Source organism: Diospyros lotus, chromosome 15 (genome assembly GCF_014633365.1).
Source record: "Diospyros lotus cultivar Yz01 chromosome 15, ASM1463336v1, whole genome shotgun sequence".
NCBI classification, from domain to species: Eukaryota; Viridiplantae; Streptophyta; class Magnoliopsida; order Ericales; family Ebenaceae; genus Diospyros; species Diospyros lotus.
The window spans coordinates 33,867,743-33,931,740 of record NC_068352.1 but is presented as its reverse complement, the minus strand read 5'-3'; the positions used below and the strand labels follow the sequence as shown (position 1 = coordinate 33,931,740).

Genomic DNA, 63,998 nt, shown 5'->3' with positions numbered 1-63,998 from the left:
TAATAATGGTTAATTTGATCATCATCGAAAGATTTATTAAAAGATTAAGTCATGCCTTTTATTTAAAAAAATAATTAATCGAAATAAAGTCAAACTCACAATTATTAAGCCATCTCAAAATAATAGAAAAGACAGCTAATAATAATAATAATGAAAATAAAAAGAGAGCCGCGTTTGGTAAAAGCACGTGCATACAACTGGGTGAGCTTGTTTGTTGTCATGTGTTGGTTGAACGAATCAATTAATAAAAAGAAGAAGAAGAAATATAATAATAATAATAATATCACAAAATAAGAAATGTCAGTCTAATCAATTGATTGATTTGATTGATTGCCCACACAATGTGAAACTGAGAGGAAATAAAATTAATTAATTAATTAATTGGCTTTTAAGGCACAAACGTGCCCCTCCCTCGTCTTGGGGTTTAACCAACTCTGCATATTATGAATCTGAAGGGAGACATATTGTGTCTCACAAGTTCTATATTAAAATTTATTATTATTAGATATTTTAGATTTATTACGCATTTCAATGTCTAGCGAGCACCATGCTTAAAATTACGCGTGTGATTGAAGAGGGTGAGCAATAAAATGGGCCCCTCTCTCATCCACCAAGACCCAACACCACTATCATTGTTGTAGTCGTCGTTGTTTTACCACCTTTTCCATTCCTTCATCATTTTATCCATCCATTTGTCTCCTGTCATTGCCCTTGTTTACTGTTGGTGTTGTTGTGTCTTCAATTGAGATGATTTGGCTCCTTCTTTGTCTAGTCCTCCTTCAACTCGAGTGCTTATTCAATTGTAATTCTCCTCCGCTATTGTTTTCAATTGTCGTAAAAACTTTCATCTTTTTTATCGTAGTCATCAATTGTCGTTTTTATCCCTATCAATCGTCGTCTCCAATTTTCATCATTGCTTATTCTATGTCCGTTGTCATCGTCCATTGCCTGTGCCTCCTTTATCGCTGCTTCCATCGTCAACATCTATCTCCATCGTTATATGTATATTTAATATATATATATTATATTAATATATATTTTTTAATAATTATATAAATTTTTAATAAATAATTATATATAATTTATTTAAGATTTTAGATATGTAATAAATTCTAATTTAAAACTTAAGGGCATAATAATACTTTTTTCAAATTTAGAGGCACAATTGGTTAAACCCCCCTAAGTTGAGGAGGATGAATGTACCTTTAGACAAAATTAATTTGTGGGGTTGGGTTGGGTTGGGTGAGGCCGGTCCGGTCCGGTCGAGTCCAAATCATCATCATCGGCAACTTAAAAAGGGAGGCAGTTTTATATTATTATTATATAGCCAAACTCCATACTCTCAGAAATACTCCCATTTTTATTTCACTCACTTTTTCAAAACAGGGGTTGGGTTGGGTTTGCGTATCTCATTTGCATTCCATTCCATTCCTTTCCTTTCCTTTTGTTTTTAGTTTTTATTTTCCCTCTTCTTCGCATCCTGCAAAGTTGTCCATAGTATCCTTACCTTACCTTACCCTACCCTTCCTTTGTTATTCAATCAATTATCAATCAATCGTATTAATAGACACAAACCCACACTCTTTAGATTAAGTATTAAGGTTAATTACACCAATAATAACTCAACTTTACATTCTATTATTGTTTGGTCACTGAACTTTGAAATGTTATATGTTAGTCACTGATATTTCAAAATGGTTACTGCTTAGTCACTAAACTTTGAAATACTACCTATTAGTCATTGATATTTCAAAACGGTTATTACTTATTCACTGAACTTTGAAATATTACCTGTTAGTCACTGATATTTCAAAATTGTTATTACTTAGTCACTGAATTTTAAAATATTACCTATTAATCACTAATATTTCAAAACTATTACTGTTTAGTCACTGAACTTTAAAATACTACCTGCTAGTCATTGATATTTCAAAATCGTTTTTCACCCGTCACTCGATAGTCACTGAACTTTAAGTTCACGAGTGATGAATGAAGAACAGTTTTAAAATATTAGTGATTAACAAGTCATATTTTAAAGTTCAATATAACAGTTTTGAAATATCAGTGACTAACATGTAGCATTTCAAAGTTCAATGACCAAATAGTAATAGAATGTAAAATTGGATTATTATTGGTGTAATTAACCCTTAGGTATTACTACCATCATTCATGAGATGAAATCCTTATATTTGCATTTAATTTACATAAAAATATAAATTGAATGTTTTGATTTATATTTGTATAGAGTGTGATTATATTTGAATTTATTTGATAAATGAATCAAGAGAGACGGCCACTCATTTTTAAAATTAATCAAGCGAAGTTCGAAATTTGAATTATATAAAAAAAAAAAAACTAATTGTTACGTGTATTTTCCGCTCAAACTCTTTATGGGCTAAACTAAATTCAGTGGGCCAGCCAGCCCAACTGCTTAAGATCCAGTAGACATCGAGCTGAGCTCATTGACACGAGCTCCCACATCGTTGGAGTCCAAGCTCATATGATAGGGCTGAGCGAGCTCCCGGTAATGCCTTTAACTCAGCAACTTATTCGAGCGAACTCCCAGCTACATTTCGAGCAAGCTCCTAGCGACCCTTATAGTTCGTTGGCCCAGCCGATCAGCTCGAATGACGGGAGGGACGTATGCCACGAGATACCAATGGGTCAGGAGTCGTCCCAACTGGACCATTTAGGCCTGCCTTCTCAGCCCATACTAGTCCTATCCTGGCCTCTTTGCAACAACATCATTACAGTCACGTCTGGGTTTCTGCGCGTTCACCTCAAATCTCATCCTCATTAATGACAGATCTCATCCACATTAATGAGGGTCTTGTTGACGCCTTGCTGCTGCATGTATGTTCTCGCTAACACCGGCTATTCCATCCCATCATCTGCATGCGTATAAGAAGACATGTCTTCCTATATATCGGCCAACTCTTTTGAGAGTTAGTGTATGTTCTTTTTTCCCACTAACAAATACCTTACATATCAACTTACTCGTTCACTGACTTGGGTATCGGAGTACCTTGCAAGGACGGGCCGGCAAACCAACAAGTCAAACCAAACATTCCATCTCTTTCTTTTCAAATCTACTACATCAGTACGGCTCAACAAATCACAGTCAATCAATTTCAAATTTCGACACTAATATTCTTTTATCAAGTGATTTGTGATTGAGTAGTATGTGAGAGAGAGAGAGTACCGTCTTACATCTCGTTGTGAGGGCTCCATCCGCCCACCCCATTTTCCATATTTGCAGGAGCAGAGCATCAAAAATATATATATATATATTATATCCATTTGTTCATTACTTTTTTAACTAAATAAATAAATAAACATGCTCTTCCGTTCCATATGTCTATCAATTTGTCACGGAACATGCCGTATATATATATATATAATACAACTACAATTTTCGTTGCATCTTAATCCAATTATTATAGTTTTTATTTTATTATTATTCCAATAGCCCGCGCGGCCGCTTGTCTCATTTATATTAAATGGTTGCCGAAATTACAGCTGTAGCCCCCCGAATGTCCCATCCCATCCTTCTTAAATGGGAGATGGTAGGCCCCACCCCCACACACACTCTGGTACAGAACAAAAGTACCGTACTCTTGAAATCCCCAAAAACCCCAAACCGACACCGGGCCTTCTCAATCGCCTCTATAAATACGGGCTCAGAGACCTTCCACAAGAACAATTCCCAGCTCCCCTCCCCTCTCTCTCTATCTATCTCTCTTCCCATCCTCACCCCATCCGCCGTCGTCACTCAGTGGCTCGCAGAGCTCTCGGCTTTTCTCTAGGGCTCTCTCCTCTTTGTATGGCAGTTCGCTTACTCAACTATGAGGTAGCTGACCTCTGTCTCGGCAAGCCGCCGCTGAGGTCTCTCTCCGCCTCCGCCTCCCTCGCCTCCGCCTTGTCCGCCCTCAAATCCTCCGACGACGGCTGCATCAGCGTCTGGTCCTGTCTCCACTCCGCCGGAGAGTGCCGTTGCATCGGCAAGGTTTCCATGGTCGACGTTATCTGCTTCCTCTCCAAGGACGACAACCTCTCCTCTCCCTCCACCGCTCTCAAGTCCCCTGTTTCTGCGCTGCTGCCCAAACTTCCCGGCCTGGTCTGCCACGTCGAACCATCCTCCAGGTTTGTCTTCAATCTTTGCGAATCCAGTTGCTTTGTTCAATCAATTCTAAACGCGTTCATTCGGCGGTTTCCAGATTGTTTAATTAATGAATGTTAATTTGCTTCTCTTTCTAACTCATTCGCCTATAAACCTGTCGCCTTTTGAACCAGCGTAAATGTGGAGAATTAGGAGATTCATCAAACCCCCTAGATCTGGAAATCTTCGGCTTCAATATTAATTCACAATTAATGTTTGGCTGTTCCACACCACACCGCTAGTTCATTAGCGACGTCGTCTTCAATATAATATTTGTTCCCGTAAACACACAATTCTCTTCTCCTCCAATAACCACTTTTTGAGCAAGGATGAGATAACGGTGTTAGGAGTAATATCAAAGTCAATTTAGGAGCATTTTGAGATTGATTTGAATCGGGTTGAGATATGGAATGTTTTGACTCGACATGAATGCTAAGAGTTAAAAGTATGGATTTTCACCATGTATTCTGCTCTCTGCGCTGTCTGTTTCTTTTCTTTAGTTTTGTCTAGTTCTTGATTAGTGGAAATTCTGGACTCCCAACATTCTCGGCCTGGAACTGGATATAACAAGAATTATAGATCCAAGCAAGAAAGGTGACAGGAAATAAGAGATAATTAAAGCTTTACCTGCTCCGTTGTTGTTGTTTTGCAGTTTATTGGAAGCCATTGATCTTATCCTTGGAGGCGCTCAGAATCTTGTGGTACCAATAAAGACAAACTCAAGAAGAAAACAACAAAAATCTTCAAATTCTTCCACATCTCACAATGGTCGAGAATTCTGTTGGTTAACACAAGAAGACGTGATCCGATTCCTTCTGAGCTCAATCGGCCTATTCTCGCCCATCCCCTCCATGTCCATTAACGCCCTCGGCCTAATCACCACCGAGTTCTTGTCAGTTGAGTATCACTCACCGGCCTCCTCAGCCGTCGCCGCCATCTCCCAGTCCCTGACGGGGCAAACTTCAGTGGCGGTGGTCGACGATTACGGGATTCTGATCGGGGAGATATCGCCGTTCACCCTCGCGTGCTGCGACGAGACGGTGGCAGCTGCCATTAGGACCCTCTCGGCCGGCGACCTAATGGCCTACATTGACTGCGGGGGGCCGCCGGAGGATCTTGTCCGGGTGGTGGAGGCCCGGTTGAAGGAGAAAAACTTGGAAGGTGTATTGGACGAATTTACCATCTGCTCGTCTGGAACTCCGTCCAATTCTTCATCTTCATCGTCGGACGATGACTCGTCATCGGTTAATACGCCATTAAGAAGATCGGGGAGGTACAACCGGTCGGGCAGCTATTCGGCGAGGATGGTGAGGAGAGCAGAGGCGATAGTTTGCCATTCAGGGAGTTCTTTGGTGGCCGTGATGATTCAAGCGATTGCTCACCGGGTGAATTACGTTTGGGTCATTGAAGAGGATTGTAGCTTGGCTGGAATCGTTACATTTTCTAACATGTTGAAAGTGTTTCGCCAACATTTACATTCCTTGGCCTGAAAACACCATAGTCGTCCGGTCTGATCCAATCCGGTCCACTCTGTTCGAGTAGGTAGGGAAGGAAGATTAGAAGACTGGAGGGGAAGAAGAAAAAGTGGGGAGGGGAGGGTGTTGTGGATACTGCCAGCAGCAGCTGCTTTGCTGCTTTTTTCTGTTTGGTCTTTCGTTTTGGTGTGAGTTTGGATCCTGAGGCTTTACTGCTGATTCGGCTCTTTTGGCTGTTTAATATGTGTAACCTTTAAAGGTTTCTTCATTCAATAAGAGCAAAGCGATGAATCACATCATCCTCTTCTCTTTTTCTTTACTTTCAACTTTTATGTTTGTGCTTTTTAAGATTTGAGATAATGTGGTTTATCGGTGCTGGCTGGCTGGTCCATTTCTTTCCCTTCTTTGTCCGATCAAACTTGCAAAAGCATAATGATGAAACAACCCCACCCATTAGCCATTATTATTAGTACCAGTATCTCCCAGAAGTTGCCAGTTTTACCTCTTTAAGTGCAAGCAAGTTGTTTTCCAGCTCTCTCTCTCTCTCTCTCTCTCTCTCTCTCTGTTGATGTAGGGGACGGGGGATGAATGGTACATGATCTCAATCAAAGTCCCACTACCCAGACCAGACCAATCAGGGTAGACTCCGGATGGTAGAGCTTCATCATTTGCTGAGGAAAAAGAAAAAGAAAACATTCACCACCAAATACTAAAACGTTTAAAGATTAATTAATTAACCCTTCATCGTCAGGCCAGCATTGAGAGAGAGTGGGGCTTTATCGTCGGTCCATTTAAAAGTGCGATCGAAGAAGATAAAGCAAATTGCCACTTGCTAGTTAACGTGTTGTGCTTGTGCTTTCACTTTTGGAATAGAAATTGGACATGATGTGGACACGAGGCTCTTTTTTTCCCCCTTCGGAAGGTGGATGTTGACTGCTCGCCCCCGCATACTGATTCATTTAAGGTATAATACATTATTATTATAGAGACTAAGAATAATAACAAGCACAGAGAATTGAATTCAGGGCCTCCCTCTTTGTGAGGGAAGGCTGTATTATGACTAGGTGAAGATTGTCAACTATGTATCCATCTCTATGCATGACAAGGTTAGGCAGATGGCAGGGCATCGCTTTTAAAGGACCAACAGAACAGCAGCAGCAAGCAGCATTTCTAGCTTTCAGTTCAGGAACGTGGCCATGGAAGCTGGTTCCTAACCTATACATTTCTGGACCATCATGGAAAACAACATGTTGTGTTGAAGAAAACGAAACTACTACAGAATGCACGTTCAACTCTGTAATGGTAATACAACAAAGGCTTCGACTGAAATTCAAAATCAAAATCTAGAAACAGAATTTTCTTATTATGACACTGGTGGTGTTAACAGATTAGAAAAATAATAATAATAATAATAATCATCATCAAACAGTGTCCACCTGCACTCCCCCTCGAGCTAGCTGGCAGGACATCCAAGTCAACCACTTTTTGTTACAAGCCCCGCATCACTCTCCATTTCCTGAATAAAAATTTCAGTTGGTTCGAGGCATCCCCTCAAAGTATCGTGCCCAAGTTGTGCTCTTTCATTATCTCCAAATCCAAAGATTCGCCCCTGGTTAGTGACTACAACAGTGTGGTAGAGGCCCGTGCTTACTTGTGAAATATGATGAGATTTTAAGCTTTCCAAGACTCGAGGCCTAGTGATTTTGTCAGATGCGCCCCTGTCGGGAAATCCAAGGCTACCAAAACCCATCCATCCAAAGCCATAAACAGAACCATCATCCACCAGCACAAAGGTTTTCCTCTTACTTGCACAAACCTACAAAAGGCATAAAAGCATAAATGTAAATGATGCCACGCAATCCCCAGAGAACAGATAATCCAATCCAAATGAATTTTGGGCCTCAAATAGAATAACTGATAAGACTTGTCATTTAGCAACATAATGCAATAACTACAACGGAAACCCATCATCCACAAGGAAAACAAAAGGATATCACCCACAATACGACAGTATGTTTGACATTTCGGCCGCCATTTAAAATTTTGGGGTTGTGAACGGAAGGCAGAGAGGCAAAACAAAAAATCACAAGACAAATACCATGGATGGACATGATTCTTGCTGGCCAAGAGTTCAACCACAACGGAAAACACTCCAATCCTTGTGAGAAGCTCAAATGAGGATGCGAACATTGACAATGCAACCTTTGCTACAAATTAACTAGAGGCCAATTTCAAACTATCCACGGCAAATATATGGGAAAGCATGAAATGTATTGAATAGGATGAGAGTAGGGATCACAGGCTGTATGGTAGTACTCCTATAAACTAATTTGAGAAAGAAGAATAAGTCTAGTTTTTCTACTAATATTTCTCTCTTTAAACTTTGGACCATACATCCATAGGCTCTACCACAGGCCAATGCCAACTAAATTGAAAATTCAACATAATTAGTAATTTTTCCTTGCAAGCCAGTCGATTGCATTATCTTGAAGAAGATTAAAACAAAAGGAATTCACACTTGTATCACACACACACACTAAAGCAGAGCTTATAAAAGAGGTGGAGGAGAATAAAAAAAAACCTTGATGGGAAACTCTTAGGCATCACACTATAATGACCTTACAAAAGATATGGTCAAGGACGCCAATGGTTAAAAAGCTAGAATCCATGTAGTCAATCTCACCTAGTGAAATTAAGGCTTGGTGTTGTATTTATATCAAGGTGGAAAAGGTAAATGCTATAGAGATCATGTCCTCTTAAATGGAGATGTAGAGAAATCTAGCTTTATCTCCTATGAATAGAATCTTCTTAGTAAGATATAAATAGGATTTAGATTGTCTGAAGTAATGAGTCAAACCTGCACAGCAACATGGCCCTTTAGACCATTCAAGAGTTCTGGAGTAGTCTTGTCAATCTCATCTCCATGGCCCAATGCACCACAGTAGCCTTTGCCCCAAGTATACACCTGAGTCATCAAGTAACGCATAACTATTGACAAAGTATACACTGTATGTCCATACCACATACATTAACAGGAAATGTCACATTCACTTTTAGTTGGAAGACTTACAAATCCACTAGAATCAAGTGCAACAACATGCTCATCGCCAGCAGAGACACGAATAATGTGGATACACTTTCTTCTAAATGAGTGGATTGCACGTGGCTGTAGCTCATTGTGTTGCTCTCCATGGCCAAGGCAGAAATTGGTACCAGACCCAAATGAGTGGACTGTCCCATCATTCATGACAGCCAAGGCATAACTTGGACCAGCAGCAATCTGAACTACAGATCCAATGCTCTCAAGAAATTCTACAATTGTGGGTGTCGGCCTATCAAGGGTGTCACCATGGCCAAGCTGTCCCTGTGCATTCATTCCACATGTGTAGACATGGCCTTGTCTTGTGAGGAACATGGTAAAATTAAGCCCTGCAGCAACCTGAAAACAGTTCCATGTTTTAAATTAAAGAAATGAAACTATTACAAGAGGACAAGTATATTTTTCTCATAATATACCAGAGAAAGAAAAAAAAAACAAAAAGGTGCCCTGGGAAAGAGGGGGGGGGAGGGGGAGAAATAAATAACAAAAGATAGGTTTTACTAAACAAAACCCATAGAGAGATAAAGGAAAAAGAAGACAAAATATACATTTTGCTTCAGTATTGGACGAATGGACATGTAACTGCTAAGTGGATTCAGATTTCAGGGTATTAAGTTGGAGAATATAAGTCCAATACCATGCAGTTCACAATATTTCTCACAAGAAAATATAGGAATTTTTCACTGTTACCACAGTTAGTAACATGATGCAAAAGTCAAATGAAGTCCACCTGTTGTTTTATCCTCTTGGTTCTCCCTTCTAAAGATCAAGCTCTGCAATTTGAGAACAACATGCATTACAATTGTGACATAGGGGCATCTTAACCCCACTACTGCTAAAACTACAACTACTTTTGACCAAAATCACCACCTTGAGAGGCCACCTCAAGGATACAAAACACTTGCACTCTAGGAATCATCAACTAGAGAAGAGATAACAAGAAAAACCTTGTATTTATAATACACAAAGATATTCTCAAAAGGTGTCGCTTATAACTAGCCCAAGGGGGTTCATATAGTGCTCCAAATGGAGTGTTGCTTTGTCTCAGTCCAATATGGAATTTAACTTAAATGTAGTACTCCAATGGGGAAAAGAAGACTATTATATTTCTTCAATGGGGGATTCTCTATGATTCATCATCGAGGAAGGAATGATTTCTTGATCATCACCTTGAGAGGCCACCTCAAGGATACAGCACAGTCGCACTCTAGGAATCCTTCTACAGCAAGATACCTAAAGCAAGCAAACAAGCACAAGAGGCTGCGAAGGTTTGAAAAGGGAGATTTAGCATGGAACTATTTGAGGAATGAACAGTTTCCTAAAGGTGCCCGTTCTAAACTTTCTCTGCTGGTAGATGGACCTTCTCGTGTCTTTGGAACATATCAACAATAATGCCTATAAAATTGCACTTCCTGGAGAATATGGTATTTCTGTTACTTCTAATGTTGCTGATCTCTATTCATATCATAAAGATGAAAAAGGAGAATTTGCTCAAGACTCAATGGCGAGTCTTCTCCAACCAAGAAAGAATGATGAAGAAAGTATAGAGAATCCCACATTGAAGAAATACAGTAGTGTTTTTTTTTCTATGAATACTATATTTAAGTTGAATTCTGCATTGGATGGAAAGAAAGCAACACTCCATTTGGAACACCACTTTGTGTTAGTAGTACACAACACCTTTTGAGAATATATTTGAGTATTATAAACACAAGATTTTCCTTGTTATCTCTTCTCTAGTTAAGGATTCCTAGAGCGCACATGTTTCGTTCCTTGGGGTGACCTCTCAAGGTGGTGATTCCACCAAAAGTAGTCATAGTGGGGTTGTTAACCCTGCTAAAATTGACACCCTTTTAAGACATCCCTGCATCAAATTAGATCCAAACATATCACTTGAGGGCAATCTCAAAGAAGCAAGTAGGGAATGCTCAGTTTCCTGTGTTCTCTCTATCCACCCAAACTAATTTTAGCTAATCATTATGCTAGGTCTTTTCCCAAATTGTGGCTGAGAGATTCTCACATCAACCATACTTCTTTGAACCCAATCTCAGACCCTAAGACTTGCAATCCCAACCAATTCCTAAAGCAAGAGCCTAGAGAAAACCTCTAGGTTGGAGTGGTAATCATGGGGAGCAAGAGCTTACTTTATGAACCTCATGCAAGACCCTATGGTTATGAACTTGGAAGATAAAATCGAGAATCTGCACAAATTCTCATTTTGCTCTTGTTGAATGGCACATAAATGGACCAGAGAGAGAAATCCATTAAAAGACAACTACTATCAAGACAAGGACACGTGATGCATTCAAAATGTCGTATAGAAACCCCAACAACTCTGCAACCCAAGCTTCTCAATCGTTGGTGACAATACCAATTGAGTTGGCAACACTAATAACATGCCAAGCCAAAGTTGAAGACTATTGTGTTCTACTGTTCTCCCAAGCATGTGCAATTTGTACATAAATGTAAGTTGGCATCCTAAAAGTTTCATGGACCTTCATCTCCAAGAAATACTCCCCCCCATCTTGAAACTTTAAACTTTCAATACTCCTGCTATATCTCTTCTAAAGGTTGCTTTTGCTCTCAGCCAGCCAAACCATAATGGTTCAGACACACACCGTGCTTACTGGAAGGATCTAACCAAAAAGCTTATTCAGCTCCATCCACCTACAATAATCAACATGCTTTAATAACAAGAGCAATATTAAATTCTATGTCTAACACGGACCACAAGATCAATCACCATATCTGAACTTTGAGGTTGAGTCACAATAATGCAACAGAACATGGCCAACTTAGGTAGCCGACAGCCAACGTAAAACTTAGTCGGATCCAAAACATGAACTCTAGACAAATTATGAAAAATCGTTTGGGCGTGGGCATAACCCTTCATAGCGAACCGCTATACTGCCCCCGTGTAGTGACAAGTGAGCTAGGGCCGCTGCATCGGCGCCCGGATGTAGTGATAAATGAGCAAGGGTTCCCGCATTTGCTTGGACGGATGTGGGTAAAGAAGCTAGTCCAAAATTAAAATCAAAATCAAAACCAAAATCAAAATCAAAACCAAAATCAAAATCAAATTCAAAGTCAAGGCCAAAAACAAAATCAAATCCAAAGTCAAGGCCAAAAACAAAATCATAGATTAAGGATTGGGTCATGGAACATAGAAACATTAACAAGCAAAGCTATGGAAGTGGTGGATGTGATGATTAGGAGAAAAATTAATATTATGTGCCTTCAAGAGACGAGATGGGTAGGGAAAAAGCAAAAACTTTATCAGAAGCTGGATATAAAATATGGTACACAGGAACTGATCGAGCGAAAAATGGAGTGGGGATTATTATGGATAAAAGCTTAATAGATGAGGTAGTGGATGTAAAGAGAATAGGGGATAGAATTATTATGATAAAGATTAGTCTAGGAAGAATGACTATGAATATCTTTAGTACATATGCACCACAAGCGGGGTTAGGTGATGAGATAAAAGCAAAATTCTGGGAGGACCTAGAGGGACTCATACAAATGATACCAAGAGGAGAGAAAGTGATTATAGGAGGTGACTTAAATGGGCACGTGGGTAGAGACGGAAACGGATATAGAGAGGTACATGGAGGGTATGGATTCAGGGAAATTAATAATGAGGGTAAATCTATCCTAGATTTTGCTATGGCATATGGGCTCATTATAACCAATACTAGGTTCAAAAAACGAGACGAACACTTAATCACATATAAAAATATCACCTCAAGCACCCAAATAGATTACTTCCTCATGAGACAAGAGGATCGGTTATGTTGTAGGAATTGTAAGGTGATACCGGGAGAGTGTTTGACTACTCAACATAGACTTCTAGTACTTGACGTCCAAGTAAGAAATTGGAAGAGAAAAAATCACATAAAACAAAATCTAAGAATCAGGTGGTGGAATTTAAAAGGGGAGAAATAACTAATCTTCAAAGAAAAATTAAGGGGTAGAAGAGAATGGAATGGAGAAAGACAAACAAACCAAATGTGGAAAGAAATGGCTAATGCTCTGAGAAGCACGGCAAAGGTAGTCCTTGGAGAGACAAATGGTAGAGCCCCTAACCTTAAGGAGTCTTGGTGGTGGAATAAAGAGGTACGATTGAAAATTAAAAATAAAAAAACTTGCTATAAGGCGGTATATCAATGCAACAATGAAGAAAATCAAAAAAATTATAAAGAAGCAAAAAAGGCAGCAAAAAGAGCTGTTAGTAAAGCAAGGTCAAAAGCATATGAGAATCTATATAAACGACTTGATACAAAAGATGGAGAAAGAGATATATATAAATTAGCTAAAGCAAGAGAAAGAAAAACACGGGATTTAAATCAAGTGAAATGCATAAAAGATGACAATCAAAATGTTTTAGTAAATGAGGGAGTGATTAAGGAGAGATGGAAGGAGTATTTCACAAAATTATTCAATGATGGTGGTGACACAAGAGTTAGGTTGGGACATCTTAGTAACTCCGAAGGGAATGTGAGCTATACATTCTATCGACGCATAAGTTCAAATGAAATAAGGCAAGCATTAAAAAAGATGAAAAATCATAGGTAGTGGGACCAGATAATATACCAATAGAAGCATGGAAATGCATGGGAGAAGAGGGCATCTCCTGGCTAACGCAACTATTTAACGCCATCCTTAAATCAAAAAAGATGCCAGATGAGTGGAGGAAGAGTACTTTGGTTCCTATATACAAGAACAAAGGAGATGTTCAAAACTGTGAAAATTATAGAGGAATTAAGTTAATGAGTCATACCATGAAACTCTGGGAGAGAGTAATAGAGCAGAGGCTCAGACAAGAAACAAAGGTGTCAGAAAATCAGTTTGGTTTCATGCCTGGTAAGTCAACAATGGAAGCTATATATTTACTGAGGCGTCTAATGGAAAGGTATCGAGATCATTAGAAGGACCTACATATGGTGTTTATAGATCTAGAAAAGGCCTATGATAGGGTCCCTAGAGAAGTATTATGGAGGGTTTTAGAGAAGAAAGGAGTCAAAATAGCCTATATACAAGCCCTTAAGGACATGTATCATGGCGTAGAGAAAAGGGTCAGAACATGCGAAGGGGATATTGAACCATTTACAACTACAATAGGACTGCATCAAGGTTCTACACTAAGCCCATACTTATTTGCCCTAGTAATGGATGAACTCACTAAAGATATTCAGAAAGATGTGCCATGGTGTATGCTATTTGCAGACGACATAGTGTTGGTGGATGAAACAAAAGAATGAGTGAACACTAAGCTTGAGTTGTGGAGAAACAATTTAGAATCTAAGGGATTTAAATTAAGTAGAAAGAAAACAGAATATATGGAATGCAAATTTAGTAAAAATGCAAGAGTGGATGATGTTATAATAAAATTAGAAGACCAAATCTTACAAAGAAAAGACCATTTTCGATATTTGGGATCAGTGATTCAAAAAGATGGAGAAATCCACGAGGATGTCGCACATAGAATTAAGGCAGGTTGGCTAAAATGGAGAAATGCATCGGGGGTGTTACGTGATGGTAAAATCCCATTAAAATTGAAAGGAAAATTCTATAGGACAGCTATAAGACCAGTCTTGTTGTATGGCTCAGAATGTTGGGCAGTCAAATACCAGCATGAGCAAAAGACGAGTGTAGCGGAGATGAGGATGTTAAGATGGATGTGCGGACATACAAAAAAGGATAAAATTAAAAATGAAGTTATTCGTAATAAGGTAGGAGTAGTGCCAATCAAGGAGAAGATGAGAGAGACTAGACTAAGATGGTTTGGTCGTGTGAGAAGGAGACTAAGAGACGCTCCTATGAGGAGAGTTGATGAAATGGAACAATTAGTCACAAAAAGAGGTAGAGGTAGACCCAAGAAGACTTTGGGAGAGACATTAAAATTTGATATGAAATATATGGATCTAAATGAGGATATGACAAAAGATAGAAATACATAGAAGTCTAGAATTCATGTAGCCGACCCCACATAGTGGGATAAAGGCTGGATATGTTGTTGTTGTTAACATGGCCAACTTACTTAACCCCCCATCCACATATCACATACCACATACCTCCGTTGAGATAAAGCTTCATTAGGCAAACTCTATTAAGGGCATGTGCAGAATTTATATTTTATCATTAATCAACCATCTAGAAGTAAACTTTATTCTCAACCATATTATAAGATAAAGCACTATCAGAAGCATAAGCTCAGGATCCAAAAAGAGTGACAAGAAACTCACTTGATAAGGGCAGGAAAGTCAAAGAAGATAAGAAGAAGAAATATGAGGGAGAGACATTAAAACCAGTAGAGAAAGAAAACAGAGGCGGAGAAGAACATAAAAGAAAGATAAACTGCAGAAAAGAATGAAAATATCTAAAACTAAAAGTTCTAAATAAATTAAAATTACAGGATAAGCAAAATGTCTGAATCTGACCACCTCTGTAGTGCTCATGAAAGTGGGGTGAGGAGAAAAGAAAGAGGGAGAAAGAATGAAAAGTCCTGCCAAGCATATGATCTAGCGTCTACTTTCTTGGAGAAGGGAAGATTGAAAATAGAAGAAATAACTGCAAATGTCACCGGCATTACCTTGTAAACAAAGTTCTCAGATTGCAAGACAACCTAGCCAAGGATGAAAACAACTGCTAAAATTGAGGACAACAACAGCTTTCCCCTAATAAGCTATAGTTAGGAAGTAAAGAATGGGAAGCTGTTGCTGAAGGCAATGTACCTCTTTGTTGAAGCTAAAGTAACTCAATATTCAATTACGCTCTGAAACACCATAGCAGGCAAATGAACAGAGACATAAGAACAAACATGAGTCACCAAACTATTAAACCTTGATTGCTACTTTAAGAACATCTTTTAGATAAAAGGAAATCACACAGGTGTCCAGAGACGATGGATTGTCAAAATCCTGTAGTTACCAAAAACAGGAAGCATGCAATTAACACAGTACTTTCTTTTCAACATAAAACATAGTGGCAAGTCTGAGCCAGGATTACCAGTTCGTTGAATTTTACCACTTTGCTATCTAAGGTAGAAATTTAAGCATTAGAAGATATAAATTCATACCTTAGAATCCTATGATATGACTCTGCTACTTGATATGATATGACTCTACTAATTTAAAATAAAACTGATAAAAAATAGTTCATTAATATATAGATAAAGGTAACCACACAACCATGCAGTCTACCTGCTTGCAAGCGATTCCATTTAATGCTTCCACAAGTCTGGGCCTGAATATTGGACGACCTGTATCTCTATGTCCACAACAAAATGATGAATTACCTCCACACGTAAAAACCTGCAACAGTAATAGGAAATTATGCCAAATAATCACCACAGCCACTTCGCTAAAATTTTCTTTTTAAGTACTTCTCTATTGATATGTTATGTTATGCAGCAAAGAGCTCTGAGAAAGGAGTATGCATCATATTATTTTCATGCATTCAGGCTGTCTGTATAGCTCAGATGATCTATTCACTGCAAATTATTTTGGAGAAGTCTATTTCTACTGTTCTGGATGGAAAAAGAAAATTGTTCTTGCTACATTAAACAAATCATGCAAAGCAAGGCAACTTCACAAATAGTTACACTTTCACTACTACTGTCAAAAGCAAGTTGCCCCAAAGGAGACCTACTACTCCTATACTATAAACTGTTCATGTGAAGATATCACAACCCTGTCTATGACTGTAGTAAATTTGCTTCTCTAATATTAACTTTGGAAACCAACAGATATTCATATGCTGAAAGGATTGTTCTTGGATATTAGCAAACAACACGTTCAGTTAGAATAACAAGAGATGGATAAAGTGTCCCAAACCTCTCCAGATTGCATGACAAAAGCAGCATGATTGTGGGAGGCCGAGACATGGGCCACATGTGCAGTAGATGGGAAACTAATCCTGGTAAATGCCACACATTGGGTTGTTTCAGGCCCATGACCAAGAACACCACACAAACTGGAACCACAAGAATACACTGATGACTTGTTGATGAGCAATGTGTGATACTTGCCCGTTCTAATCTGCATCTGTTGATAACATCTAACCATTAATAACAAGTAAATGATGAAGGGGAATCAACTAGCAGTTAATTACCAAAAACAAGTTGCACTCTAATGCATTTCAAGGAAATATCACCAGCAATTCTCCCTTTGCTAGTTTTACAAATTACAAAATATTAGTTATGGTTACATTTGGTGAAAACATCACCAGAACATGAATGCAACAATGTTTACAGGTCAGTTTCCACTGTCTCTAGAGACTTTATGATTACCAGAGCTGCAATTTGTTAAGTAAATACATATAGAATAACAGCACAGAGTATGCATAGTATATACATTACAGGAGAATGACAAACTCAGAAATCATGGAACCCCACTTCTAGAATTTTGATAATTTTTTTTTTTTTTCTTTTTTTTTTTTGGGGGGGGGGGGGTGTTAAGTAAGAATATATAAATATAAGCAGAATTGTCAAGAGGTGCAAACCCTGTACAGAATCTATCCATTGCATAATTTGAATTATTAAAACTAAACAATAGCATCAAAGAAACAGTACATTGCCTGCTGAGGTCTCAACAATGTTGGAGGACTGCTGCACCGATTGCAAGAACCTCAAAACCCGCTTCCAGTTGCCACTGCACCGATCATAAAGCTCCTTGCGAGCATTTGGACCCATAGACGCATATATTGGATGGAATTCACAACTCTGAAACGCGGCAAAGTCCACCAAAGATCGGAACTTTTGTGGGAACAAGCCGTGAGTTCCCCTAAAAGTCCGGGAAGTCAGCTCCAAAGACACCAGATCAACCGCGCTCAAACGACCTGAGCTCAGTATTTCAAGAATCAAATGCGAGGGCAAGTCCTCCATTGGAGCAGGCCTTAATCGATCTGACATTTGTGACCAAATTAAGGGAAAATCGCAAATGGGTGCTGTTTATTTCCTCCTCAGAATCCTCCTTGAAATAGTGTTTCAGAGAAAAGCGAACCTTACCGAGACAGTTCGATTCAATTGCCAAATGTCAAATTTTTAGGCGAAATCGGAGACAATTGACACAACAAATGAAAAAAGCATCTGAATACAGGAAATTACAAGAAATTGAATACAAGAAAGGGGGTCTAGCTGAAAAAATCACAGGCAATTGAAACAGTGTTTCGAAACAAAACATCAGAAGGGACAAATCACAGCTAAAAACTGCGTTAAGAAAAGGGAGTTTCAAACTAGCGCCTGCAAATCGAAGACCAATTCTTCTGTTGGCTACCCGGAGAGTATGATTCCCAAACCCAAATGACTTCAAAATCGGACACGATCGAACATTGGGAGCCACAGAAATGTGGGGTTTCGAGATCAGAATAGGGGAATATATTCTGCATAGCAAGAGAAAAGCATGTTGGTGGTGGAATCATACCCAAAAGAGGAGAGCGACTCGCGAAAGCTTTTCGGTGCCGGTTTCGCCGACAAAAACAAATGAAAATGCCAAACACCAGTGCGAGTAACTAAACTTGTAGAGTAATAATTGAGGAAAAGAAAGAAAAAGGATAGTGCTTGGTGACAAATTTTCCAACTTTGGGGGTGGGAATGGGAGAGAGAGAACAAAAGCAAAAGAGTAGGGCACCCAGCTTGCTTTATGGCGACATTTCCACACAGTCACCGTCTTTCTCTCTTCCCCTGCTTTCTCTATCTTTCTAGAAAGAAGAGAGAGAGAGCTGGCAGAGAGCACAAAAGAAGGAATCCTTCTGCTTGAGATTTCATTAAATTTCGGGAACTAACTAACTGGCCACTGCCAAGGCAAGGCTTAGGGTTCTTCGTGGTGGATGCGAAATGTCGTTTGTTCTTGGCCGTTGACCCGTACCTTCTGACGCTTGGAGTGCTACTGTCTTGCCACGTAAGCACCAATATAATATGTATATGTATTTGTAGACAAAATATAACATACCAAAACCTTTCGTCACAAAGATTTAGTAAGTTGGAACCATTTCTCTCCGCCTCTCCCTACCTATTTGATCAAACAAAATACCCTTTAAAAATATCTCAATTAACTGAATCTGAATTATAACATGTATGAGAATTCATCTCTCTCATTAGTTAAATGAATTATTTTATATTAAATTAAACCATCAATATTTAAATAAATTATGATATACATCAAAATTCATTTATCTCATTCACGTCAATATATTTTATGTGTTAAATTAAATCATTAACGTTTAAGTAAATTATGATATGCGCAGAAGAATTCATCTCTCCCATCCATATCCATAAATTTTACATGTTAAATTAAACCATCAATGCTAGAAATCAAACCATTTAAATGTTCTTGAATTAGACCAAATCTATATATTTTTTTATATACTTTTGTATTTTTTTCGTATGATCACACTTGAATTTTTCGTTGTTTCGATTATATCTTTATATTTATATTTTCGATTCAATTTAATCCTTATATTTTGATTTTTTTAAATATAACAAATTATTATTTTTTTTTTGTTTTAATTATACTTATGTACCTGTATTTTTTAATCAATTTAACACAAATGTTAAATTAACTAAAAAATATAGATATATGAGTATAATCAAAATAAAAAAACATTCAAGTTACCAAAAAAAAATTGGCAAAGCATATAAGTTAAATTAATTCAAAAATATATGTCTAAAAATATAATTGAAGCAACGAAAAGTTTAACTAGCGTCGTAAAAAAAAAAAAAAAGAATGAAGTTATTAAACTTAGGGTATGTTTGATTACATTACCTATAATTTAATTCTATGTAATATTGACTAAAAAATAAAAACCATCTCACCCCATTGGAAAATAAATTCTATGGAAATAAGTTTTAAATGCTTGTACCATACACATTTTTTTATAGAAAAGTTAAGAGTGTTTGATTGTTTTTCATAAAAAATGTATAATAATTACATATTTTTTATAATAAATGTATATAATCAAACACACTCTTATAGTGTAACAAAAAGAAGTCATTAATGAGTTTGGCCCCATTAATTTGATGATAAGACAATATAATTGACTTTCGTTTTGTAAACAGAGATTAAACTTATAGTGTTAAACAAAAATTACTCAATACACACCTAAATACTAATGAATACAAGTTATCACAGGACATGCATAGACCCTCCTCCCTCATATGGGTGAATCAGTAATCCATAAAAAGAAGTCAAAATCAGCAAGAAGCTTCACAACCAACGGTACAAGTACGATTAGCATGAAGTTATAGGGCAACAACAGCAGCTTAGGATTACACAAACCAGAAGAGAAGACCCACCACCATTGGAGGGTGGTCTTAGATATCTGTCCACACCAAAGACAAATTAAACTGCCACTTCTGTAAGAATACATTCTACAGACAATTACAAGCATCTGATGCTAACAGCCAGCCATATCAGAACAACAATGGCATATTGCAGTTTCTTTGATCCACTCATAAATTCAGGCTTAGTACAGCCTAGAAATTTTATGCACGTACAAATAACACGACACGACACGACACAAGGAATGCAGACAAACTAGCCCTCAACAATTTTGTCCTTCAGGTACTTCAAAAGAGCTTTGGTTCCACGTTCCAGAATTGCCCTCCGGATGCTGGGAGAAAACACGAAAAAGAACTAGATTAGAGCGGCATCTCTCTAGCGTTTATCTAAGTTGGGTTAGATTCCTATGCCATGCAACTAGCAGTGCCTCATGTCATGCATCAAAAAGAAATGCAAATAAAAAATAGATATAGGAAGAATCATCACCAACTGATAATTGATAATTTTGCTAGGTACCCAATAAGGACCACAGAGTTTATAGTTGGCTGTTTATGGGAACAATAAACATTCCATATTTGGAGAGAGATCTTACCATGAAAAATATTAAGATTAAATATACAAATATTTATATATATTATATATATGTGTGTGTGTGTGTGTGTGTGACAACTGGAGAGGAAAAGTGATTTAACATATAATCTTATAACCAATCAAATGTAAGTTTGAGGGTTTGCAAAATGTAACTGTTTAAGCAATCAAAACTAAGTTTGGTGGTAATTTGTGATCACACTTTTCCCTTTTATTCAATAGTTTCCTACCTAAAGTTGCCATCCTAAGCTGCTACTATATGGAGGAGTTTTGCTAAATGGTTATAAACAATATATCATAGATTGAATCACCAATCTGAAATATTGGATATGCCAATCAATCTCAAGAACTGACTCATACAAATTTAAACTCCAGAAATTCTAAAGAAGGGTGTAGAGCCAGTTAGGAGGTGCAACAAATTTTATTTTTAAACTTCTAAGAATTTACAATTCAATATTTGGATGCCTCGAGTCCCACTATATCGCAATGCACAAGGCACATAACACAAGTTTGTGAAGTTAGTGCAAGAAACAAAAATAGCATGGTCTCTCTTTCCCTCTCTCAAATTGCATAACTTGGCATGATGTAAAAATAATAACAATTCTCAACAGGGAACACATAACATATCTTTGGCAATGAAAATAATTGCTCTGTTCCATATTCGAATATAAGAAAAAAAAAGGCAAAAGAAAGACTGAAGTCCCTTTTTTGGGGGGGTGGGGGGGAGGGGATAATTAATGCTTAGCTAACACAAGAGAGAGAGTGAGAGTACCTTCTCAATGGGTTTCCATCAAGTTTCAAAACCTGCAGGCTAGGTTCAAGTAAACCCTGCAGAACAAGTTTCCAACTGAGAAAAATGTACAACAGGCATATCCTATCTTGTGAGCAAGTGAAATTAGTCCTCTCCGCATTGCTTATTAATAATCCAGATTATAGCAACATATCAGCCTGATACATTGTATTAATTTATTTATGAAATATAGGAAGAAAAGAAAAGTCAATATCAAACCGCTCAACAGACTTTTTGCTAGTAGCATTGAAGTACAGAGCAATATCTGGAAACTGAATAGACAAGTGTAAGAAGTATCAGAATGGGATACTCTATTGTTAGTAGCAACTAACTTTCTTCATTTCAATTATCAAGGGTTACAGAGGATGAAAGTTCAAAGAATAATAGATAATTTTTCAGAAAAAGGATTATACAGTTAGTATATCATAACATTATTAGAAAAATGTTTACCATAGCTGGCCATGGACAGAGATTATTGATAGCTAGAAAACTCATTTAGCTGACCCCACCTAGTGAGATTAAGGCTCATGATGTTATTGTATCTAGAGAAAAACTTGCAAAAGCAAAGGGTTTGATTCTGACCAGCTCAGGGGGGAGGATAGTAATGTTGTTGTCTGAAAGGTCAAGCTCAGAAAGCAAAGCAAGATTTTTGAAACCCTGCAAGTAATAATAGAACATACAACGTAGAAATTAGGACCTCATCCATAGTCAACACCCTGCCAACAATATGGTCATTAAAGCTCTTAAGAATATCTGATAGCTTGTGGAGATAAAAGGCACAAACACACAAAACAAGCAAAATGTATATTGATCGTGTGTTAACAAAAATCAGTCCACTCCCCACTTTCATCATCCCAGGACATAAGGTGGGACCACTAATATCCTCTGGCATACCTCAAATACTTAGAAAATGCACTGCATGTACTCTAAATTTTTTTACTTGAACAAGAAGGATAAATGCTACGGAAGCCTATCCTGAATGTTTGCCTTCCTATTTGCACAATTTTGCTTTTCATTCATTAAATGCATTAGAAATGATAAGTTTAAAATTCTGATCATAACTAGGAGTGCAGCATTATAAATGTAGAACAATGGTCGTGAATTTCATTAACTATGATTATTTAATGGTATACACAATAGGGTAATTGGGCTGCTTCTGAGCTACATGGAATTTTTTTTGGCTTGTGTTAACCACAGAAATGAAGCAAATTTTGATTCTACCTTGACCTCTATTAGCTTCACCCCAGATGCTAGTATTATGGGACTTGTACTGGCAAACATCAAGTTGATTGATGGTTCTTTTGGATGCAGAAAATGGTTTTTCTTTAAGAGAGAAAAATTTTACCTGTGGAATTAAGTGAATAGAATTTTGGCTGAGATCCAGAACCCGTAACTGCTGCAGTCTTAGTAACTCTGATGGAACTTCAGATATATGCATCCTTCTGTTCATCATGTGAAAAGCGATGCCTGATTACTTGAAAGGAAGAAGTTAACAAGTTCATAGATAAACATTATTTTTCTCAAACATACCTCAGGTAAAGCTCCTGCAACTGTGGTAAGCTAGAAAATGCTGCAGTTTCGGGTAAGCAACCAGTGTTGCCACTTAGATCCAGAATATGAAGCTTGGACACTGCTTGAAGTCCGTCTGATGGAATCTGGAAGCAGGGAAATATAGGATATTTAAAATGACAAATTATAGTAGTTATACAACAATGAATGAACTTTAGGGCATAAATAGTGATGTGGTCACCAATCATGACCCGGCCCAAAGCCGACCCGGTCATGCCGGAACAATATTTTAATATTTCTTAAGTTTTAGAATTCTACTTGATTTAGGATTCAACTTCATGTTTCTACTTGATTTAGAATTCTACTTCATGTTAGATTAGGATTTTATTTTTATTAGGATTTTAGTTAGATTTTGTTTACAAATATTATATGGATTTGGATTAGCCAAATACTATAAATATTCCTAGGATCTAGAGTTTGTAATCAAGTTTTTCTCAATCAAATTTTAGCAACCTATTTGGGTTTTCTTAATAAAACAGTATTGTTTTTGCGTCTTCTTGAAAGCCAAGTTTCGGCCATTGAAGTTTGTTCTTTTAAGGGTTTATTTTGGTGTGTTTTTTTCACACACGCGCTACACGCTGCGTCAGGTGGTATCAAAGCGGATAATCAACCAACTAGATGGCCAATCTTGAAGGTAACGGTAGCAACCAGCCTTGTGACGGTGATCAGGGATTGTCCGCAGTTTGGAGAGCAATCGAAGAACAGCGGGAAGTAACTCGTACTATCCAGCAGCGATTGGAGCAAATTAGCAACCAATTGGGCACCTTACTACGAGCTTATGATGACAGGAACCTGAATAATGGGGTGAATCAAACCAGAGCGGGAAGACCACCCATTAATCATGTCCTTGTTAATCCTAGAAGACCAGTGATTGAAGATAGCGATGAAGATGATGATTTTGGTCAAGCAATAGCTAACCCTGGTGGTAGAGGGGTTAGGAGAAATGCGCATCAGCACAACCACTGGGGCAACGATGAGTATAAACTAAAAGTTGATACTCCTACCTTTAGTGGAGATTTTGATATTGAGGGGTTCCTAGATTGGATCACTGAGGTTGACCGTTTTTTCGAATGCATGGAGATCCTAGATGAACAACAAGTAAAGTTAGTGGCTTACAGGTTGAAGGGCGATGCATCTGTTTGGTGGGAGCGATTAAGAGAGACGAGATTGAGGGAAGACCGACAGCCAGTTCAGACATGGAGACGAATGAAGCAACTGTTAAGAGGTAGGTTTTTGCCCCTTGACTATGAACAATATATGTTTGAAGCTTATCAAAGATGTGCACAGGGAATGAAGAGTGTGAATGAATATACCTCTAAGTTTCTGCGATTGGCAGAGAGAAACCAATTGTTAGAAAGTGACAATTAACAAGCACCTCGTTACTTGAATGGATTGAAGCTTGCTATTCGTGATAAAATTGGGGTTCAGATGGTTCTGAGTGTGCAAGAAGCAAGGAACTTAGCTTTAAAGGCTAAATTCATGTTGAGTGAGAGTGAGAGAGCTCGTAATGACAACTATCGTTGGTATAATGAGAATGAAAATAAACAAGCAGCTTTTGATAAAGGTAAGTCGGTTCAAGGAGCGCAAAACATATTGATATTAGATATCATTTTATAAGAGAAGTCCTTGAGAAGAAGGAGGTAGAGCTTATAAAAGTTGCTGGAAGTGAAAATGCTGCAGATATTTTCACTAAGGCAGTCCCATTATCCAAATTACTTCATTGCTTAATGTTGTTACAGTTTGATGTGTTTTGATTGATGTGTTTTCAGGATATTCAAGAAGTAAGCAGGGCTAGAAGGCTGAAATTCCAGGATTACTTGAAGCAAAATGGTGGAGAATTGTTATTGTTTTGCCTAAAGTAAAGCTGGATTTATTGAAGAAACCAGAAAGAATTGAAGATGATGTGGCAGCAGTTAGTTAATAGGACTTAAGTGTATCTAATTGCTTTAGTAAGGGTAGTTTAGACTTTATGTAAAGTTAGTTATCTCCCTTAGATATTTCCGCCTCCCTTAGTCTATATATAGAAGGGTGTGGAGGCCGGTTTTCATCATCAGTCAGTCATATTCTTTATTCCTTGGGTTCGGGTACAGTGAGAGGCTTGAGAGAGAGCTGGTTGTTTCAAGTTCTTGTTAGCTTCGGTTGAGTATTGTATCCGAGAGTAAAGGAAGAGGGAAGAGGGGAATTCTTGTACTGGTTTCAGACTTGTTTCTAGTGGATTGTTTGCTTCTTGGATTGCTGGATGTAGTGCCATGTAAATGGCATGAACCAGGGTAAATTGTGTGTGCTGCAATCTGGTTTGATTTTTCCTTTTTTACATTCCGTTTTTATGTTCTACTTTCAATATTCATTGTTGTTATTGAATCGGTGAGTTTCTTGAGTGATTCTTGAGTGATTATAGTCTCGGTTTTTACAATTATTGATAGTGGAAGTCAGGAGAAGATCATAGGAAGAGACGTGGTGGCAAAGATGCAGTTAACTCCTGAAAAACATCTAAGCCCTTACATGATTGGATGGATCAAAGAAGTTGGTGGCATACATGTGGATGAACGTTGAAAGGTGCCTTTCTCTATTGGTAAGTACTCCGACGAAGTCTATTGTGATATTGTTAATATGAATGCTTGCCATATTTTATTTGGGAGGCCTTGGCAATTTGATGTGGATGCTAAGCACTCAGGTAGGAAGAACACATATCAGCTTGAGAAAGAAGGTGTGCGTTATACTTTGTTATCCATAGTGGAAAAGAACCAAACCAAAGCTTCTAAAGTGGAGGGGCGAAATTTTCTTACCATTAAACATAAGCACACTGAGTTTGTGAGGGAGTGTAAGGATACTCGAGAGGTTCACTTATTGGTTACCAAGGGAGAGAACGTGAGTGAGCCACTAAAGGTGAATCAAATTCCAATGGAGGTGCAGGGATTGTTGGAGGAATTTCATGATGTGGTTCTTGAGGAGTTGCCTAATGAGCTACCTCCTATGAGGGATATTCAACACCACATTGACTTGGTTCCTAGTGCTAGCTTGCCTAACCTACCACACTACAGGATGAGTCCTAGGGAGAATGAGATTTTGCGTGAGCAGGTAGAGGAATTGTTGAGAAAAGGGCACATTCAGACTAGCATGAGTCCATGTGCAGTGCCAGCATTATTGACACCAAAGAAAGATAGGAGTTTGAAGATGTGTGTTGATAGTAGAGTCATCAACAAAATTACTATTGGGTACAAATTTCCAATTCCTAGACTTGACGACATGCTTGATCAACTTGATGGGGCTGTGATTTTTTACCAAACTTGATCTTAGAAGTGGTTATCATCAAATCAGAATTCGACCTGGAGATGAGTGGAAGACAGCTTTCAAGAAGAGAGATGGGTTGTTTGAGTGGTTAGTCATGCCCTTTGGACTAACCAATGCACCAAGCACTTTCATGAGACTAATGAATCAAGTATTACGCCATTTCATTGATGAATTCGTTGTGGTATATTTTGATGATATTTTGATATACAGTAAGTCTATTAATGAGCATGAGGGGCATATTTGGGATGTGTTGAGCGTGTTGAGGGAAAACAAACTTTATGCTAATTTGAAGAAGTGCACTTTTATGAGTGAGAGCTTGCTGTTCTTGGGCTTTGTTATAAGCAAAGAGGGCATAAAGATAGATGAGGAAAAAGTGTGAGCTATTAGAGAGTGGCCAACCCCTAAAAATGTCAGTGATGTGCGAAGTTTCCATGGGTTAGCAACTTTCTATAGGCAGTTTATCAAACACTTTAGTAGTATTGTGGGTCCAATTACTGAGTGTTTAAAGAAAGGAAAGTTCCATTGGGGTGAAGAATAAGAGCAAAGTTTCGCCTTGATAAAAGAGAAATTATGTACCGCTCTTATCTTAGCTTTGTCAAGCTTTGACAAATTGTTTGAGGTTGAGTGTGATGCGAGTGGAGTGGGTATAGGTGTTGTGTTGTCCCAAGAGAAGAGACCAATTGCATTTTTCAGTGAGAAGTTGTGTGAAGCCAAAAGAAAGTGATCTACTTATGATAAGGAGTTTTATGCAGTGGTGAGGGCTCTTAAGACATGGGAACATTACTTGATTGCCAAAGAATTTGTTCTTTACACGGATCACCAAGCTCTTAAGTACTTAAGTAGCCAAAGGCAATTGAGGAGTGATATGCATGCTAGATGGTCTGCTTTTATTGATAAATTTCCAAATAAAATTGTGCATAAGTCGGGACAGCATAATCGAGTGGCGGACGCTTTGAGTAGGCGTGTGGATTTAATCAAGACCCTTAATGTTGAGATTGGTGGGTTTGAGTGCTTGAAAGAATTATATGCGACATACGAGGATTTCAAACATGTGTGGGAACAATGCATGTCTCAACAACTGTCAGGAGATTTCTGTGTGCATGATGGGTTTCTCATGAAGGGAAATCAGTTGTGCATCCCTTGCACATCTCTTCGTGAGAAAATTATTTAGGATTTGCATGGTGGTGGCTTAGCAGGACATCTTGGCAGAGACAAGACTATTAAAGCTGTTATGGGAAGGTATTATTGGCCAAGAGCAAGGAGAGATGTTTCTATTATTGTGGCAAGGTGTTATATATGTCAAACAGCTAAGGGGCACTCTTCTAACGCCGGTCTCTACATGCCATTGCTTGTTCCCAATGCTATTTGGGAAGATTTGTCTATGGACTTCGTGTTGGGTTTACTGCGAACCCAACGAGGTATGGATTCTGTTTTTGTAGTGGTTGACAAGTTTTCCAAGATGGCGCACTTTCTCCCATGCAAGAAGACGGCAGATGCAGTAGCTACAGCCAAACTGTTTTTCAAGGAGATTGTTAGACTACATGGAGTCCCTAAAACTATTACTTTGGATCGTGATACAAGGTTTTTGAGTCACTTCTGGATTACTTTGTGGAGAATGTTCGATTCATCTTTGAATTTCAGCAGCACGGCACATCCCCAGACTGATGGACAGACAGAGGTGGTGAATCGTACCTTAGGAAATCTGATTCGCAATGTTTGCAAAGACAAGCCCAAGACAATGGGACCTAGTCATAGCTCAAGCAGAATTTGCCTACAACAACGCCGTGCATAGCTCAACAAGAAGATCACCATTCTCTATCGTATACATGAAAGTTCCTAATCATGCATTAGATTTGGTAAAATTGCCAGAGGTTCCAAGTTTCAGTGTTGTAGCTAGTGACTTAGCCGAACACGTTCAAGCAGTTCAAGAAGATGTCAAGCAAAAGTTGCACGAGACGAATAAGAAGTATAAGGCAGCAGCTGACAAGCATAGGAAGCACAAGGTATTTGCGGTTGGAGATGAAGTCATGATATTCTTGAAGAAGGAACGGATTCTTGCAGGACAATAGAACAAGCTTAAGCCAAAGAAGTATGGTCCTTACAAGATTACAAAGAAGATCAATAATAATGCTTATGTTGTGGATTTGCCAAATCATATGGGTATTTCCAAAACATTCAATATTGCTGATCTTTCTTTGTATTTACCGGACGCTAAGTTGTCATACCTAAATCATAATTCGATGACGAATTCTTCTCAAGTGGAGGTGAATGATGTGGTCACCAATCAAGACCCGGCCCAAAGCCGACCCGATCACGCCGGAACAATATTTTAATACTTCTTAAGTTTTAAAATTCTACTTGATTTAGAATTCAACTTCATATTTCTACTTGATTTAGGATTCTACTTCATGTTGGATTAGAATTTTATTTTTATTAGGATTTTAGTTGGATTTTGTTTACAAATATTAGATGGATTTGTATTAGCCAAATACTATAAATATTCCTAGGATCTAGAGTTTGTAATCAAGTTTTTCTCAATCAAATTTCAGCAATCTATTTAGGTTTTCTTAGCAAAACAATCTTGTTTTTGCGTCTTCTTAAAAGCCAAGTTTCGGCCATTGAAGTTTGTTCTTTCAATGGTTTATTTTGGTGTGTTTTTTTCACACACGCGCTACACACTGCGTCAAATTGTCTTTGAGTAGACAATCTATTTGAAAATTTAGAACCCCAGATTTTCTGGGTTTTTTTATCAGAAAGGCCTGCCCACGGATGAGCTCACACTACTATAGGATCTCCAGGTTCAATACAGAGCTCTACTTCAGCCAGTGGTGATGTTGTATCTATGGTTCAAAATTGTGACCACCAGATCCCAATGAAGCAGTCTTGCAGCTTCACTGAGCTCCATCCAAATTGGTTCAGGTCTTAAAGTTTTTTTTTTTTGTTTTTTTAATAAGAGATGATAAAACTGAAGATCGCCAAGAAGGGGGGAGAAACTAGATAAAAGATGGTTCAGCTCTAAAAGGTTTTAGTAGCAACTTTTAAAAAGTTGAGACCCGCTAAAATTGGATTAGCCTCTCCAAGAAAGGCCAACTCTTCTGAACATGGCTGTCAAATTTCTTCTTCAATGTGCAGGTAGAATATCTCCACATGATCATATTGCAAGTGGCATTCCTAATTATCTTGACATCGCTAGCTATCTGTATTGGACACCTAGAAAAGAAATGTATTACAAGATCATATTCAGGCCTTTTACTGAAACTCAGATTTGCTATGATTTGAATTGTAATGATAAGGAATGACTTTCCTTTGCAGACTACAAACAATTTATAAATAGTTATCGGAATAAATCCAGAATCAAATCTAAGTTACCTTTCTGAGTGGATTATTATCCAGCTTCAAACATGAAAGGTTAGGAAGTGACTGTAAAACAGCACCTGGCCATTCTCTAATCTTGTTTTTGGATAAAATCAAAGCCTGCATATTGCCGTAAGTATCAAGATCAGTGACAGCCAAATTCAAACAATTCATCAATCATGATGGCGAAACTGCAATTCATCAACCTGGAACCTACTTGAATGCCATAGATATGTTTCAGTATTAGTGGTTACAGTAATATACTGACCCAACAGGAAAAGCCTCCTAATGTTAAAATCAAAAGATGTTTAATTTGGTCTAGCTAAAAAAAAATTGCTTACTTTGATATAATACAGTAGGTAATTCACCAATGAAATTTCAATATATGAAACTAACGTACGAAAATATATTGTCTGTAATCAGACCAGGAAAACAAATCATGTACCTCAATAGAAACACAAGAGGAAAGTTCAATAGGTAACTCTTCAATTGAATTGTTAGAAAGATCAACTTTTGTGATATCACTTGACTTCCATATTTCTGATGGAACAGCACTCACACCAAGGCCTCCTAAACAGAGTTCCTGAACAATAAAGTGAAAGCACTCAGAAAAAGATATCATATAAGACCTACAAGAAGTGGAAAGATGTAGATAGAATAAAGAAGTTCTATACAATAAATGAAAATCATCTTAACTCAAAGCATATGCCCAGCCATGTACACAGATAATGCAGGAAATTTACGATGATACTGTATGTAGAGAGAGAGAGAGAGAGAGCTATTGAGTAAATGACCTAAACTTTTTTATCACACTGATGTCAATTTGAGGTATCCCAGAGATAGGGCATCAGGTATTATGCTGTATAGTGATTGCTTTACACATTCATATGCAAACATTTATGAATTCACATTATGCAGATGTTGAGGATGAAATTGAAGCCTTCTGGGAGGGTTGCTCTTATTCCATTTTTTTTCCTGGTTTCATCATATTTAACATCCCCAATGCTGATAAAATCTTTGTATCCCCAGACCTACTGAATTAAATGCAGCCTTGTACCAAAATTAAATATGCATCATGTAAGCAATGTACGTTGGTTTGAACACAAACAATAAAATAATTTTCCCTTTCTGGGAAGATGAAAAAGGAATGACAATAACTGTAAGCCTCTGCAGATCTTGAAATTGAAGACTTCTGGTATCTTATTTGCATTGACTTTAGATATCAGAAAATTGGCCCCAATTGTAGCTGGTGGCATTTTTTATTGTACTTTTCTTCTGTGTAGATTTAATAGGGTAAAGTCGTCTAATGCATGATTTTCATATTGGAATTTCAATTTAGACCAGACACCCAGTCTATGCTATGAAACTCCAATCACAGCCCCTGTACAATATCCCCCTTCTCCATTGAGTGCCCATATATTTCAAACACCTTTGTGATATAATGATTTATTTAACAATTGTTCGGCCTCTACAAATTCTTATTCTTTCTCAAAGCATGAAAATGAAGGTTTTTGTGTGAGAGTAGGCACTTTGCTCAAAGTGCAAATATTGATAAGGTTTAATCCTTCTCAAGTCAATTCATTTCAGAGCACTTATTTGCAGAGACCAACACAAACTGATGTTTTGTCCGTATTTCTCTAAAGAAATATGTGTCCAAAAAACACCTTCATTTTCTATTGAGATGATATATTTGATCACACAAAATTCAAACATGTTTTCCACCAGCAAGCTGTCCACAGAAAGAAAAGAACTAAAATCCAAGTATTACAACAGCAAGCTTTCCAGATAAAAGATACCACAAATGTAAAGTGGTCCATAAGCTAGTTAAGATTGGATAATAAGTTCATATTACCAATTCTACAGGTTTCCCCAGTTACACCAATTGGAGTTCTACACTTTCGATCGTCAAGGAGAATTAAACCACAGGTTTCATGTGATAGAAGAGAAAGAGAAGAGAAAGATTAAGTATATAGCGAGTGAAATACCTTTGATGCAAGGGACATTCGAGCTGCCATGGAAATTACATCATCTTTTGTTGGAGTAGCAGCTCCAGACTCTGCAAGAGAAAGAAAACATAACTAAGAAGAATAACATACTAATAAACTTCTTGTCAGCTCTATTTTAAAGCTCAAAGATTAAGATAACTGTACAACTGGGACAGAAACCATGAGACCAGAGAGTGTGAGGTATCCTAAAGACATTCTGAGAGCCTAAAACCTGAATAGCATAAACTAAAATACCTTCATCAGTTGGAAGTCTACTCCTTAAATACTTCAACAAAGCAGGCGTAGGTCCATTCACCAAGGAGCTGAGAGAGAACAAGTATGAGTGGACAAACTCTTAAAGCAACTAGAGCATTAAATATAGTAAATGATCAAGAAAGTAAATCAAACCTTCTAAGAGCTCGCAAAGGATTTCCAGAAAGCAGAAGTTTCCGCAAAGTTGTCATCATACCTAAATAAATCGACTGTGTTGGATAATATTGATAATATACAGACAAACAGGTACCAAGATTCATAGACATAACATGCATAAAAGAACTTCACAATGGGGCATAGTTATGTTGGATATCCTCTAGTTCATAAAGCAATAAAAGTGAAGAAGATAACAGCTTTCATAATGTGATTTATGGTAGAATTAACAAGTCAAAGAATTTTGAGATGGAAAGGCACCATAAAAGATGCTGAAGATGCTGATGAAGAACATTGCATTTAATATATTGAGTGTGACAATGATGCTGATAACACTTTAGAAATACCAACAGCCTTGAATTATTTGGCAATAAAAAGACTGGCAATAAAGCATTTTTTGCTTGAAAAAGAAGCTAAAAGCCTAAAATGTAGTGGAAATGTTATGGACTAATGTAGGTGTCCTATGCCTAATCAAAATCTGGCTTCACAGAAATTTTGAGACTGACAGAAACTTCTAGGTGACTGAGAGGTACAGATCAATGTAAGGGTTTGCTCCACTTCAGATAAGCAACAGCAAATCCTCACACATTCAACAGGAAAGCTTTCACTTATCAGAGCCTATATGCTAAACAAGGAACAACATAGATTTCGCAATATAGTAATGGTTTCCCTCTCAAAATTCTATACCAAAAAAATGTTTTCTCACTCAAACAAAAGATTCACTCCAGTTTGTGTTCAGTAAAATGCTAAATATCTAATTAGAAGAAGCATCCATTTTAACCATGCCTCATTTCAGATAAGCAGTACTTGCACATCTTCACCTAACAAGTGAGAGCTTTTGTCTCAAGTAGACCAAAGAAGAGAACAAATGATTATGTTGGAAATGCAAACATGCAAAGTATCTCCTTTAGTAAATAGGGAAAGTTTTTCAAGTCTTTCAATCTTAGCATGATAAGACTACTAGCAGTAATTGTTGACTAGAAAAGCAGCAGAGGGAGTCATTTGAGATCACTCCTTAGCCCATTAACTGGATTGACCTGTAAACTTTCTGAGTTGAACTAACTCAAGTGAAAGTCTATTCCTGAAGGAGAAGTTAACTTTGGAATTTTTTTAGTAGAATTTAATAGGACTGGTTAAGAATTTTATGTTCACTAGGATTATAAATTAGAAATTAGTTGTCTTTTATTATTTTATTCCTATTAGGGCATATTTGTGTATAATTAGAGTTGATTGTAAAAACTATTAAATAGAATAAATAAATTTGATTCTCTTCATTTTGGTTCTCTCTTGATACTCTGCATACCTTATTCTTCTCTTTCAATTCTCATTCTAATTCATCCTACGTTCTTCTTTGCATGTGTTCTTCCCTATATTCTTCTCCTATTTCATCAGTTATTTTTACTATTATCTTCTTCTCCCTTGGTTATTCTCCTTTGCACATGTACTTCTCTACATCTACACCTACTTCACTAGTTATCTTTCTCTTTGCCTCCATTCTATTAATTGATGTAGCAACAAAAGGGAAAGGCGATAAGAGAGAAAAAGAGAGCATCAAATTATGTATTCTTTTTAATAATCAATCAATAGCAAAGTCTCAATAATCATTACCAAGTCCTATTTATATGCAAATAGGCCTAGTTCTAAGAGGAATCAAATGTTAAAAGACATAACTAAATTCTAATTTCTATTTCAAATGAATATAGAATTCTAAACGATCCTACTTATAAGCCCTACTAAAATTAAGTTGACAGAAAGAAAAGTGCCATGATTTTGTGCACCAGAATTACTTTCAATGGACTACGGAAGAGTAGCTTTATCATTCAATACATCCCTATGTAAATACACTTCACAGATACATAGAAAATAGAACTCATATCAATTATTAGAAAAATAAATTCTAGCCTTACCGATCTCAAGGGGCAAGCCGGACAACGAATTGTTCGACAAATCTAAAAGTGAAAGGCACAATTTGCATGCCTCAACAGGATACTCCTTAAGCTGCATAAATATCAAAATAATGAGGGGCATACACAATGTGTTTTATAATTTATACTGAAACTTCCCAGGGAAGACAAATCAAGCTAAGGATCCTACTAAAATCTACAACCAACATAGAAAGAATGCATCTTGAACTAGAAGATCACCCAGCCACCTGGTTTGAATGAAGATCCAATGTCCCCAAGTGAGGAAGTGATCCAATCTCTACTGGTAATGAAGACAAAGCATTGTTCCTACAAATTAAACCAAGCAGCAATTATAAAGGATGATGTTAGCAGGAATAACTGAATTTTCACATATTATGATAAGCCTCATTATCTATTTGTCTTGAAACACTGAATATCAATCTGACCCCATATAAAATTCCAACAGGGAAGAGCAACCTATTATTGATGGTGGGATTGAAGAAATTCCTGTCAAATTCATACATATATGTTATATATCTACAGTGAAGAAATTGATCAACTGGTAACACAATTGGCACTCTGAACCATATAAGTCTTATTATCAATTTGTCAATCTATGCAAAGGAAACTATATGGAAATTTATTCACTCACTGTTCTGATAGAAGTTAAGGCAGATGAGACGTGAAAGACTCCCAATACTCTGTGGTATAGCAGTCAGCAAGTTTTTTGCTGCAAAATTAGGAAGTGTAGTGGGACACTTAGAATTTCTTAGTGTAGATTAAATTGTTGTCAGCATTAAATGAAGAAGTAAAGAGGGGGCAGAAAAAATAGAAACCAGAATTCATTTACATGCGTTGAGTTCTGTAAGCAGGGTACAAGATCCAACTATATTCTCAGATATCACTGTTAGCCTGTTTCCCTGCATTCACAGAAGATACAATCAAAACTTTATACTCCCTATCACCAATCAGCCTATTACTTTGCTTCTTTTTTTTCCCCTGGGAAGCGGGATTAACTAGAAAGAGGTTCAACAAGTAAGAAAAGTTTTCTAGTACCTCAACATTTAATTTTGTCAGTTTTGAACACTTCATTAGATCTTCTGGCAAGCTGGTAATGCAATTATTAGAAGCCTGAGGAGTGATATTAAAATAAGAATAGGGTGAAAAGCTTAAACATTTCAAACCAGTTGTCATGTTACCAAAAAGAAAACTGACAGAAATAATTTAATCTGTCTTGGTTAACTCCCAGTCACATAATCTCATGATCAACAAGCCAATATATCGTCCCTGAAGTACACATATGCACAGTATTTCTGCCACTACTAAAGACACGATGGATCCTGTAAAAACCTATTTTTAATTTTCTTCTTCATCAGATGACCTAAGTGCTTATCAATATTTCTAGTTTTTTCCAAGGAAGATGGTTGGAACCTTAGATGTTAACTAAACAGGCTCAATTATACAAAGGAGAGTCCAGTAATGGCCATGCAGAAATAGGGCATGATGGATAAATGGAGGAATGTTTTAGGTGTCTTATGTGAGCACAGTTCAACATGTTCAAAAATGTTGGCTAGTCTAGAAAAAACAGGTTTACAATTAGCCAAGATGAGGTCAATTTGTGGTGAAATAATAAGAAAGTGATTCAAAACGGAGGGAGGAAAAGAAGAAGAGAAGCAGCAGCAGTATAAGGAGATTAGAAGGAGAAGAGGATATGCAGAAGGACAAATCTGCAATAATAGGACCAGCAGAAAGAAGAATGACAGAGAAGAGGGAAGGGATAAAATAAGGAAAGAAAAAAGAAGAGGGAGAGAGAGCTCCAGCTCTTCCAAATATTCAATTTTTATATTCACGCACGCGCACGCGCACATTCCAATTACACTAACAAACCATATTTATAGGTTTTATAGAACTCTTAAAACAAAGATGAACCTCCCAACCCTTGGAGCCATGTGCACTAAGGAAGCCCTTTACAAGACTCTTAAAACAACAAGAACTCTTTTAAGACCAATCTATCCAATATAGTTAGTATTACTTAAAACAACTAAAACACCTTGATAAAATCAAAGATCCTAGTCCTTTAAAGTTTCTAAATCAATAAATTCCTAACACAACTAAAAGGGTGTCCCAAGTGCATGAAACTCCCTGCTTTGTGAGGATGAGGGAAGAATCACTTTTTGTAAGCAGCCTTACCTTTGCTTTGCAAAGAGGCTATTTCAAACCCATTACCTCCTAATCACAAAGGAGCAACCTTATCATTTCTACAAAAGACTTGCCCTCAAACTCCCAACACAACTATGATTATAAAATTGTAAACTAACTTGAACTCTTTGTCTCCATTAATAAAATTTGGAATGGAGTGGTGAGACAGTAAAGACAACACTTCTTGAAAAAATAAAGGAGCATATAGATTGAGAGTGTTCTTCGTGTTTGTCATGTACCTAGGGTTTAGCCTAGGATTTGGATGAGAAATCAGAAGAATCCCAGGGGTTCAGGATCAATAGCAGAATGATTGGAGGGGGAATTGGACAGAAATGAGGGAGATAATAGATAGAAATGAGGGAGAGTGCAGATCGGAACAGAGAAGGGAGAGAATAGAGAGAGAGAGCAGAGGGAAATGGAAGGGAGATTTAACAACAAGCCTAACTAAGGTGTGCTGGAACATTCCTCCAGCTAACAGCCTGCTAATGTGACAATCCCCTCCCCTTAAGGCATTTCTTATCCTCAAGCTGGCTGAGTTGGGAAATGCTAAACCTTCACAGCTTCCAATATGCTTTTTCCTTCTCTTCCACAGCTTGGATGGAGAAGTTTTGGAAAACCTCTGTATGCATAACAAATTTGCAGTAGTTCTCGTGTACACCTCGACTGGAACACAGCCAAAATCAATTACTCTCCGTTGGTCCAACTGAGCAGCTGAAAATTGTTGGTTGTTGTCCTTACCAACTTTCCCCACCACAGTTTCTTCAATGTGGGTTGGTGTAAGTCCAGAATGTTGGCTAACTGCGACCCTAGCTTCCTTTAATATTTCGTCACTATTGAGTAAAATTAAAGGCGTTAGACATGCATCCTTAGTGGCAGTTAATGGATTCCCGACAGACCAATTGCCATTCTTACTTGCAACAATATCTACAAAGGCCTTTAAATGCAGCAATGTAGAAATGTCAGGTCTAGGGGTTGTTGCAGCATCAATTCCGATCATCACTTCATCCTTCATCACCCAAGAGGGCTAAGACAAAGATCCCAATTGGTCAGCTGGAATGAGAACAAACAAGGCAACAAGATCTTTGTCCTCCACATCAAAACTTGCGGCTCCTTTCACTATTTCCCTTAGTTAAAACCATACTTTCTGAAGCCATACTTTCTATCATCTCCAAAGCAGTGTTTTGCTTAACTGGCACAAAGTACCATAACCTTCCTTGAAGAATTGAATTGTCTAACTCATGCAAGACCTCGTTTCCAACCGTTAAGCCTGCTTTCGTTCTTTTTTGTGGCTGTCCTCCGATTACATGTTGTCCCCATACTTCCTTATCAAATCCACACACCTTCACAACATTGGAAGATATTTCAGCTGAGGATATATCTCCCATCATCCCATTTCCAGCAATAGTAATGGACTCCAATTTCTTTGCCAGCCAAGAGTTTCTCCAACACTGTAGCTCACCAGTTGTAATTTGAACAGATAAAACAACAGAAAAATCTTCCTCTCGAGCTGTTTCCTGCTCATTGTCGCACACCCAAGATTTTTCGTTCACCATTTTCCCCTCCAATGGTGTCCCCGTGTTCATTCTTGCAATTGCCTGTCCTGTCCGGACATACCGATTGCATAGGAAGAGATGATAGAGTTCCTCAATGATTGAATCATGACCTCCATCACGACCTTCATTCCCGACATGATTTATGGCCTGCTTATCAGCTAAGTCATCAACTTTATATGGAATCAAAGGCAATAGAATAGTGTCCTTCAGAACTCCAATATCAATTCCATTTCTCACAAAATTTTGATCCGAGACCACATCCAATCTTTCAGTCCATGCACTAGCTACCAGAGGTAAAGTGTTGGCCTTGGCTTCCTCTATCACTTCCCCAAATACTCCTTTATCTTCCTTTTGCAGCCTTTCAGTAGGTGCATCTTGAGGTCTTATTTCTTCTTCTAGCTTCTCCCTTCCATTTCCCTCTGCTCTCTCTCTCTATTCTCTCCCTTCTCTATTTCGATCTACACTCTCCCTCATTTCTATCTATTATCTCCTCCATTTCTGTCCAATTCCCCCTCCAATCTTCTATTACTGATCCTAAACCCCTGGGATTCTTCTGATTTCCCATCCAAACACTAGGCTAAACCCTAGGTACATGACAAATTGGTATCAGAGCATTGTTCCTCGGCAATTTCCTTGTTGATTAATTTCTGACAGAAAACGACGATTGTTGTCCAACCTGTCGTTCGACACAATTGACTCAGGTGAAGTGAGTTAACAACGATTTCAGACAGATCAACCACATTTGCCAATCAATAGTGAAATGGATCTGGAGCATTAGTTGATCCATAGCGATCAGTTGCAGTGACTTCCAGCGATCAGCTTGGATTGGGAAATTATTGAGTTGAGACTGTCGTCAATCCTGATCGGCGATCAATTGCATATCAAAGAAGATAGCAGTTTCAAAACAGAGTTGACAATTCAATTGCAGATCAGAGAAGGCTAATCGAGTTGCAATAGGAGTTCTAGGAAGCAGTTGCGAGCTGCAGGTGGAGAGAACTGAATTCAGGTGAATTTAGTTTCACTGAATTCTGGCAAAGGAGGTTTCTCAACTATCGATCCTCAAGGCAATTGATTATCCACCAGTGATCCAAATTCTAGTGGCAAATGACATTGGGGTGAAGCAAATGGAATCTCAATGGCAGCAAGTGTTTGCAATGATGACGAAGAGGTTGAACCGTATTGGATCTGTAGAATCGACGGTGGATAAGAAGCTGGAAAGTGCTCTCGGTCTGTTGCGCAATCTATACCTTACTCGTCCATGGAATCAGAACTCCATTGGCAGATCTCCGAGTCCAATGCAGGGAGACAAAACTGTTTTTTCGAAAATGGAATTAGGAATGTATAAGGCAAAATACAATAATAAGAGGGGTGAGGTTAAGGAAGCATTACAACCCTAGTTGTTCTTGAAAATGAAGCCGCCTAAGGAGAAGTCAAGATTGTGGAAGATCGATTCACTGCTTACTTCAAATTTTGGACAGAAAAATAAGTATTATGATTTGAGCAGCAATGACAAGAAGGATGACTATAGTATCGAAATAGAGAAGGGCAAGAATAGAGCGAGAGAGAGAGCAGAGGGAAACAGAAGGGAGATTGAGAGAAAATTTAGAGAGGAAAATCATCAGAGAGTTTCATTCGTCAATTCAAAACATATCCTTATCATCCCCAGTTGTGGCTTATATAGCCTAACAGCCTTCCACATGCACCCATGTGCATAACAACAAGCTGAACTAAGGTGTGCTAGAACATTCCTCCAACTAACAGCCTCCCACATGTACCCATGTGCATAACAAGAAGCCTAACTAAGGTGTGCTAGAACATTCCTCTAGCTAACAACCTGCTAACGTGACAGTGTTCAACAATGATTAGAAACTAAATTAGTTCAGAATAACACATTGATTGCATGTAGTATAGCGTTTGATAAACAAAGTCTTTTTACCTTGTGATTTAATTAAAATTATAAATCTTGAGTGAATAGAAGGGAAAAGATTCATGTAGACATAACCCCAAGTAGTAGGAGCAATAACTTTTCAGTTAAAGCTGCGTAGCCCATGCTTGTAAGTTGCAACCTCAAAAGTCACTATAAGGAATCATATTGAACAATACCAAACTTGTGTTGGATTTGACCAGGTCAAAATGTGTTTATATTTCCTACTAATAAGCATTTCCTTGAGCATCCCAATCTAATGATTTAACCATGAAAAGAAGATCAACTTTTAGGGATGATTCCTAGTCTCTTATTTAATCATCATTTCATCAGAGAGTTGGCGAAGCACAACAATAATTGTAAGTAGTGGGAAGGAGAAGGGAAAGGAAAAAAAATCAAAAACAAAACTAAAAGCAAATGAAAATTATCAAATAACACGTTAAGTTTTCATTTTTTAAAAGAAAAGAAAAAATAAAGGCACAAAATTAAAACCAAAATAAAAAAAAAAAACTAAAATCTAGAAGCTCTGTTAAACCCCTACTCAAATAAAAAAAAAAAAAAGAAGCAAGTAATCACATGCAAGAACTTTTAGTATAAACTATATGATCCCAAACACAGTACAGACAAGATAAAGTAATCAACATTCTGTAATTCCTGTAAAGCAACTGAATCTTTGTGAAAAGAACCCAACCAAACCCATGATTTAACAACCACCACCCCCCACTATAACACCCCAGAAAATGGTTTAAAGTGTTAGTGAATTAAGTATTGTGTGTGTGTGTAATAAGCATCATTGTTGGCTTGTCTCAAGTGTTGAGGATTAAAGAACAAGAAGAATAGAGGGACATGGCAGGTGGAAAATTCAAAGGAGAAAATTAAAGTCAACAATTGTGGGCTTGATGTGGTAAATGGCAAGATTGACAAGTTAACAAGTCCAAAGGAGAAAATTAAAGTCAACAATTGTGGGCTTGATGTGGTAAATGAAATGTAAGTTAGATAAACCCTAAAGAAGCCTCCTTAATGTGAATTTCATTTGTTGGAGATCTGAAAAGGGTGTAGGACATTAATATAAAGAGAAAAGGGGGAAAATAACGCATATAAATAGGAGAAACAAAGCAAGAAGGCAACTGCAAATTTAGAGACAGTGGACAAACAGGAAGAACTCCCAGCAGTTAGGTCAGCTTCTCATCTTGATGTTTTTCAAATTCTTGGGTTGTGCAAGCAATAGGAGCCAATACATAGCTGATTTTCACCTAGAAACCCTGTTACCCCTGTTTTGGAACCTAAAATCTTGATAAATCTTCATGTATGATAGCTTGCGGATTGAAACGAGAGGCTAAGGAAGAGTAGAAGGGAAAGGAGAAGAGCTTGAGGCAAGTTCTAATCCCTGGTTGCAGTTCAAAAGCTTTGATTTCCTCATCTTATAATTGAAATTTTAAAGAAAAACCCCTACTAAAGGGTTCGAAGTAAAACTGTGAGGAATTGTTTGATAAAACAACTTTTAATCCTCTTCCAAGTGCTTCAAATAGGGCTTATTCACCCTATCTTTCTTGGGGATGACATGTTTTTGGCTGGGTTGCGGACTTGGCAGGGTTTTGAGCCACTTTACCAAGGTTTCGAGTGAGAGAAATGCGATTTCAGGGAAGGGAAGATTGTTGCCAGTCAACAACTATCTTGCAAGCTATCAACAGTTGATGCCCCCTTATTCTTTTTGTGTAAAAATGCCTCTTTTCCTTTTCCGAACTTGAATTCCCTATATGTGGATGAAACTTGTGCATGAAAAATATATTTTAAAAGGGTTGTGAGTGGCTTGATGCATATAATTATTAGAGTGTTGAAGCATGGTTTGTTTCATGGTTATCATTTCCACGTGCATGAAAATTATTTTGGGAAAAAGATATATGAGGTGGAAAGCGCACTGCGGATGAGATCTGCTCGGATATATCCTATACAGTTGCGGCTAGCATACTCGGGTGGGCTGATGAGTCTACCTTGAGACATACTCGAGTTAACGAACTCGAGGGTTCTTGCTTATGGTTGTGGGGATGATGGAGTGGGGGAAACTGTACTCAGATTTTTCTCTTACACATGAATATCTTATAAAGCATGCCATGGATACAGGTATATGTTTGATTGCATGACATGGCATGGTGAGCATGCATGTGATTACTTGATTATTCTTGTCCCGTTATAGATGGGTATGGGATGTTCCTTACTTTCTTTTATTCCATATTGACTTGACTTTATTACTCTTGTTGTATGTTCTTTCTCATGCACTTGCTGGGTTTCGTAGCTCACTTTTATTTACGTCATTCCAGAAAAAGGGAAGGCTAAAGAAGAGGGTGAGCCTAGCAGTGTCTGAGTTGGGTGCTAGATGTATACAGAGCAGTTCCAGCTAGAAGATCTTTGGGGAGTGAGGTTGTTATGTGTGGTAGTGGACATTTTGTTCATGTTCCTTGTACCATGTCCTTTGTATTTATATAAAGTTATGACCATGTTGTCTATATTCTTTTAGGAGGCGTTGTACCACTTTGTGATGTGGATTATGCTCAGCATTAAGAGTTGTTATGCACCTTCCTAAATCTTGTGCCATTCTTGTTAACACTTTCCCTTGGTTTCCCTTGGCCGGGGTTTCTAAGGGTAAGGTCGTGATACCCACCCCTCCACCCCCCCAAAAAAAATAATAAATTGTATAAATCACCCTGATATTTTCAACCAATACTTTAATGGTGTTATTCAAACCATCAGAAACCTGAGCTACAGAATGCTGCATGGTCTAGTCTGAACTACCACTAAAATTCCTAACACGTTGTTCAGAGTATATATCTTAAAAAAAATGTAAAATTACACTATGATGCATATAGGATTATCAAAATTGGCAGCTGTGCCAAATTTTTCCAGATCTGATAAGATTTTCTTGGATGAGGGTTGTTAGATATACATAGTTTTCCCTTGCGATTGTGATATGTGTAGTAGATTTATCAGCAATAGAGCAACAGACTACATTAGCTTCTCTCAAATTTTGCACTACCTAATCAAATCCAGTACTACCAAATTGTGCAGTCAGAAAATGAAACTTGAAACGATCCAAAAGATGAGCTGTAATATTTCCAAGTGCTAAGGGTGAATAACAGATATTGGATAAAATTTTTGCCTTGCCTTGAGTTCTAATAAATCTAAACAACTTCCAAGTGAGGCAGGAAGATCATTCAGTTGGTTGTTTGAGCAGTCAAACCTAGAGGAACCAAATAAAACAGATTAGTTCAATCACAACCAGCAGATTATTTTTGTTAGATGTATTCATTAACAAAGAAAATGAAAGCAAAAATGAAATCCACTTCTATTGTTTTTATATAGATAAGAAGCTCATTCTTCTAATTTCCATCCAGACAATTAAAAACAAGAGGAAGAAGAGAACTGTTAAAATTTGCCTACTTGACCAGAGAAGTTGCTGATCCAATTTCTTCGGGTAAACTCAGAATCTTGTTAAAAGATACATCTAAAGATTTTAGCATGTGAAGCCTGTAAAATAGACAGAAATTGTCAGGACATTGCAGGCATGATTAAATGATTGGGGTGGGCGGGTGCTTTGGGGGGGGGGGGGGGGGGGGGGGGAGAGAAAACTGAAATATAGTAACGGCTAAAAAGGGCATACTCTCCTATTGCAGCTGGGAGGTGGGTAAGATTGTTATGACTAACATTCAGCACAGATAACAGAGACAAATTTCTGAGGTCTTCTCTTAGAGATTCAATATTGTTATGAGCCAAAATCAGTTTCTGCAACTCCACAGCCTACAGATACAAATGAAAAAATTCAATCTTAAGTATTATCACAACTTAATAACTTATAACACCAAATTCATCTAACGAATTGGCTAGAGCCTCTAAATTAGATGAATTCAAGCAGGTTAAATGAGTTATTCACAGTACCTCCCACCACTTTTCACCCTCCCCAGTTGCATCCAAGCTGTTGTACACCTCACCAGGTACTTCCCTGAGATGAATAAATAAATAATGATAAAAGGCAAGGCAACCAAATTCATTTGCATCTAGGTGGAGGATAGCAATTTGTAATTCACAACATGCAAATGATTGGAACCTTAACGCTCTCCATGATCTTGCGTTGTAGACAAAATAGTTATAGCACACGTTGCTATTTGCGTGATCACACTTCATCATTTCTCGTCTTTTGTGAATTTGGAATTATTCATTACATCATTTATAGTTGCCTCACGAATTGAAAGACGGGGTTGAATTGGATGGTTAGGGCTACTTCCTAGTTTACTATTGTTTAAATCAAGGAAATGGCCAACTGACAGGGATGAAAACTCTACAAGAAGCTTGCAATTCTATCTCAACTATCATTGAGATAGAAATATGATTAGCTTTATAACTTCTGATCAAAATTTACACATAGTCAATATTTTAGAAAACAACCAAGTTCGCCAATTTCGGGATTTTTATCTCTCATCCAATCCATGTAGATCCTCGACATCATAGTCAGTTAAGGATGAAGCACAGTATTAATGTTACTATACATTGTCACCTTTTCAAAAAAAAAAATCAAACAGATATAACTACTCCATAAAATCCCGCATCTAATCTTCCAGAGGCGAAAACAAAAGAGAAGAAAAGCATAAATTTTGAAATCCAACGGAAAGTGACCTTGCCAATCAGTCTTAACAGCAATGAAATCAAACATGGGTGAAGAAGTTTAAATTTGAGAGATATCAGGGGCTCACTTGAGCGAACGGTTTGACAAGTTGAGAGAACCAGAGCTTCTGGCAGCTTTCAGCACTCGATCCATCGAGATTGTCGGAGCGGAATGAACCGAGGATTGATTTGTTCTCAGGATCTGTCTAATCTATGCAGCAAACTGTCGGAGAAGAGATCGTGTTACGGTGGTTGGATGGTCGGAGCCGGAGATTAACCCACTCTGCGACCCATACATTTAGCGGAAATACTATTTACAACACGCACTTATACGACGCAGTTTTAACGGCACTTGCTTATTAATATATTATATATTTAAATTAATATTTTAAATATAACACATTAGGATAGAATTGTTGTATTAGTATATTATCTGTATAATAAGGCATAAGAGTCTTGGAAAATGTCTCAAATGTATGAGAGAGACATTTCAATGGTTGAGATTAATAATTTTTTCACCCACAAACACACACATACATATATAAACACACAAACACATACATACGCAGGCACATATATATATACATATATCTATACACACAGGCACATGTTGGTTATGGAGACTGGTCCAAGTCTTAGCATCAGTGGAAGGCGGTCACGATGAAGCGACTAAGAGTGTCGATGGCCTGCAATGGCTGAAGTAGTAGTGACGGTCAGTGACTGAAGGCGCAGAGGACCAACTACGATGGCTCGTGGCTGTGTGGCGGTCAGAGGCGACGGCTGTTGGCAAGGCTAACTGCAACAATGGCCAACGAAGGCCCAGTCAGCTTGACCGACGACGGCTCTACGTGTGAATAATAAGAGGAAGGAAGAGAAAAATACGAAAAAATGAAAAAAAAAAATGGAAATAGTCTACAAATTCAAAAAAAAAAATTGAAAATTAATTTGGGGTTCGAGCAGCATGCCAAAAATGGAATATGGGGGCAAAGTGGTAGCCAAAAAGGTTTCAAGCTAGCGGGAATGCGTATCGCCCTTATTTCATTGGGAATGATGTCATACTCACTATGGAGAGTTGCGTGCTTTTGGGTTTTGCGTATAACTGCACTGGTAAACAAACAATTTGCCATTGGTCATGTCAGTTAATAATTTGGGTATTGATGAGGTTTGAAAAAATAGACATTAATTATAACTTTTGGAAAATATAGTTAGGGACCTTTGGAGATCTCGACCAGCAATTTAGGCTTCAAATTTTATTTTTTTTAAATAAATTTAAAAAAAATAATACTTAAATTTTTTTAAAAAATTGTTCGACTACAACATTTGAACTTTTTTAAATAAAAAACACCAGCAGTTAAGTTTAAATTTTTTAAAATTCTATAATTTAATAATTTGATATTTAGAAATTTTTTTTTTTAAATCATGGATGTTTTAATTCAAACAAATGTAAAAACCTCTTTATTTGATAATGATCAAATGTAATTTTTACTGTAAAGTTTTTATTCAAATAATGATATCAAAGTAGAAAATGATAATAGAAATTTATTATTTTTATCTTTAGGTATTGAATCTTTGATACTTAAATAAATGTAAAATTGATTTATTCGTATTATCTTTTTTAATTAAAATAATAAAAAAATCAGAGTTCCCGACATCGGCTCCTAAACCCATGGGGGTTAGGGAACATAAGGGTTGCGGTCGAGAAACCCAAGGTTCTTTGACCCATGGGGGTCGGGGAACACAAGGGTTCTGACCATTCACAGTTAGGAACCCAAGGTTCTCCAACCCTGAACCGGGGTTCTCACATTGATAGTCACAGGCTACTGTGGCTGCAATCATGTGTGTTTGTTTTCACAAATTACTTGATTGTTATGTGTGTTCCTCATTGGTGATGCATACAAGTTGGTACAAAAACTTTTGAGAAAGTAACGAGAAGAAAGTTTGGGCAGACACATGTTTGAAGACATGTTATTGACACATCTTTTATAAATCATAAATATTTTGGAAAGATTTAACCTACTTTTTGTAAAGTTTTAACCTACTTTTTTGTGTATGACAATATAATATTTGTTTTTATTATATAGTTATAATTTGATGTCAGTAGTACTAATTGGTGTGCATGTTAATTTTAATTTATTTTAGATTGCAGAGTATTGGCTGTTGTGCATTATTTTATATAATATACATTTTTTATATTTGATTTGTTTAGAATTGTATAATACATGTTGGTATTTTATTGTAAAATATAAGCTGAAATTGTATAATACAGACATATATGTAGAATACAGGTTGCTTTTATATTGAAATTTATTATAATACAGACTAGTATGTAGAATAGAGGTTGTTTTTTTATTATTATAAAATGTTAACAAATATACAATAACTTTAATTTATGTTTTTTGTTTAGTGTGTTATAATTTTTTTTACTTGCCTTTATATTTTGATTTGCAATATTAGTGAACATTATAAATTTGATATGTTTGTTTCTTATTTGAGTTTTGTATAGCATTTAATACAAGTAAAATTATTACATATTCTTCACAAATTTTAACATAATACATATAAATTATAATTATATTTTAATATTAATATTATTTACACTGTGACTTTTGGCATAGGTACACGCTAGTATATTTATATGGCCAAACCTACATTTCCCTTAACTTTACACGAAAAATCTATTACTCTTAGAGTGTGTTTGATTGCACACGATTTTCATGGAAAATATGTAATTATTACACATTTTATATGGAAAACAATCAAACACTCTTAATTTTTTCATGAAAAAATATGAATGGTACAACCATTTAAAACTTATTTACATGAATTCATTTTCTAAGGGGGTGAGATGGTTTTTATTTTCTAGGTAATATTACCTAGAATTAAATTATAGGTAATGCAATTAAACACATCTTTAGAGTGTGTTTGATTGCACACATTTACCATAGAAAATATGTAATACAAATATTACATATATTTATATGTAAAGCAATTAAACACTCTTAATTTTTTTATAGAAAAATATGTATAGTACAAGCATTTAAAGTTTTTTTTCCATGAAATTCATTTTCCAATGGGGTGGAATGGTTTTTGTTTTCTAACCAATATTACTTATAATTAAATTATAGGTAATGCAATCAAACACATTTAGAATTTCAAAATAACAAAACAATATGTACAACTATCACCAGATTGCAAACTCATCAATAAATAGGTATAGATCGTTGGTCGGAGCAAAAAAATGTGAGAATGGTGGATTGGTTGTGAGTCGACGATTTGGGGAAACAGGAAAAGGAATAGTGGGTTAGTTGCGACTCACAAGTTATCGATTGAAGCAAAAATAATGATTAATTGTAGATTGGTTGCAGTTTGTTTGGCAAAATATGACAAGTCAATTGTAACTTACAGGCTGCCAACCAGATTAAAGATAAAAGGTCGTGATTAGTCAATACAATGACAATTGATGGAATACTTAGTTATTTTATTTAGGTTGATGAGAGCAAAAATAACAACTAAATGCAAATAAGAAGACATAATGAAATATCTGTTCGATTGATTATTTTTCTGTTATTTATTTTTCTATTTTTTTTATTCTAATTCCCTTTGAGTGTAACTTGATATTAGTTTAAACTATGTTAGATGATTAATAAATATAAATTAAAAAATTAAGTATTTAATATATCAAATTTAAAGTTCAGGAGTGATAAACATTTTATATAAATTTCAAAAGAAATTACTCATTTTATATTAATATATCACACAATATAACATATTTATACATAAATATTATACTAATATTACAAACGAGTGTTCATAAACTTAATACTTAAAACTAAAACTATAGATATTTTCATAATCTTTTCATTATTATAAAGGAATTGCAATGCAATACTCTTTGGTTGCAGATTATTAATTAGGAAACTTAATCATCAATATAATTTATTTATATTAGATTAAAATGGAAACTGAAATACTTTCTAAATATAAAATATCAACATTTTATTGCAAAAAGTATGTTTAACAATAAAATGATTATCTATAAATAAAGATTAAATTAATAAAATTAGAATTATCATTAAAAGTAAAGTGTATTTATATTCGATTACTTGAAAAATATGTCCATAAAAGTATTAAGTTAAAAGTGTTGGGTTAAGCGTCAATTCAATATTTTTAAAAGTTTAAGATCTAATTTGTAATTAAAAAACTGAAAGGATTAATTCATAATTCAATTTCAGTGATTATTTATTGTTATAAAGCCCAAAGTCTACTACTAGAGACTTGGCCCAGGCCCGTACGGGATCTAGATCCCATATGTCGTCGATATTCAGATTCGGTGATCGCTTAAAACACCGACTACAAGTACACGCCCCGTTCCACGTCAAAACCCTAGACGGTGTTCCTATTGTTTCTTGAATTGCCTCTTCCTGCTGCTAGGCCGGCTTGGTTTTTCATCAGCGCCTTTAGGTAAACAAACATTCGCTCAGGGCCGGTGGCTCGCCCAGCAAGCGTCGCCTCTCGCTGCTCTGCTCGGTCGCTCGCCCTTGCCGGCTCGCCCTCGTGCTCGTGGCCGGTGGCTCGCTGCCTCTTGGTCCGTCGCTCGCTGTCGCTGGTGGCTCGCTGCATATCGATTGCCGATTGGCTCATCAGATTCAGTCTTTCAGATCTGCTTCTCAGAAGCTCTAACTCCAGTCTCCAGATCTGCTTCAACTTTCAGCGGTTAGTTGCTCCTTCACTTCGTTTTGTTTATGATGCATAATGCATTCGGAGATTTGGATAGCTTGACTATGTCTATTTTATTGATGTTACTTTCAGCAGTTAGTTGCTCCTTCACTTCGTTTTGTTTATGATGCATAATGCATTCGGAGATTTGGATAGCTTGACTATGTCTATTTTATTGATGTTACTTTCAGCAGTTAGTTGCTCCTTCACTTCGTTTTGTTTATGATGCATAATGCATTCGGAGATTTGGATAGCTTGCCTATGTCTATTTTATTGATGTTGGCTGAATCTGGCAATTATGTCACAAGATTGAAGATTAGCTATATTGTCTATTGAGAAAAAAATATTCGAACAATTTGATCATGTAAACTTGATTGATATTTTTGTCTCTTTAATTTTTTTTTTAATTTTATTCTTTGATATGGTGTAAGTAAAAAATTTGGATATACTCTAGGGGCCCATTTTTACATTTTGCCTCAGGGCCCCCAAATCTCAGGTACGTCGTATGTACGAACCATGACTCTGGTGTTGTGTGTTTGCAGGGTAAGTGAAGATGGCGAAGAAGAAGGAGAAATCCGTGAATGTGTCGGGGAAACCGAAGCACTCGCTAGATGTGAACAGACAAAGCAATGGAAGCAAAGCCAGTCGCAGCGCCTCCACGGTGCGGCGGCTCAAGATGTACAATTCGAGGCCGAGGCGCGACACCAAAGGCAAGATTGTGAAGCACGACTTGCAGTCTAAAGAATTGCCCTCCACCCGGATCCAACCCGATCGTCGCTGGTTTGGTATGCATCTCTGCTATTTTTTTTGGTTCTGAGCATTTATTGTCCTCAAATAAGTCAAAAGCTTTCCGAATTATTATACGAACTTCCCATGTTGCTCGTGGAGCCTTTCTTCCAATTTTTCGGAGCTTGAATTTTTGGAGGGAGAATAAACGGGACGGAAGATGATTGGGAAAAAAGATGAAGTGATTAAAGCTGATTTATTTCCCTTCGTTCAGTTGAGTTAGACAATGAGATGAAACCAGAGTGATATTTACTATTTTTTTCTGAGTAAGGCTGGGTATGTTAAATTCCAAAAAGTGGTCTAAAGCTATATGTGTAGCCTTTCCAATATGTAATTATGTTGCGAAGTTTAGTTGTGGCCGTTTCATTTTGCTGGGTGTATCTTAATCCTTCTAATTAATAAAATTGTTCACTTTGTTAAAAAAAAAAGGTGGGATATATAGAGCTTGCTAATATGTGTATGCTCTCTACTTCTTTGTCCGATCTATAGGTAATACTCGAGTTGTAAATCAGAAAGAGCTTGAATTTTTCCGTGAAGAACTCCAGAGCCGACTATCGAGTAATTACAATGTAATTTTGAAGGAGAGGAAACTGCCCTTGTCCCTTTTGAATGACCATCAGAAGGTATGAAGTTTTCATTAACCTAGTGGTTGTGTGTATGAAACAAGGAATCACATATTGCCCTTAGATCATATTTGGCAGTTAAGTTGTTTCATTTTGTGCATGCTATTGACCACAAGGTCGTTATATACCAATTTGGTTCGTGAAACTACAGTATCACTTTCTTAACATTAAGCAATAAGATTGTTGTTTTCTTTCTCCTCTTGCAAATACTAATAAGAATATCAGTGAAAGTTTATAACCAAGCCAGAATTTCCCCCCCCCTGAATTATAACTAATTCAGATAATAAGCTGGAGTAGATAAATGAAGCCTCCTTCCGTTTTTGGCTAATTTTTGCTCCATTATGTCTACCAAGCAAGCAAGAGTTCATCTTCTCGATACAGAGCCTTTTGAGGATGCCTTTGGACCTAAGAAGAAGAGGAAGCGCCCAAAGCTCATGGTATCGGACTATGACTCATTAATTAGGAGGGCAGATGGTTATCAAGGTAAATTAACTTAAATTTCTTGCTGCTGCTGCCGCCTTGATGTCTTCTTCTAAGAACTGTTTGCACATGATATGGAATACAGCTCTAGTAAGCTATTATTATGATAAAACTTATGAAAGGACCAAGGGACATCCTTATCCAAACTTGTGTTTTTTGGGGTGGGGCATCAGTCTCTCTCTGGGGTGGTTCTTATTCATTTTTTAGTTTGTGTTTGTAATGGTTGTATTTCATTTTGCATTAATTGAATTCATAGATCTGTCTCCCAATTATGTAGATGCTTTCGAACAGAAGTATGGTGCCAGTACATCTGCAGGAGGAGATGAAGGAGATGGTTTTAGGGAACTGGTTCGACATACAATGTTTGAGAAGGGACAAAGTAAACGCATATGGGGAGAGCTGTACAAAGTTATAGACTCTTCAGATGTTGTTGTCCAGGTAAGCACTTTGTTATTTCTTAGTGGGTTCACAAGAAAACAGTACCCAGTCCTGTATAATTCATTTTGATATGATTAACTTGAGTTACTAAAATGTGTGGAATGGAAAGGAGTCTTTCTCCCCCCCCCCCCCCCCTCCCTCTAGTACAATCAGCCACCTAACTAACATAACAGCCAAACCGCTAGATTTTTTTTATACAGTTTTAGATAGTTAGCCCCCAGCGGCTCATTCAAGGTAAATGCCAATCAATTACAATCCTACCCTAGGGTCGTGACACATTTTATCTCATAGCTGCTTTTAGTCAAAACTTTTATGGTCATAGTTATATCTGGTGGTAGCAATGTTGCGAGGTATAAAATTCATGTTGTTTAGCCCACCTATTGGGATTGAGGCTTGTATTTTTTTGTTATATATGTGGTGGTTTTGTATTATCGTGTATCTGTACTTCTATTTTTTATTAAATTTATTGAATGAGATAGGAGTATGTAGCTCCATGTTTATTTTCAAGATCAACTTCATTTTTATTTTGATTGAGTTGTTAAGAGTAATATAGTTGAACTTTTTGCTTGATTCCATTTCCATCTTAGTTCCAAACATATGAATTAGAATTTAATTCTTGTTTTGGTGTTTTAAAATAATTGAAATTATAGTTTTGTTGTAATCACTAAAACTAGGGAATTAGAATTCCAATTCTACAAGAATTGATTCAAAACAAGCTATTAGGGTTTAATAGGGTTGTCTAATCGTCTAGTTGACTCTTGGTGATAGATGGGACATTTTGACAAGAAATGGTTGTTGGCATGTGTCTAATCCATTTTGTGTGATTTGCTATGTTTGAATAAACATTTGTGTTTTCCCTAACTCTTTTGTAATATCAAGTAGAATAAAAAATTGCAAAGTGCTAAGGGGTTGTTCTCTTCATATTTTAGTTTTCAATCTTGAATTTTGAATTTATTTTCAGTTTTGTGTTTTGAGTGTCTGGTTTAAGATTGCTGAAAACGGGTTCTTTTTGTCTGTAGCGTTTTCCGCGTTTTGGAAATTTTGAGCGTTTGTGACGAAAACAACCAAAATGACTTTTTGTTGTTTTGAGTTTTCTTTACAAAATTTTTCCTTATTTTCGAAAATATGAAAGTAAACACGTTTTCACTGTTTTGGAAAACTAAAAACTGAAAATGGCCTGAAAATAACAAAAAGAACATGGCCTAAAAGTTTGAGTTACAGGTTTTGGATGCCAGAGATCCACAAGGTACCAGATGTTTTCACTTGGAGAAGCATTTGAAAGAGCATTGCAAACACAAGCACATGATTCTTTTGTTAAACAAGGTTGGGCATTTTCTGCTTTAGGAATTTTGGGAATGCTTACCTCTGTTTTTTTTTTTTTTTTTGAAGTACTTAAGTTCTACAATTTATCTCAGTGTGATTTGGTCCCTGCCTGGGCAACAAAAGGATGGCTTAGAGTGTTATCAAAGGAGTATCCAGCTCTAGCATTTCATGCAAGCATCAATAAGTCATTTGGCAAGGTATCTCTACTAGATTTTAAGAGTATGCTTGTGTTAGAATCCAGCAAACTCATGAACCTATTATAGGAACATTCTACGAGCTAAAGATTCCTTAGCTTCACGTGAAACATTATAATTCCAATGGTGCTTGTACATGAAAGGATCGTATATACTATTTGCATGTTATACACCTCTCCTCACTTGGGAAACTGGTGCAATTCAAATTTGTATTCTGTATGGCCCTTGACTGGGAATGATGGGATTAAGAATTGACCCATAAGCAAATCTTAATAATGGTTTAACTTATTCTCCAACCAGCATTCTCATGGTTGGCGCCTTAATTTTTTACTGTCCCATGAAGCAATAGAACTAGGCCCTTCTAGAAGAAAAGAATAAAATTAAAAAAAGAATATAAACCTTTAGGGCCAGAGATCAACTATAGGCCCTTCTTCCAGAGAATAAGACCTTGTTGTTGCAGGGCTAGAGATATAGTTGCTTACCAGTGTAGACAGAACCAAATAGACCAATGTGAAAGATTATTATGGTTTGAAAGACTAGCATTTCATTTTCTACAAGATGCCAGCTGGAAAAATTTGCATTATCAAATTAGGCCCTCACACATTTGGTTGCTGTAATGGCGAACTACCTTTAAAAAAAATGTTTGTCTTGTTCATTGTGTGAGGAGATAAGGTCACGAAGACTATTCTCACCATTGGTAGTTAATATTGAAAAGATCACAAAAAGATGTAATATTTTACCTTCTGTTCTATGAAAAGTTCACAATTTATTTAGTTATTATTATTTTCGGGTGAGGGTGTTGGGGGGGCTTCTATTCTCTGCTTCGGTACAATGGTTGATTATTATTCATGAATGAGCTTCTTTGCTACTATCAGGGTTCTCTTTTGTCAGTATTGAGACAATTTGCCCGCTTAAAAAGTGACAAGCAAGCAATATCTGTGGGATTTGTTGGTTATCCCAATGTTGGAAAGTCATCAGTTATCAACACACTGCGGACAAAAAATGTAATGTTTCTTTATCATCTTTTGCCTTTGACTCACTTGATGGTTTAATATCTGTGCGATGTTATTCTCAATTGAAGAATTGAATCTGGAAAAATGATCAGATGGCTTGATACATATCTGTATGTATTATTGAAACATGATATGATTGTTTCATAGGCTATATGGAAGAAAATCCTTGTCTGCTTTATCTTCTGTCAGTTTTTACACAACAAACTCATTGTATCAGCAATTACAGTTCTTTAACATCACACTCTTTTTGGGTAAGCAATACCATGATGTTTGAAGCCTTGTATTTGGCTGTTTTGATCTTCTTTTGCAACCCAAAAGAAATAGGAAAAAAGATAGTGAGGGAGAAGTGTAATTACCACCCTGGATCTGTGTCATGACCTGCTAGTTAATTAGGGACAGTTCTAGTATTTTTATTCAGTTGCAATATTTTTACAGTTATGTTCTAGGATGTATTATTTACAATTAATTCACAGTTATGGAAAATGGGGAGGTAGTGGAGCGATTTAGGAGCAATTATTGGTAGTGGAGGATATTGTAATTGCCACAAATAACTTTTGGTTAGCTTTCTATTTAAATCTGTAATCCCATAGTGCAGATCATGTTATGAGTTATCAAGAATTTATTGAAGTGTCTCTGTTTTCTCTAAATTCTGTTTATTTTCCCCCTATTATTATCTCTGATTTCCCCCACATTTCTGTCAGTTCTCTATAATTTCAGTCTATTCTCCCTAATATTATATCTGTTTCCCCCTCAATTCTTGCTATTTCTACCTCAATTTCCAGTTCTATCTTCTAAGGAAGCATAAGTTAGGACTAGGGTTCTGGCATTTGGTATCAAAGCAACGGGTTCTTGGCTGTGATTTAGGGTTCCTACTAGTTGATTTTCTATCAAAACAAGGTGGTTATTGCAGCAGTGATACGTAGTAGATTTTGAAGAATTTGGACTGTGTAGATGGTTGAAGGAACTCTTGAGAGAATTCAATCGCTGGAGAAAGTATTGAAGAAAGAGTTAAATAAAAAGTTGGACAATTTAATGATTATGATTTCAAAGAGATTTTAGGTTAGTCTACCAATAGAACTTCTTTCAAGTTCTACTGTAGAATCAATTCAAGCAGGCGTGGGTCCTTCCTCAGATTGTTGACTTTACAAGTAGCTGAGGAACATCTTGAATTGGATGCAAGAAAGGAATGGCAGTTGCGGGAAAAATCACTGCAACACCATTGGAAGAGATATCGGTTGAAGATGGACCCTTGGGGTACACCAGCAAGCAGGCAACAAAAGATGTTGTGCCATTGGAGAAGGTTATGATTACATCAACTCCGAATCTTGAAGATTTCAAGCCTGATATTCTTGACAGAATGGATACCCCTCCATTACCTGAGGTCAATGCAAAGATAGTAATGGAGGATTTATTGGACAGAGCCAGCAAGGTGGAGGAAAAAGAAGTTAGCATTTGTCCTCAATTGGTATCGGACTTGGCTGATCATTTAAGCACTATCAAGGATCTTGCACCTTACAGTCTAAGAAGGATGAATTAGATAGTAAAAGTAGGGATTGGATGAAGAAGTGAGGCCAAAAGCTAAGATTTATTGGGGACAAGAAATCTTTTAAGGGAGAAGGGAATGTCACTACCTACTAGTTAATTAGGGGCAGTTGTAGTATTTTTATTTAGTTGTAGTATTTTACAGTTATGTTCTAGGAGTAATTGGGTATTATTTATGTTGGGTTTTGCATTGAGAAATTTGTCTAGAGGGTTTAAAAGAACAAGAGATCCCTCGAGTGAATGGAAGTGCTAAATATTCTAAGTTAGGAAGAGGCTAGCTTAGGCGTTTTATTATAAGGGATATTTTAGTCTTTGTGTAGGTAAAATATAAAGCCTTGTAATTATCGCCTCCAACCCTTTATAAATAGAAGGCTTAGGGCAAGGTAGTCAGATACAATTGGTCATTCTATCCTTTCTGTATACAAGTGATATTGCTGTAAGAAGAGAGAAAAGGCTTGTGGGAGAAGTCATTTGTAATCTTTGTGAGCAGTGAATTCATGAGAAATTAGAGGGAAGAAGAGAGGGATATCTTGTACTATTCAAAGTTGGTTTCTAGTGGAATTGCTCTCGTTTTGGTGGCTGGATGTAGGGTCGTTTTCGCGGCCTGAACCAGGATATATCACCTGTCTTCTTGATTGGTTTGGTTGTTTCTTTCTCTATTTTTCATTCCTTTAATTTTGTTCTTTCAATTTCAATTTCTTATTTTTGTTGATTGGGTTGATTTTGGGTGAGGAGTGTGAGAGATTGGCATTTGTAAGTGATGCAGTCACCAATTAAGACCCGACCCAAGGCAGACCCGACCAAATCGGAACAGTAGCGTTGGAACAGTAACAAAACAATATTTTAATACTTTATATGTTTTAGAATATTAATTCTCTTTCATATTTGTTAGGGTTTTATTTCTATTAGGATTCTAGTTAGATTTTACTTACAAGTATTAGATGGATTAGCCAAACTTTATAAATATATCTAGAAGCTAGGGGTTGTAATCAGTTTTATTATTCAATAAATTCCAGCAAATCAGTTCGGTTTTTTCCAGCAAGCAGCTTTGGTTTTTGCGCATAATTGAGAGTCCAGCTTTGGTCGTTTAAGTTTGTTCTTAGTACTTGAAACTTATTGTTTCAAGGGTTTCTTTGTGTGTTTTCTTTACACACGCGCTACACGCTGCGTCAGTAAGCATTGATTGAGTTGTCTAAAGCGCTCGTAATCCTAACAATTTACAATTAATTTACAGTTATGGAAAGTGAGGAGGTAGTGGAGTGATTTATGAGCAGTTATTGGTAGTGGAGGATAGTGTAACTGCCACAAATAACTGTTGGTTAGCTTTTTATATAAATCTGTAACCCCACAATGTAGATCATGTTATGAGTTATCAATAATTTATTGAAGTCTATCTGTTCTCTCTCAATTCTGTCTATTTTCCCCCTATTATTCTCTCTGATTTCCCCCTCATTTCTGTCAGTTCTTCCTAATATTCTGTCTGTTTGCCCCTCAATTCTTGCTATTTCTCCCTTAATTTCCAGTTCTATCTTCTAAGGAAGCATTAGTTAGGACTAGGGTTCTGACAATCTAGTGTATGTTAATTTGGATATTCATGAAATCTTGCAGACAGTGGAAATAATTTTATCCATCTGGGATATGTTCCTCTACTCTAAATGGTAGGATTCATTTCTAAGATCTGCCCCCCTTGTTCATGTTGTCTTGGAAGAAGAAAAACATGGACTTAATAGCTGGTATTCTTAGGAGAACATGAGACTGCAAAAGCCCCAAATCACATCATAATATTGTGTGGGGTTATGACTACACTTTAAATGGTCAAGTCTACTGAGGGTATTGACTTGTAATAGCATGACAAGGTTACAGATGCATGGCCTATGGTGTTGGAATTATCACGTGATTATGCAGTTCAAGAATGTATGTTTTTTTCTTTTGGCTTCATAGGGTTATGGTTGCGTGTATAGCTGTGTATTTGAGTTTTGCACATGGCCAAAAGGGTGTGTGCAGTATTATATGTAACTTGATCATGTTGTGTGGGTCTGTCTTAGGGTGTTTTGCAATGATCTAGGTGTTTGATGTTTATGCAAGGGTTCTCTTTTTTGGCATCCTATTGTGCATATTTATATATGGACTATGCACGCACTTGAATGAACATTCTTGGCATAATTCTGCATAGTTGTTATGCATTATCCTTGCTTGGATGTTCAATGGGATAGCTCATGTTTGTCAATTCACCTTCTTGGATTTTGTCTTCGGGAAGCTGGATCTTTTTACTTGTGAGGTCACAAATGTGACCCTCAGACATTGTTTGCTATTTGTACTTTGAGCCTTGCTCAATAGAGCTTTGAGCACCGCTTTCTGCATTTCTGTAATTATTGTTATTGTTGCCTTTTTCTTTGATGGACATCCTTTATATTCATGTTTTGGCTTCTGAAGCATTGTTCTAGTCCCGGCCATGTGTATTTTTTTTAAGTGTTATTTTTTGACTTTCGGCTTTTTTTGGTGGTTCAATTTCTTAATTTCATGTGTTCTTCCTTTAACAGGTCTGCAAGGTTGCTCCTATTCCAGGAGAGACTAAAGTGTGGCAATACATAACACTCACAAAGAGAATCTTCTTAATTGACTGCCCTGGAGTTGTTTACCAGAACAGCGACTCAGAAACAGATGTTGTACTCAAGGGTGTGGTAAGTCATTACTTGTTTTTACCTAGCCCTTCTGTGTTTATAGTTTTCATTATCCAATAATCTTCATTTTAATGTTCCTAACAGTGGACATAATTGTTGACTAGATGTTAAATGTTTCTATGTTAATAATTTTTATTTAACCAGACTGCATATTGTGGAGGCGCGATAAGTTATGATTTTCTTTGTTGGTTAGTATGGATGTAAGGTGAGCTGTGGGTTAACAGATGCAAATATTCAGCATTAGCTCAGTTTGTGATGGAATGATGCAAAGTATGATGGAAGTTGACTCCTTCTGAGGTCAACTGATAAAGTATGATGGCAGCGTCCGTTTTAAGTGTTGTTTTCCTAGAGTCCAATAATGAGCTATAGCTCAATATGAGCTGGTGTCTTGTTGACCTCAGGAGGAGTCAACTCCAAGATAGTCATTGTTTATTTAGGTTTTCTGTTACCAATTACACACATCAAGTGTTTAATGGAGTACCATCTAGGGTGTGAAAATATTGGAAATCCTTTTGTGCTTAACTAGCTATGTGATCCTATAGACCTCTATGTTTTGCACAAAATCATGCTTTCTAACTAGGCTGTAACAAGATCATACTGATTTTGACTTTTACTTCAGTCTTTGAAATGTGATTGAACTTTAATGTTGGACTTATGTGACACCTTGGTGGCCTATTGCTATACAACAATAACAACATATCCAGCTTTTATCCCATTATGTGGGGTCGGCTACATGAATTCTAGACTTTTATGTATTTCTGTCTTTTGTCATATTTTCATTTAGGTTCATACATTTCATATCAAACTTTAATGTCTCTCCCAAAGTCTTCTTGGGTCTGCCTCTATCTCTTTTTTTGACTAATTGTTCCATTTCATCAACTCTCCTCACATGAGCGTCTCTTGGTCTCCTTCTCACATGGCCAAACCATCTTAGTCTAGTCTCTCTCATCTTCTCCTCGATTGACACTACTTCTACCTTATTACGAATAACTTCATTTCTAATTTTATCTTTTCTTGTATGGCCGCACATCCATCTTAACATCCTCATCTCCGCTACGCTCGTCTTTTGCTCATGTTGGTATTTGACTGTCCAACATTCTGAGTCATACAACAAGACTGGTTTTATAGCTGTTCTATAGAATTTTCTTTCAGTTTATTACAATTTTTTTTTTCCTATTCCCATTAGGTTCATGTGGTATTGACTATCACTGAAGTGTGTAGCTAAACTAGCTGGCTTTTGTTGCAGGTCCGTGTCACAAATTTGGAAGATGCTGCTGAACACATTGGAGAAGTTTTGAAACGTGTGAAGAAAGAGCATCTGGAAAGAGCATATAGGATTAAGGACTGGTGCGCCTTTCCTTCTAGTTATGCATGTTTAATGTGGTTACCGTTGAAGTATGGCTAATCCCAAATTTTTTGTCATATCATAGTTTCTACCTTTTGTTCTTTTCTTTTTGACTGTTGCCTCCCCATCTATATTCTGAAGGGTTTGCAGACATGCTTGGGTGATGCATTGTTACATGATCTCATTGATTCCTCCTCTTACCTGCTTATTAAGAATATGACATGTGGAATGTTTAAAGAATATGAGCAATAACTAGTCTGGATTGCACTCACATCATGATTGTTTTGTGCCATTTGACTGGGAACCTTTGCTAGTAACCAGTGAAAATGTTCCTATACATGGTGGTTGATTTTTGGAGCCAATTTATTTTAGTTTTCAATTCTTAATAATTTTGAATAATCAAGCCTCTATTAACAAATTTGGGTGCCTATTTAACTTATTCCTCTTCTTTTTCTTTTTTTTTTCCGGGGGGGTGGGGTGGGGTGGGGGACGAATTGCTAATGGACTGCAGTTCAATAACGGCATTCAATTTTTCTGTTTTCAGGGAGGATGAGAATGACTTTCTTGTGCAGCTAAGCAAATTAACAGGGAAACTGTTAAAGGTACATTTTTTATATCTTTTTCTTTGCATAAACTACAACTTATACTGTAGCTTTCACCCACCAAAAGGTATGATCATGTTAACAGAACATGCAAAATGATTGCAAATTTTCCAATAGATGAGACTTATAAAACTTCCTTTTCTTGTCTTTAAGATTAGAAGCATCCTATTGTCAAATGTCATCCAAGACACGGTCAGTTTCAGTCACATATAAAATAAAAAGATTGTTTGAATATAAACATCTGTAGCAAATGCATTGTTGGCAAATCCAAGAAAGAATTTAACTGCCTAAGCTTGGTGCTACTGATTTTTGCCTTGAGTTTGAAATGTTATGAGTCAGTGCCCTCCCTGGACTCATTAGAACAGAAACTGGCAAGCATCTTCATGCTTAAATTTTGCAGCATGTGTTGTTTCAGTGACATGAAAGGGGGGAGGATGGGAAGGGGCCTAAGAGAGTGGATCTGGCAAACCATAAAGGATGAGAAGTTGCCATTATTGAATTGAAGGGTATTTCATAAGATAGGAATACAGGAGTGGTGTCCATGAACCTTTTAAGCCTGAGGCATATTTTTGAGCTGGGTTTGTTATGCACATGAACTTAGAATTTTAAGTTTGAGCTTAGTTCATCTGACTTGAGCATTTTGACAGTCACTTGCCTCTAATCTCCATTTAGGTGGTTCCCAATGATCACATTTTTCTGATTGGTGCACTTTGACTCTTCCCATTATTTATTTCTTTTGATCCTTAATAGCTGATAAATTTGTTGGGAATTTACAGGGCGGCGAACCTGACTTGATGACTGTGGGAAAGATGGTCCTCCATGATTGGCAGAGAGGTAAGATACCGTTCTTTGTTCCACCTCCAAAGGAAGAAGATGGCTCAATAAAGGAACCCGATGAACCAGTTGGAGAAGAAAAGGCTAGTGATGATGAGGTAGCAGCTAAACAGGCCATTGCAGAGGTTGTATCATCGCAGCAGCTAAAAGATGTCCCTGTTCAAGAGGAACTTTTTAGCGAGAATGAGTTAAAGGGTTGAGATGTCTGAGCACTTTCTGGCACAGAGGGTACAGGTGGCTAGTGTAACCTCAAAAGCTAGTTTGCAGCCCCTCAATTTGCTAGTCTTTCACCAAGCCAGTGTATTTGCTGTTAGCTGGGCTCTGTATACTAGCGTAGCATCCTTGTTCTAGGATTGAGTTGCAATGTGCTTTGGCTGGCCCAATTTTGTATGGATATTTATGCTTACGTGTTGATTTCCCCTGGGATCTCCTTAAAGATTTTCAATTGTTTTTTTTTAAACCTTATTTGTCTGGGCTTCTTGGCTGTGGGTCATGCATGTTGCTTTTAACATGTTTTAAGGTTACCGTTTCACCTAATTTGGTTCCAATATTTTGTTTCAATCTGGTTCATCTTATATGAGGGTACTGGTACCTGCATCTCCTTCGAATTACATGCATTCATTCGTGCTATAGTGCAACCTTTCTTTGCTTTTTATCTCTTATTTTTACACTCTTAATTCCTACCCTTAAATTGGTAGACTTAACAAATAATCACATTACTAAATAATTGTCAAGACCCCGAATCAAACAATATGACCACCACCCAGAACTAGTTTTATTCCACTATGCCTTATTGCTGGGAACATGTAGATGTGGAAGAGCAATGGGTCAAGCTGGTAGAATTCTTGTCTTCCCCACAAGCAACATTGAATCATTATCATTACGAAGACATCCAAATCCCATAGATATTGTACATGAAAAGCCGAGCAGAAAGGGAACTCCTCGGAACAAAAGTCAATCATCGTCTATTTCATTGTTAGTTCATCAGCATTGACGTTCTTTGAGAGTCTCATTGAACGGTCCGGTTCCCAATTCTCAATTCCCAATTGCGCGGCTTTTCAAATCGGCCAATTTCTTCGCGTTAAATGTCACTATCGAAAGCGCCCAGAGGAAAGTCTTTGATTCCCCATTATATTTTACTAATACTTTTATTTAATAGTATTTTGTCGTTTGCTTTAATTCACACATTTTTTTTGGGTAATGTTATTTATACTTTTTTTTCCCTTTTAACTGAATATATATTAAACAGAAAAAAAAATCGTACACAAGCAAAGTTAAATTATATTCCAAACATAACACAAACAATTGAAAAAAACGTAACACATACTATATTTAGACACCAAAACTTTACGTCTTAGAGCTCAATAATCCTAAAATTCATAAAAGAATATCACGTATAATTCAGAGAAAAAGCATAATGATTGAGGAAACTAGATAGTGAAAAGACAATTTTAAGTTACAATATGAATCAAGTGTGTTAACTAAGATTTTATACATTTCTAATAATAAAAATAACTATTGTTACGCTCATGTCATAAAAAATAAATCAAACTATAAAACACAAACAAATATGTTACTTATTATGGACTCTTTTCTTTCTATTTGTTAGAAGCTCACAAAACACTTTGATTCCATTAATCCCACGACTAAATAAATTTGGCCTTCTCTAAAAGAAATATAAGATCTTTATTATTTATTATACATTGTGTTTTAACATTTACAAAATTATAAGTACTTAAATATATTTTTAAGTAATTAATAATATTTGTTCATTTAAAAATTTATAAATATTTTGAATATTAAAACTATTTTTAATTTTTAAAAATGTTGAGACAAGTGTTTGTTGGTTTTAAATATTACGGATTTAACCCTAAAAAGTAAAGAATTAGGTCTAATCATGGGACAGAACATTCCAAAATAGGTAGTGATTATTACGTTAAAAAGCGTGACGAGTGGTGGCCGGTGGCTGTGAGATAAAATTACAATTTTATCCTCTTTTTCGACGTCATAATCCCTGCCCCTCGTGAAATATTCATCATTTGGAATCGGACTATAATAGGACCTTCGTTCGGCTCGTTTCCTTCTCCTGGAAGCAGGCGAAGCGTGGGGGAGCCACGCACACACACAGAGAAAGCGAGACTGAGGCTGTGAGGTCTCTCTTCCCCCATTGAATCTCTCTTTAAACCGATAGTTTAACGATCTTTTTCATCTGCATTGCGTCAATTATCACCATGGATTACTTCAACACACTCTCTGCTGATTTCTTCATTGCTTGTTTGATCGCTTACTGTTTCGGAAATGGTAATAGCGTTGCCTATCTGTTCGATTTTATTCTCCTTTGAATGTTAGCTCTTCGAAACATCACTCTCATACAAGTACGCGCATACTAAGAAGTGTGGGAGAGGTGTACGGACACGCTTTTCTTTGCTATCTTCGAACACGCTTCTATCTTCCATCTCAGGCTCGTGTGGCATTTGATTTTGTCTTCGCTCCGTTGTGATTCAGCTCCTTTGCAATTACATTGTTGTTGTCTGCATTGGATTGATGGATACTAACTTACTGAAGCTTGGCAAAGATTGCGTGTATATGTTGGGTGTTTAGACCAGGAAACAAACAACAAAAAAGGAGGCTACTCGCTGTGGGTTTAATGTTTGTGCAATTTCCAGAAAATTAATGTTGCTAATATTTTGAGTAACGAGCAGTAAGACTCTTGGGAAAACCCATAAATCTTGTATTTTTGTTGATAGAACTCAATTCTCACAGTTTTTCTAACTCTGTATGCCCTTCCATTAATTGAATAATGTTATTCCTGTAAACTCTTATTGACAATCACGGCATGCCAACGACGAACTTATGTTCTTGTACCCTTAATCCATCGTTAAAATTCTTCTGCTATAAGTACATGTTGCGGCTTATTTTTACAATTTACTCCTAACCTTAATATCTAACCGTGTTGAAGTATGTCTTGATTTTTAGATTTGAGCCTGTTACCAGAATCCGACTCAACCCAGATAATTTGGGAGAAAACACAAATGTGATTTTTTTCTGGGGAGTTATGGTGATGGCGGAGGGCTTGGCCCAAGCTTGGCTCCCTTAGGTGCGGGGGGCTTTGCCCTCGCAGTATGGAGAAGCCATAAACGGGAAATTATATAATGTCTCTTTAGATTGTGAC

At 36.9% G+C, this 63,998-nt stretch overlaps 5 protein-coding genes across 25 annotated transcripts in view; 3 read left to right on the top strand and 2 right to left on the bottom strand.

Moving 5' to 3' along the window:
- Positions 1-3,686: 3,686 nt before the first annotated feature.
- On the top strand, positions 3,687-6,135 carry LOC127791356 (CBS domain-containing protein CBSX5-like). The gene is made up of 2 exons (XM_052321173.1): positions 3,687-4,143; positions 4,812-6,135. Exons 1-2 carry the CDS (start codon positions 3,824-3,826, stop codon positions 5,647-5,649), a joined length of 1,158 nt encoding a protein of 385 aa, XP_052177133.1. The 5' UTR covers positions 3,687-3,823; the 3' UTR covers positions 5,650-6,135.
- Positions 6,136-6,637: 502 nt separating this feature from the next.
- Positions 6,638-18,576, bottom strand: LOC127792190 (ultraviolet-B receptor UVR8). 2 transcript variants are annotated; one of them, XM_052322596.1, is made up of 6 exons: positions 17,307-18,576; positions 16,570-16,773; positions 15,937-16,047; positions 8,705-9,073; positions 8,492-8,599; positions 6,638-7,450 (listed from the first exon to the last, which is right to left on the bottom strand). In XM_052322596.1, exons 1-6 carry the CDS (start codon positions 17,643-17,645, stop codon positions 7,109-7,111), a joined length of 1,473 nt encoding a protein of 490 aa, XP_052178556.1. In that variant the 5' UTR covers positions 17,646-18,576; the 3' UTR covers positions 6,638-7,108. The 2 variants fall into 2 exon arrangements, with proteins under 2 accessions (XP_052178556.1, XP_052178555.1); XM_052322595.1 differs by having other exon boundaries at positions 6,642-7,450; positions 16,570-16,779; positions 17,307-18,575.
- A 1,431-nt stretch (positions 18,577-20,007) lies between these two features.
- LOC127792137 (plant intracellular Ras-group-related LRR protein 6) lies at positions 20,008-44,551 on the bottom strand. 2 transcript variants are annotated; one of them, XM_052322507.1, is made up of 21 exons: positions 44,339-44,551; positions 43,527-43,590; positions 43,252-43,388; positions 43,032-43,118; positions 42,756-42,831; positions 34,977-35,051; positions 34,771-34,840; positions 34,573-34,650; positions 34,367-34,427; positions 34,169-34,247; positions 33,924-34,014; positions 31,999-32,059; positions 31,846-31,913; positions 31,591-31,661; positions 30,051-30,188; positions 29,621-29,725; positions 22,922-23,046; positions 22,737-22,833; positions 21,974-22,048; positions 21,374-21,429; positions 20,008-20,344 (listed from the first exon to the last, which is right to left on the bottom strand). In XM_052322507.1, exons 1-21 carry the CDS (start codon positions 44,401-44,403, stop codon positions 20,269-20,271), a joined length of 1,755 nt encoding a protein of 584 aa, XP_052178467.1. In that variant the 5' UTR covers positions 44,404-44,551; the 3' UTR covers positions 20,008-20,268. The 2 variants fall into 2 exon arrangements, with proteins under 2 accessions (XP_052178467.1, XP_052178468.1); XM_052322508.1 differs by lacking the exons at positions 43,527-43,590; positions 44,339-44,551 and having other exon boundaries at positions 43,032-43,120; positions 43,258-43,376.
- A 4,083-nt stretch (positions 44,552-48,634) lies between these two features.
- On the top strand, positions 48,635-61,378 carry LOC127792170 (nuclear/nucleolar GTPase 2). The gene is made up of 12 exons (XM_052322565.1): positions 48,635-48,962; positions 49,508-49,750; positions 50,241-50,374; positions 50,728-50,857; positions 51,132-51,292; positions 52,514-52,615; positions 52,708-52,812; positions 53,685-53,813; positions 57,905-58,045; positions 59,292-59,392; positions 59,935-59,992; positions 60,769-61,378. Exons 2-12 carry the CDS (start codon positions 49,519-49,521, stop codon positions 61,024-61,026), a joined length of 1,551 nt encoding a protein of 516 aa, XP_052178525.1. The 5' UTR covers positions 48,635-48,962; positions 49,508-49,518; the 3' UTR covers positions 61,027-61,378.
- Positions 61,379-62,882: 1,504 nt separating this feature from the next.
- LOC127791768 (putative nuclear RNA export factor SDE5) overlaps positions 62,883-63,998 on the top strand; it is a 52,871-nt gene continuing 51,755 nt past the window's right edge. For 4 of the 19 annotated variants that reach the window (XM_052321792.1, XM_052321785.1, XM_052321783.1 and 1 more), the window contains exon 1: positions 63,146-63,527. The gene's annotated coding sequence lies outside the window, so the exon portion shown is untranslated. The other 15 variants (XM_052321799.1, XM_052321786.1, XM_052321802.1 and 12 more) reach the window with 9 other exon arrangements.

Coding starts and splice junctions, on each gene's coding strand:
- LOC127792170 (XM_052322565.1), top strand. CDS start 49,519: ATGGCGAAGAAGAAGGAGAAATCCGTGAATGTGTCGGGGAAACCGAAG. Junction 53,814..57,904: donor ACACACTGCGGACAAAAAAT/GTAATGTTTCTT, acceptor TTCCTTTAACAG/GTCTGCAAGGTTGCTCCTAT. Junction 58,046..59,291: donor ATGTTGTACTCAAGGGTGTG/GTAAGTCATTAC, acceptor CTTTTGTTGCAG/GTCCGTGTCACAAATTTGGA.
- LOC127792137 (XM_052322507.1), bottom strand. CDS start 44,403: ATGGATCGAGTGCTGAAAGCTGCCAGAAGCTCTGGTTCTCTCAACTTG. Junction 43,591..44,338: donor TTGTCAAACCGTTCGCTCAA/GTGAGCCCCTGA, acceptor TATTCATCTCAG/GGAAGTACCTGGTGAGGTGT. Junction 35,052..42,755: donor TAGATTTATTAGAACTCAAG/GCAAGGCAAAAA, acceptor ATCACTCCTCAG/GCTTCTAATAATTGCATTAC.
- LOC127792190 (XM_052322595.1), bottom strand. CDS start 17,645: ATGTCAGATCGATTAAGGCCTGCTCCAATGGAGGACTTGCCCTCGCAT. Junction 9,074..15,936: donor ATGGAATCGCTTGCAAGCAG/GTAGACTGCATG, acceptor AACTGTTTTCAG/GTTGCTGCAGGGCTTAATTT. Junction 8,600..8,704: donor CACTTGATTCTAGTGGATTT/GTAAGTCTTCCA, acceptor TTGATGACTCAG/GTGTATACTTGGGGCAAAGG.
- LOC127791356 (XM_052321173.1), top strand. CDS start 3,824: ATGGCAGTTCGCTTACTCAACTATGAGGTAGCTGACCTCTGTCTCGGC. Junction 4,144..4,811: donor CACGTCGAACCATCCTCCAG/GTTTGTCTTCAA, acceptor GTTGTTTTGCAG/TTTATTGGAAGCCATTGATC.